Below are 72,089 nucleotides of genomic sequence, written 5' to 3'. Positions count from 1 at the left end.
ACTTGTTGCCTTTCAGTCTTCAAATTCACTTTTTGGTATTTTTTTTATTTTTTTTTATTTTTTTCTTCTTTCGTTTTTCATCGATTCCATGAGCTATTTCACTTTTTTGGACGTAAGGCTGAGCCACGCCTTCACACCCTTCACCATGGTCCATAATACCTTTGCATTTCTCTTTCTCTAGACAGTGGCAAGCTCGGCATATCTCCCCTCATCTCTCTCGTCACATCTTCTCCAGTAGGTGGTTGGTGGCAGTCTTGACCTAAGTTCAGCTTCTGCACCATGCACAGAGGTATGGCCAAGGGTCAGAATTTTTTTTTCCTTATCCATCGATTTTACCCCTCTTCTTCCTCACCTCTTTTAATTATTACCCCAACCACCAAATAAATCCCAACCTGCTCCTAATCAAACGGAAATCCAAGAAGGATCTGTTAGAACATATAACCATATTATGCTCAAACTAACATGTGCAGCGGAAATAAATAAAACGGGATCTAGGCTTACCTCTTGCCATCTTTGCTCAAGCGCTTGCACGAAGATCTGAAGAAAACAAAATACTATTTGAGAGATCTTCTAATCTATGCCTATGACTGTATTGCCGTACTGATGGTGTACACAGGCTATTAATTTATAGGCTAGGTCAGGGACCCTCAAATATGGTAAATACCATATTGTTCCTCCCATCAAGGAAACAATATTATTAATTGATTTTAAATCAACTAAATGATTCCATTAGGGTAATCTAAATTAATATAAATTACCATGATCGTAATACCGTATATTATATTAAAATAAATATAATAAACACCATAATGTGGCATATAGGCCATAAATGGAGATAATATCTTACATTCTCCCACTTGGCCTTTATGACACATGACCTTATGGTATTAGCTTATTTAGTTTGGCCAATCACTTATAATATCCTCCCACTCAAATAAGAAATGTTTTACATGAATCATGGCGGTAAAACCATTATAAAATTAGGTCGTCCCTTCCATGTATCACAATGGAAAACACTCCTTACATGTATACCTTATGGATAATCAAGCTTTATGAATGAACTTCCTATAAGTCATTCAGGTCCAACTTTATTTATCCTCATGGATAAAATAACAAATGTGCACAAAATTTTTATTATAATAACTTTATGTTTATAGACCAAAAGGAGACAAACCAAGCAAAAAATGAATTAATGAGTCTCATATACTCCGCATGACTTTATACTTTCTTCACCGGTAAACTTTAAGTCATAGGATCCGCAATCATTAATTCAGTACTTATATGCTCAATAGACCCTTTATGTCTCTTAATGTTATCTCTCGTACTGAGATACTTGATGTCGATTTACTTCTGCTTCTACTCTTTATTCTTATAAAAGAAAGGTATAGTAGAATTACCACAGAATATCTTTATGGTCTAACTGTAAAATCGACAATATTGAGACTTTCAACAAAAATGTTTCATCCATCATGCCTGTATACCAAATTCATAACATGTAAGAATTTTAGCTTTCTTGGTAGACGTAGCAATTATGGTCAGCTTCCTGCATCTCTAGCATATATCCCTCAATAAAAAGATATATACCCTAAAGTAGACTTGCTACTATCTACACAATCAGTAAAACTCAAATCTGAACAACTAACCACCTTCAAATGGAAAAATTATTTTTAAGTTAAGTTGTACTTCTTGGTTCCTTGCATATATCGCAAGACTTTATTTGCAACACTTTATTGGCCTAGTATTCTTACTATTAGTCCAATGGTTAAGTCTAGTGCAAGCCTATACTTTTCTTAGGTTGTATAATGCAGATGCTTACAAAAGACTTTTCATCTGCCTTTGTTCCAATACATTTTGGGACAATAATTTGTATTGAATTTGTCCATCTTAGTTGCTACTAAAGGTGCAAAATCCTTCATTCTAAATCTTTCCAAAACTTTTTTAATGTAGGCCTTCTGAGACAATGTTAATATTCTTTTATGTCTCTGTGAATCTCTATGTCAAAAGACATAAGAGGTTTCACCTAAATCCTCATTTCAAAGTTTTGTGAAAGGAACTTTATGTCGCAAACCGAAATCACTACTTGTAAAAATAATATCTATATATGGATCTAGAAAGATTACTTTACTCCCACTGAACTTAAGGTATATATACTAATTAACAAAGTTTTCAATAAACAATGAAGTAATACCTTGTAAAAAGTATATCACCGATGAGAGATCTGTCACAGTCCATAAATAGAATTCTTTAATTTGCAAGCTTTCAAAGTGTTATTTATAAAACCTTTTGATTGTTTCATGTAAACCTCTTACTTGAGATCCCCATTCAAGAAAGTTGTTCTCACATCCATTTGATGTAACTCTAAATCAAAATGAGTTACTAATGCTATGATTATCTTGATGAACCATTCTTAGACACTGAAGAAAATGTTTTATGATAATCAATACCTTCCTTATGAGTAAAACCATTGGCTACGAGTCTAGCTTGACTTTTGAGCCATGGATTTATCTCTTACTTCATGGCATTGAACCACAATGTGGAGTTTTCTCCACTCATAGCATGTGATAACAATTTTGGATCATCTTTATGTCCAACGTCAACATCAGACTCTAGGAGGTATACAACATAGTCACTAAGAATTGTTGATCTCCTTATTTTATAGGATTTTCTTAATTCTACTTCCTCTGCATTTTGTAAAGTCTAAGTAGATTCAAACTTAACCTATTCTTCATGAGTTAACAATTCTAAAATTGATTGTAGCTCAGGGTAATCAATTTGATTTTCCATAAGTACAATCAAACATCCTTCATATGAAAGAGCTTCAATCAAACACTCCCACTAGGTTCTACATCCTTTAGAAATTTTACAATCAACAACTTTAGGATTATATGAAGGATAATAAAACGTAAAACCCATTCAAGTTTACTGAATAGCCTATAAAAGATCCGCTGGTTATCCTTGAATCTAATTTCCTTAGGTGAGGATTATAAATTCCCTCTTTAGCAAGGCAACCCCATATGTGTAAATAATTTAAACTTAGATTCCATCTATTTATTAAAAAATGTGTCTTGAGGACAACCTTAAATGGAATCATGTTTAACATATACATAACGGTCTTCAAAGCTTTACTATATAAGGGTAATAGCAGATTAGTATTACTAATCATTTCCTTTTTGTGTGTATCTACCATAATACTCTTTACCTATATCAGATCTTATGATCTTCATGTTGTTTCTCTTCTTTTCCTAAAAGGTATTGAAAGCATTCAATACCTCAGCTTTATTATTTAGAAGATAGAGATACATAAAACCTTATATGGTCATCACTAATAGAGATAAAAATATCTCTAACCATTTAGACAATGAGTATGAAAGGTCAACACCTTTCAATGTACATGATCTCAAGAATTTCAAAAGGCTCTCTTCGGCACCTTTAGTGGTCTTATTGGTATGCTTTCCCTTATGCAGTCCACACAAGTACCAAAGTCAATAAATTATTATTTACTGACTTTTATTTTCTGTATGAAGATATATTCCAATTTGTAATGCTATGACAATAGCATTTTTAAATTCGTAAAGACTCCACTTTATGTCAACATCAATATGCAGAAATAATTTTGTTTCAAAAGTTGAGATGTAGGTCAATTTTAAATAGACTTTAAATAGACCCTCAACCAATATTCCACCCAAAATAAGAAAAATTTCAAGTTTAAAATAAAATTGAAATTTTTAACAAACCAAACTAGAAAATAAATTTCTAAAAGATTATGGAATATAAATCATTTTTTAGGTAAAAAATAAACTTAATTTTAAAAATAACCTATAGGTCCCAACAACCTCTAATTATAAAAAACATGTGTTCTGCATTTGTTGACAATGTGGACTGTTAAGCCATAATCAATTTACAACATATTTGAATGAGTCACTAAAAGATATTCACGACATACTAGATATATGAAATTATCTTTATGCAATATTTCTTTATATGCCATTAATTTTTATTATTGTAAGAGAAATAGGTATCTTAATTGCCATAATACTTTATTGGCAACTTATTCTCATGCTTTAACTGTTGGGCATGATTGCATTTATTGATCTCTCCCTTACATGAGTAACCACGTGAACACTTTATGGATTCTCTCATATTCTTAAACATACATGGTCGAAAGTTACTTTACTAACCATTTATCATTATGTATGCCTTAAGATAAAATTCCATATTTAGAAGAGAGAATTAAAAAAAAAAAATGAAATAGACCAATAATGACTCAAAATCTCAATCTTTAGGGACTTAAGTTGAGCTATAATATCATTCATTCCCATAATGGGATTAGAAACACTCAAATTAAAAAGTATATTAATCTTTTTCTAGTCAGAAAATATTATCATAAATAATTTGGAATATAAAACTACCAAAGTAGAGTAATGAGAATAACCGCAATCACTAAAAATAAGAATACTTTAATGCTATGAAATAACTTTATTTTGAATTAGCCGATGCCAATTTAAATAGTAAATTTCAACATACCTGTGGGCAAAGGTTATATCACGCATGAAATTTACTCTTTATTAATAAGACTAAAAACAAATTTAAATATTAATAAATAAAATTCTCTGTACCTGTGGGCAACTGAGAGAAATTTTATTTTTAATACTAAATTTATTATCTTATTCTAATTAAGTCATAAAAATAAAAACTTCCCTGTGGGAATAAGTAATTAAATTTATGAATTAATTACAAGACAATGTTAATTTTTTCATATGAAGTTCATGTGTATGATCTTTATGTAATTATTATAAAATCAAGATGTTGTGGCTCTCCCAAAATCATAATAATCACGTTGCAATTTATGAATAATGAGTGCTAAATATTGCATATGTGGACCCCTTAATTTACATTTACTAAACCTTTAGTTTTGTTATTTTTTAATATTTTTTGTTAGTTTTGGTATTTTAGTATTTTGCAGGTCTTTGAGAGAAAACAATAGCTCTAAGGTGAAAAATGTAAAGTTTGAAAGAAAGCACACTTTGAGAAGACCTAGATGATGTGGTTATGTTCAACCAAATCAAGGGAAGGACTAAATCGAAATTTCTTTAATTGGAGTCAAAATCTAATTGGATTATAATTCAGATTCTGCACATGTTACAGTATTTTGGTCATAACTTTCAGCTTAAGGATCGGATTAAGGTAAATCAAGTGGCGTTGGAAAGCTAACTCAAAGTGCTACAAATCATTGTGAAATACAATTTCCCTAATTTGGACGTTTGTTATGCCAAAATTACTCTGCAATAAAATACCGCAAATCTGGACGAATTTGGAATCCTTTTCCTTCTTGGATTGAGTTTTGAGTTTCCTTCTCAAACTAGAAGATTAACCTCTGATTTAACTAGAAATTATAGGGCTTCTAGGATTTGTTTTCTTCTTATAAATAGTCCTCTAAGCCTCAAGAAAAAGTGTGTGTGAAGCTAGGAGCAAATTTTCTTGTAGTTCGTACGTCTCCGTTCTTCTGCAACGTTTCTTTTTGTAAGTTTTTATTTTGATGTTTTTAATTAAAGTTAGCATGTTATTTTTAGTCATGAGAGGCTAAACCCTCAACTAAGGTTGAGGATGAAGCATCACTTATGATTAGCAACATTATTCTCATGTGATGTAATATTTTCCAATTTTAATGAGTATGATTTTCAAATTATTTTACTTCAATTCAATTTTGTGGAATGATTTTTGGATATCTTTTGTGATTCAAGGATACATTTGATGTTTTAAGATAGTTTCATAAAATTGTTTGTGCTTGGTTTTCTTTGTTTAAAAAAAGTAGATATCCCTTGTGATTTATTCTACGGATACAATTGATGTTTTGATTTATATTGGATATCTTGTTGTGATTTACGGATACACTTGATGATTTGATTTAAATTGGATTTCTTTTGTAATTTGTATAAAGAATGGATACATGAGATGATTTTGATTAAATGTTTGAAGCAAAAGTAAAACATACTTAAGATTTTATTGTGAGAACTTTGGGAAATGTTATTGATCATGGGAATATATGTTGCTATGAGTTTATGAGTACGGATTCCGATACCTTAGTGCTTTTTTTATTTGATTATATTCACTCTAGTTAATTTTGTTTATGCTTTTGATTTTTATTCACAAAAACAATTTCTTAATTTTTGGAACTAGGTTAAGATTAGATTAATTTAGTCATAAATTGTGTTTTCAAAAACACAATTTCCTGTGGGATCAACCTCGCACTTGCAATCCATTAACTGCAAACGATTCGTGCACTTACGAGTACATTTAAAATTCACATCAATGAACATCTAATAAAATTCTTAATGATGTTCATACGTGTAATCCTAATGTAATTATCATACAAATAAGATGCTATGGCTCTCCCAAAATTATTATGATAATTACGTGTGTGTAATCCTGATGCAATTATCATTAAAAATTAGGATGCTGTGGCTCTCCCAAAATTATTATGATAATTGCGACTTTATTAACATCTAACAACTTTATAGATGCCTCATAAATGGCCCCAAGAATATAACAAATCAATACCTAAATGGGTTAAACAACATTTTTCAAGGTGCAACCAGGTGAGTTCCCAGGAAAGTGAGGGGGTTCACAAGGACACACTTAAATCCCAAAACTTTCATAGCCATAACTTTTCTAGACATTGCATTCTTGGATATTACTGTAAACACGCCAGCATATATGGTATTATTAATTATTCTTAGGTCTAAGGGTCAAGCAATTTATATTTAAACAATATAAATTCAATAATTAAAATATATTTCTCAATTCATGTATTAAAGAAACAATAATTTTAATATAAATCAATACAAATCATAAAACAAATAAAATTGCAATAACATGACATAATAAAATATATGTCCCAATGGTTTAGTTGGTGGCTTTAGGCCCTTTACACTTTGTCAACCCAGGTTCTTAACCTTATAAGGCCTATGTTTTCCTTTTAAAAGCTTGATGGGTTGCTACATTGGGCTGGCCCAAATGGGCCAGTCCACTTAAAACGGGCGGGTCGGATTGATATCTTTATAGGGTTAGCCCAAACCGATGCAGCCTTTTTTTTTTTTAAGATTAAGATCCTAATGGGCCAAATTAAAATGTAATGGCCCAAAACCGGATGACCCGTGACCCAAAACTGAATGGGTTTGAAACCCTACCCGTAATCCGACCCGTTGACCCGACACCCTTAACTTCTGAAACCCTAACATCCGGCACCTACTGGAAAGCCCACAGGCAGCCCATATAGGGCTGCCCAGGTTGTCCTCCACAGGTGGCCATCATGGGCCGCCGCTTGCTTCATGCGGCAGCTATGCAAGGCCACCGCCCAGTGGCCCCAGACACAGGCGACCAATGGGAAAACGAGGAGCCGACACCCACTGCTTCCTTTATGAGGCGAATTGCCACTGGTAAAGCAGTGGGTCATGGCCCACTGCATCCTTTATGCGGCTAAATACCGCTAGCCGCCTGGGGTCTTGGCGGTGCGGTGTAGCTCTGTCGACAAGGGCAGTGAATCTCCATGGGTTTCACAGGAGCAAAACAATAAATACGAATATAACATATCCATATCAAAGTTCATGGCTTTTCACAATATGAACACTAAACAGTAGACATGATTTAAAGACAGAGTATATCACATTAAACAGAATAGTGATAATTGAAAAATACCTATATCAAAATTCATGGTTTTTCAACAATACGTGAACAACAAATATTCACAAAACAAACGCTAAGCAAAACGGCATAAAGGCTGCTCTGATACCACATGTTAGAACATATAAACATATTATGCTCAAACTAACATGTGCAGCGGAAATAAATAAAACGGGATCTAGGCTTACCTCTTGCCATCTTTGCTTAATCGCTTCCACGAAGATCTGAAGAAAACAAAATACTATTTTAGAGATCTTCTAACTTATGCCTATGACTGTATTGCGGTACTGATGGTGTACACAGGCTATTAATTTATAGGCTAGGTCAGGGACCCTCAAATATGGCCAATACCATATTGTTCCTCCCATCAAGGAAACAATATTATTAATTGATTTTAAATCAATTAAACGATTCTATTACGGTAATCTAAATTAATATAAATTACCATGACCGTAATACCGTATATTATATTAAAATAAAATATAATAAACACCGTATATGTGGCATATAGGCTATATATGGAGATAATATCTATCAGGATCTCCCCATCACCTCTCTCTGTGTGGCTTCTGATCTCTGCTCCTTAGCCATCAACCGTCCCTTCGTTCAACAGGGATACCCCGTACTAGCAAAGTCCTCTACAAAAGGGTAGAACTCCTTGCCCTCACTTAAAGCATGGACAAGACGAAAATAATGAAATCTACCCCTATTTTTAAGACCATCTACGCACTCAGAAGCTTGGGTCATCCCAGAAGATCAACCCCCATCAAGAAGCGGCTACCTCGCCGTACAATCGCAAGCTACATAGGGCTAGTGACTCGATCACGAAGTAAGGTTAAATCCCTAATTACGTGTATGGGGTTTGTGTTTTGTTTATGCACTGTGTGGATGCTGAGGAAATATAGGGAACAGTAGCCATTGCCATGGATACACCTAATAAAGAGATTGCCTCTTGGCTGAACTATCATGTTGTGTTGAAAACTCTACAAAAAAAAAAAATAAAAAAAAAAATAATGTTATAGAAAACTAAAAGAAAAAGGAACTTGTTTTGATTGCTTGTATTTTTGGTCTATATGAACAAATTGTCCAATATTTTGTGTTTTTTGTTGTTGTTGAGTGATGACAGTTTCAATGAAGGTAGTTGTTGCTGGTTGGAATCAGTTGCCCTTAGTGTCTTTTCCTTGTGAAATGAATGCAAGCGTGTCATTTGTAGCAATTTTTATGAATAGTTCGTACATATTGTATTATGGGTATGACAGTTTAGCCAACTACAAACATTAGATAAAGCATAATAGTTGTCGGACAAAATAGACCCAACTACAAACACTTCAATTTAAATAAACCAAATTGACACAGCAAGCTCACATGAACCCAGATAACCAAAGATTAAAATTTTTGGTTTGTATACATTTATACATAAAAAATAAAATAATAATAATAAAAAAAAAACCCTCAGAAATGCTCAAAAAAACATTAGCATAATTTTGCTATTTGTTTCTTGACTTAGTTTGTCCCTTAGAAATTATAATATAGGGAACAGTAGTCATTGCCATGGATACACCTACTAATGGCAATCTCTTAGATAGATGTATCAACAATCAGTCAATCAGGCTTAAGGGTTCGTATACATTTATATATAAAAGGAAAAGAAAAAAACATTAGCATATTATTAATGAATGTTCTTATAAGGAAAAAAAAAAAAAAAAAAAAAATTAGCATGTTATCCTCATCCTTTGTCTAACATCTATGTTTTTTGTTTCTTTATTTTTATTGTTTTATTTTTATTAGTATTTTTTGTAGATGTCAGAAATTTCAACATCCTTCTCCGCTTATGTCCAAGGTTCGACACGCACTTTTGTGGCCTAACGTGTTACATGAAAACATCGTGGACAGAGACAAACCCAGGCAGAAGGTATTATGGTTGCCCAAATTTTAGGGTTGGAATCCACTGTAAGTTCTTTGAATGGGTTGACAGTCGACAACTGATATCGGAATTGCTGGCAAAGAATATGTAGTTGGAAAGCGAACTGCGTTCTAAAGCTGCAAACGATCGTGGGTTATATTTGGAACTCAAAGCCTTACGGGCCCTATGCATAGCACTTGTGGTAATTCTGATTTATATTCTTATAGCACCTAGAAGTGTTAATCAAGGAATGCTGCCATTTTAGGCTTCAATTGTAGGGCACTTATGAATCCTGTATTATATTAAATTGTCAATCATTTTTGTAACAATGTACCTTGGATCCTGTTACATTACTGTGACAAGGGTAAACCGTGAACATCTTATAATGCTATTGTAAGGTTATTTGGGTGGTCGTGTCCATTATTTGCTTCGGGATGCAAGTCATGTTTCTATTTATTTCTTTTTTTATAACTGTGTTTTTTGTGTCACATAGATTGATTAGAATCAACTGTACAAACAAAGGGAAACAACCCCAAGCAGAACACCTTACAACTAGAGATTGTCTCTAGGCAAACAACCAAACAAAACTACAAAAGAAACAACTGAGCAGCAAGCATGACTACATATTGTAAAGCAAGCATGACAAAAATGATCCAGCAGACGATTTTTTTTTTTTTTTGATGAATTAAAGCTTCATTAACCAAACAAAGTCAATACAACTCTCTAGTAAACACCCGAATCTTGGTTCCAACAAGAAACCAAAACTACAACCTCAACAAAATAGAGGCAAAACTGTTAAACTATACACTCAAAACAACACAGGAGATGAAAAACTAATAGTGCTCTCACTGTCAAGCAATGAAAAACTCTGAATTCATGTAAATATTAATTCTCTACATGTTTTTTTTTTAAAAAAAAATGATACTAGATGTCGTCAGGATTTCACGAATTTGATCTCGTTTAATGAGGTACATTGTCCCCATCTGTATATGTATGTTTTAAGCAGAGAAAAATTTATTAATTTTTTTTTTTCGAAGCTAACTGAGTGTCAATTTCGAAGAAATTGAAATTTAATTAACTGAATGACTACTTAAAAATGATGGATTATCTACCAAGAAGCAAGACAACCCTACTGAAAACAATTTAAACTAATTTGAAATACATGATATCCCCAAATGGTAACACCGTTAACACCTCCATATGGATAATAAATCACCAATTGTATAAGCAGTGAGCTTAATTTATTTTAAATCACCCATTATCATTCATGTAAGTTCAAGTTGATATAGGAAACAGTGAATCATTGGTTGAAAGATTAAATGAAAATTGCCTGTCTCTCACACCAGTGTGTTGCTATGTTAATACTCAAATAACCCAAACTGTGATAGATTATTAAAGGTGAATGATCCCTTCAATTACATGGTGATGTTTAATTGTAGCAAGGCAACAAACAGGGGAGCATGTCCAAAATGTCTTTTAGGCTTTTAGTCCCATGCGAGGGCCGTATTTCATACAACAAATGGGGGCTAGAATTGATTTTTAGTTCATAAATAGGCATGAAATGGGGTCTATTTCTTTCAAATTTTTGACATGATAAATTTATCAAAGGATAATGATGAGTGCCAAATATTGTGTATTTGGACCCCTTGATTTGCACTAATTAGACCTTTAGCCTTGTTATTTTCTAATGTTTTGGTTAGTTTTTGTGTTTTCTGTTTCTGTAGGACAATAAGAGAGGAATAGCAAATTTCATAAGAAAATGACTGGAAATTCGGAGGTCCTTCGATCGAAATAAAAGTCGATCGATCGAAATTTCCCAAAAACTGCTTTTGCAGAGCGCGCCAGAACGCCCAATCAGAAGCCAAAAAGCAGTCCTCCCTCTGATTTTCGCAGCAGAACACGCTGGTTTCGTGTTTGTGGTTGTCTCTAGCAGCAGAGGAACCCTAGAGGAGGGTAGAGGAGTCATTTCTAGCCCTAGCTTTCTTCTATAAAAGCCATAGCCATGCCTCCTTGTGAGAGAGGGGAGAATGGAGTAGAATAGAGCAGAAAATCAGTAGATAGGTTTAATTTCGTGCATCTTGTAGTGTATTTCAATAGTTTTATTTTCAGACACTTTCTCTTTGTAAAGCTTTTCTTTTATTTCCATGGTTGTTCATCATTTTCTTGTGGTGTTCTTAGTCATGGAAGGCTAGTAACCTCAACTAGGGTTGAGGATGAAACCTTTCCATTGATGACACTCACAATCTTGCTGTACCACTTGCACATTTAATGATATATCATATTAGTTGTTCAAGTTCCATTCATTTAAAGCTTTATCTTTTGCAATGAATGTGGTTAGTGGTGGAAAGAGGACATTTTATGTGTTTCAACCGACGAATACATTGTTTTATCGGTTTGAATGATGATATCCATTGTGATTGAATGATACATTGGATGTTTTGATTTCAATTGGTACTCTTTGTGATTTGTCTATGTGTTGGATTCATTTAATGGTTCTCGGGTTTATGGTTAAGAAACTTGAATGACACCCTAAGCTTAATGTTCTTTGGGTGTTCAAGTGGAAACCAAGAGTGTGAGTTATAGGATTTGGTTTGGTGGATTCCTTAGCCTTAGTTCCTTTTAATTTGCATATTTCATTCCATCTCTTTTATTTAATCTTTTGTTCTTGAATCACTTCTCAAACCTTTGGAACTAGGTTAAAATGAGGTTGGTCAAGCAAGACACTAATATTTGACCATTTCCCTGTCGATTCGACCTTGCACTTGCACACACTATATTGCAAACGATTCGTGCGCTTGCGAGTACTATTTAAAACACACATCAGATAATCCTACCAACAATGCATGGTGTCCCATTATGGGTTGATTGCCTCCGCTGTGTGAAGCAACAAACCAAACCCATGTTTGTACCAACAGATTCGCCTAGAGAGAGAGAGAGAGAGAGAGAGAGAGAAAACCTTTTTTCTTTAGCGTCGCCGGAGACAAATTTGTAGGAGACGGAACGTCGGTGAAGGATGCCCGGTGGTGGGTGGTCGACCGCCGAGAGAGAAGCTGCTGAGAGGGACAGGGAGGACCGGCGAGTGAGCGAGCGGGAGAGATAGGTTAAGAGAGGGTGGCGGTTTCGACGAAGGAGGAGAACTCCGATGAAGCAGCTCCAACAAGGGGACGACTGGACTACGAAGGAGGCAGCACTGTACGGACAATGCATAGAGAGAGAGAGAGAGAGAGAGAGAGAGGGATTGCGGGCGACGGTTTCTGTGACGACCCGTTTTTTTTTTCTTTTTGGAAAACATACAAACGGATCTTCACAGTGGCACGACTACTTGTCGCTCAGCCAACATAACGTACATATTCCATAACATGTACCTGATATTCAGAGTTACATCTAACACAGCGGAATCTAAATAATCAATGTGTAGCGGAACACATCATAAGCGGAAATACATCTAATACATGACAGTTATTTACTACAAGAGCCATTTACAAGTCTATCTATTTAAGGCTTATAAAACACATTACACTAATTACATACCAAAACACAGGCTCAACAAATACATGTGCCACGTAGGACACGAGGCATAAATAAAATACCCAAAATACGAACTACCCATGAGTCCGTGACTTATGACTGTCGCGATATGCTCCAATCATAGCATCCTATGCGCTAGGTGGACGAGTCAATGTCTATATCCGCAAAACTTGCAACCAAAGTATAAACGTCTGTACGGTTGCAGGGGTTGCCGCATCCATACAGGTGGAATTATGAGCCCACCGTCTTAGCGTAAATAAATACACTAAGACCTCAGAGGTATACTATTCACTGAGTTTTCGCAAAGAACCAACTTTTCTTTTCTAATCCTGCGTACACTATAACAGCCACCAATTTTATAAACTTTTGTTTGAAAATCCCCATAGCTGATTTAGCGGACACTGACTAATAGAAAACATTTAAACATACTAGGCAGCTAAAAGAAAACAATGGCATTTAAATTATGCAACCATCCGATATAAATATACATAAGTTCTTTTCGATTGAAACTCTTATGCATACTAATACATCTAACAAAATTACAATATACTTATCATGAAAACATCACATAATTTAAACAATGTTATGCATACTTATGAAAGGTTTATTTGTTTTACATCGACCGGATAGTGAACTACCCGCCGATTAAAGTTTTAAATCGACTGAATAGTGAACTACTCGCTGATTAAAGTTTTACATCGACCGAATAGCACCCGGTACTATCCACCGATTAAAGTTTTACATCAACCAAGTAGCACCCGGTACTACTTGCCGATTAAAGTTTTACATCGACCGAATAGCGAACTACTCGCCGATTAAAGTTTTACATCGACCGAATAGCACCCGGTACTATCCGCCGATTAGAGTTTTACATCGACCAAGTAGCACTTGGTACTACTTGCCGATTAAAGTTTTACATCGACCGAATAGCGAACTACTCGTCGATTAAAGTTTTACATCAACCGAATAGCACCCGGTACTATCCGCCGATTAGAGTTTTACATCGACCAAGTAGCACCCGGTACTACTTGCCGATTAAAGTTTTACATCGACCGAATAGCACCCGGTACTATTCACCAATTAGAGTTTTACATTGACCAAGTAGCACCCGGTACTACTTGCTGATTAAAGGCTTGTCGTTTCCCGTGGGTTGTAAACCCCACTTCGATGCACATTTAGCGTTCATATGCTTATGTCTTATGCCTTAAAACAATATGCATTTCATTTCATAAATCATGCCTTTAACACATGCATTTTTTATAAAAACCATAAACAATTTGCATAACTTAACCCACTCTAAAATCATATTCATGTTCCATTGCAATCACAGTTTTCAAAACTCTCAACCATAACATACATTGGCTCCATTCCTTTAAACTCCACATATCATATCCATACTTCAAACCATCATCATAATTTCAATATACTCAAAAGTACTCAAATCATCCAAAACAATTCATAATCAACATACAGTTGGTTCAAATTTGTAAAACAATATTTATTTTGCAATTTATCATATATGAAAATAAAACTTCTCAGTGAGTAGAATACTCACCTTGGCTGCGTGGATATTAAGCACTAGGTCTCCTAGACATCACCAAGCAATGCATTACTATAAAAACAATAAATTGCACATTATTGACAACTTCCGATATTGGACTCACATTTAGCTCTTAAATTGGTAAAGAGCTAACCCATGAAAAACCCATAATATTTTAAGGGTTCCAAACGTCTACCCATAAATCCTAGACACTAAAACTCAAACAATACTAACCCAAAGTATTTACTAAGGGTTAGATATTAAAATCCCTATTTAATTATTTACTCATAATATTAATTGCTAACCCGTAATTAATTCCACTAACCCATACATTAGGGATTAAAGGAACTTACCCAAAAATTTACCCAAATAATACCCGGTGTTTGGAGAATCTTTGCAAGCTCCAAATAACACAAAGCCTAAAGAAAACACTATATCAAATCATATTTTGCTAGATTTAACCAAAAATCCCAAAATATGAATTTAACATTTTACCTCAAAATGATCGGTAGAAATGTAGATCCGAGTGTTAGGATTACGTTTCCGAAGACGGATCGAAGATTGGACCGTTGGATCTTCTTAAATCAAAGATTTTCGTAAAGAAGAAATGAGAAATCCTCATTCTTTCCTCTTTTTATTTTTCTTCACAGTTCAAGAGGCATACTGCCTCTTTTCCCCTTTTTCTGAGATAAGGCTCTCAGGAGCCTCATCTTTCTTTTATCAGTGAAGGGCCAAATGGCCCTTCATTCACTTTCACGCATATGGGGCGCAGGTGCCCCACTTGCAATTATATATATATAATTCTTTTCTTTTCTTTTCTTTTCTTTTCTTTTCTTTTTTTCTTTACTTTTCTTTGTCTGCTTCTTTTTTTTTGTTTGTTTGTTTTATATCATGGCCATTGGGCCCTTTTTTGTGTGAAGGGCGTTAGCCCTTCACCCTCCTTCTTTCAGGTGGGGCGCAGGTCGCCCCACCATCATATATATATATATATATTACTTTTATTTTTTAATTCTTTTATTTTATTTTCTTTAGACTTTAATAATATTTCCTTGCATTTTATTTTCTTAGCTACCATTTACAAGTCCATTAGATAAAAATAAAATATTTTATTTTATTTTACCACATCAAATAGACTTATTTTATTTAAACCTAATAAATCCATTAAATATTTTCTTGGACATTACATCCCTCCCACCTTATAAAAATTTCGTCCTCGAAATTTGGACATTAATCGTTTTACACACATACAAGCATGCATGCTATATTAGAAACACACATGCAAGTATACATTTTAGCTGAGATATTTTCACGGAAGTGGTATGATACAACAATCATACCCGGATTTATTTGCCAAAATGGGGGATCACTCCCACATTTAACGATCGAGCACTCATGTGGGTTCCTCAACATCGTGATTTCACCACAGAATTCTCACTAACGGAATGATTTTTAGTATTTTCCTACAAACTATCACTTGCTTTGTACCTCTTCATAGGTCAATTTCCATTGAATATGAAGAAGTTCATCACAAGTGAAGGGTTGTAAACACACTTGCAACTGAAAACATGGGAAAATGTCATGAATGTCTGCCAAACTAGGAGACATCACGACCGTGCACGCAGTAGGTTCACTTGTTTAGCACTAGGGACAACTCAATTTATCCAGAATTGAGCACATCCATATTGCCCAAAGAATTACATGTTTCGTATTGGCGACACCTTGCATTTCACAAGATCACCAATTTGAAACACAAATTTACGGCAATGTTTATCCACATAGCTTACCATCACTATGTAGTGAATATCTACTTGAACGAGTGCAATCTTCCCTAGAATCATGCACCACTTCAAAGCTCACTAATCGTCTCACACCAACTTCATGCCAAATGAATTGACGTCCATCTTTGCGTCCTTACGACGTTACGTGCGATACAACGTCAATAGTTGTAAACTACCATAACTAGTAGTCACAACCAATGGCGAGTATTATATCCAACTTTATAAATTCCCACATGCACAACTTAGGCGTACCCTTAAGTATCCAAATAGCCCTCTTGGATTTACTGTTCGCCCGCGGAAGGTTCGTTGAACTAACACTCCTATTACACTTTGAATTAATCTTGCCATCAACGTTACCTCATGTGTCCATCTTTTAACACTAGAGTGCATCAAGACTTGAGTGATAAGTGTGAATTCCACACACATCAACATAGAGGCATTGCTCACAAAATGGTAGGACATAGACAATGATTATTGACTATGAATCATGAGAAGAATAACGATACTCATGATCCACAATTGATAAGTAGCATAAGCTATATCCATGTTACTATACAAGGGTTCATCCCCGCCTATTGTGATGTATCTGTGCATGCCACATATCCAACAATTTTCCTAGGTGGTTTAAGCACAGGTGCAATTATGTGTTCACGTTCTATTGTGTTCACTACGTGTCCATTCTCATTCATTACATAGACCAAGAATGACACTTCCTCAACCAAAGCTCACCTCTCATGAGCTTGGAGAAGAATCTCTTTTACTAAGCACTTCCAACACTGACACCAAGTGTCTTCCATTCTCGACACAATTAGTCGCATAAACTAACTTGTCGACGTTACACTCAGCTACTCAGATGTCAAGGTACCTATGAAACACTTGATTCATCAAGTACATAAATACCAACGGTGTATTTGTCAATCCAAATGGCATCACCAAAAATTCATAATGGTCATACTATATATGGATCGTTGACTTTGGCACATTACCTTTCACCAAAAGTCAATGGCATCTTGGAAGAAAGTCAAATCCAAAGAATATCGAGGCTCCTTAGAGTTGACTGAACAAGTTGTCAGTGCTCAATAAGGAATTCTCACCTTGAATCGCCACTAGGTTTAGCACACAATAACCTATGCATCCTCGCATAAACTCGCGACTAAAGTGGAAACATCTGCACTATCCTAATGTTCCCAACTTGGACTCGACATGAGCTTGGCTTAAGCATAAGCCAAACACACAAGTGTATATTCTCGGACATCCATCATTGTCGAACGTCGGAGAGAGATAATGGAGTAACTCGCAAACGAGACTTGCAAAGTTCTGACTCTCTATACAATGGGGTAGGAATACAAGCACCCATTCGTGATTATCTACGTTCACTTCTACTTCTTGATCGTCAATCAATTCCAAATTAATACCAAAGCCCTAACGAGTTAACATCGTGGTTCAACATGATAAGTTTTATTGTTTAACATGTTGAACACCGAAACCTATATGCATGGCATTAAAAATCAACACATTACATGTTGAAGCTAAATATATCAACATTTGAACTCTACATGCATAACACTGCTAGCTTTGCTGGCAGAGTCTCTTTTTCTAATACCAATGGCAGACTTGTACACATGCTCCCTATAAGCGAAGGCGTCATCAACGTGAGTGGCAATGCATAAGTTCTAATCTAAGGTTCAATGCTCAATTTGCATAGCTTACAAATGCATATGAGATAAGGGTGGACAACTTAATATATCAAACTAAATGAGTTAGAGACTGTAGCTCATCATGTCAAACACTAGAGCTAACAACGCCTTTACGTATACATTGCTAAGGCAACGGCTACATGTTCACTGTGGCCATATGCGTCACCAATGGAAATGGTCACGCACGTGTTTTGGTTTTAAAGACTTGGTACTCATTATGCATGTAACCGTGCATAATGAGACATGAATGGATAAAACTCTAATAAGCCAAATGCACACAATGCTACAACGTAAGGGTATAATACATGTGGCAACATTTGCGGTGGTTGGACGAACTTCAACATTGCTCGGTGTGAGTGGGCATACCATACTTGAGCAAACTGTCTCGGCTTGTAGTTGCCCGGTAAAGATACTTGACTTTGGCGGCAACAAGTTGGTGACCTCTCGTGGCATGGTCTCCTAAACTATATTTACAATGTGCCCTAGATTTTCTACGACATACACCCGGGTGTAGCTCCCCGCACACTATACTGGGCAACGCTAGAGTTGCTTTGAGTCAAAGCGGCTAACGAGGGACATACCTTTACGAGGTGGCCAAGTTTATCACATCGAACGCATACCCGTGATTCAACATGACACATACACCAAAGTGTGGCTTTCCACAATTGGTGCACTGCGTGACACCGAAGCGACTCGTAAAGACATCCTCTTCTCCAAGGAACTTTGAGCCATAACCAATAAGTTGCTTTTTTGACGGTGAGGAAACATGAGCTCCCAATGGCATTAACCATTTTCTACACAAATGATTCGTGGTCGAAGGTCCATCAATGAGGAATGCCTAAAACCACTACTAACAAACAATTTCCTCGACAGAGGGGGAGGAAGAGGTAGAGGCGCCTAAAATCACTTCCACCTCAATCACTCACTGAGGAATCCTCTCCTCATTGCGTATCGACATTTCTTGTCTATACGACATGACTTGTTTGTACAATGAAATGCCACATAGACAATGCTGCATAAAGAAGATTACATGCATCACAATACCTATGCAATGCGCCTAAGAAGCTTATTCTAAACCGTTCCCCGTCTAAGTGATATACTCAACACAATAACATTGAAGTTAATCTACAATGTGAAAGTGAGAGGTAAACTAACTATATGTAAATCAAATGATATGCATCACAAAATTTATGCAATCCATATGGAGTATTATATTTTAATTTCCTATATTTGTTGAAGCTTTTAAAATTTCCTATGGCTCTTTTGTTATTATTAGACTCTGACACAACCCTAAGTTTCCGCTTTCCGCTTTTCTAACAAACCCTAGGACTAACTGCACTGATAACTTTTGCTGTGAAGACCCGTTTTTTTTTTTTTTTGGAAAACATACAAACGGATCTTCACAGTGGCACGACTACTTGTCGCTCAGCCAACATAACGTACATATTCCATAACATGTACCTGATATTCAGAGTTACATCTAACACAGCGGAATCTAAATAATCAATGTGTAGCGGAACACATCATAAGCGGAAATACATCTAATACATGACAGTTATTTACTACAAGAGCCATTTACAAGTCTATCTATTTAAGGCTTATAAAACACATTACACTAATTACATACCAAAACACAGGCTCAACAAATACATGTGCCACGTAGGACACGAGGCATAAATAAAATACCCAAAATACGGACTACCCATGAGTCCGTGACTTATGACTGTCGCGATATGCTCCAATCATAGCATCCGCAAAACCTAGGTGGATGAGTCAATATCTATATCCGCAAAACCTGCAACCAAAGTATAAACGTTTGTACGGTTGTGGGGGTTGCCGCATCCATATAGGTGGAATTATGAGCCCACCGTCTTAGCGTAAATAAATACACTAAGACCCTAGAGGTATACTATTCACTGAGTTTTCGCAAAGAACCAACTTTTCTTTTCTAATCCTGCGTACACTATAACAGCCACCAATTTTATAAACTTTTGTTTGAAAATCCCCATAGCTGATTTAGCGGACACTGACTAATAGAAAACATTTAAACATACTAGGTAGCTAAAAGAAAACAATGGCATTTAAATTATGTAACCATCCGATATAAATATACATAAGTTCTTTTCGATTGAAACTCTTATGCATACTAATATGTCTAATAAAAGTACAATATACTTATCATGAAAACATCACATAATTTAAACAATGTTATGCATGCTTATGCAAGGTTTATTTGTTTTACATCGACCGGATAGTGAACTACCCGCCAATTAAAGTTTTACATCGACTGAATAGTGAACTACTCGCTGATTAAAGTTTTACATCGACCGAATAGCACCCGGTACTATCCGCCGATTAAAGTTTTACATCGACCAAGTAGCACCCGGTACTACTTGCCGATTAAAGTTTTACATCGACCGAATAGCAAACTACTCACCGATTAAAGTTTTACATCGACCGAATAGCACCCGGTACTATCCGCCGATTAGAGTTTTACATCGACCAAGTAGCACTTGGTACAACTTGCCGATTAAAGTTTTACATCGACCGAATAGCGAACTACTCATCGATTAAAGTTTTACATCGACCGAATAGCACCCAGTACTATCCGCCGATTAGAGTTTTACATCGACCAAGTAGCATCCGATGCTACTTGCCGATTAAAGTTTTACATCGACCGAATAGCACCCGGTACTATTCGTCAATTAGAGTTTTACATCGACCAAGTAGCACCCGGTACTACTTGCCGATTAAAGGCTTGTCGTTTCCCGTGGGTTGTAAACCCCACTTCGATGCACATTTAGCGTTCATATGCTTATGTCTTATGCCTTAAAACAATATGCATTTCATTTCATAAATCATGCCTTTAACACATGCATTTTTTATAAAAACCATAAACAATTCAACATGTCATTTCTTAAACAATTTGCATAACTTAACCCACTCTAAAATCATATTCATGTTCCATTGCAATCACAGTTTTCAAAGCTCTCAACCATAACATACATTGACTCCAATCCTTTAAACTCCACATATCATATCCATACTTCAAAACATCATCATAATTTCAATATACTCAAAAGTACTCAAATCATCCAAAACAATTCATAATCAACATACAGCTGGTTCAAGTTTGTAAAACAATATATATTTTGCAATTCATCATATATGAAAATAATACTTCTCGGTGAGTAGAATACTCACCTTGGCTGCGCGGATATTAAGCACTAGGTCTCCTAGACACCACCAAGCAATGCATTACTGTAAAAACAATAAATTACACATTATTGACAACTTCCGATATTGGACTCACATTTAGCTCTTAAATTGCTCAAGAGCTAACCCATGAAAAACCCATAATATTTTAAGGGTTCCAAACGTCTACCCATAAATCCTAGACACTAAAACTCAAACAATACTAACCGAAAGTATTTACTAAGGGTTAGATATTAAAATCCCTATTTAATTATTTACTCATAATATTAACTGCTAACCCGTAATTAATTCCACAAGCCCATACATTAGGGATTAAAGGAACTTACCCAAAAATTTACCCAAATAATACCCGGTGTTTGGAGAATCTTTGCAAGCTCCAAATAACACAAAGCCTAAAGAAAACACTATATCAAATCATATTTTGCTAGATGTAACCAAAAATTCCAAAACATGAATTTAACAATTTACCTCAAAATGATCGGTAGAAATGTAGATCCGAGTGTTAGGATTACGTTTCCGAAGACGGATCGAAGATTGGACCGTTGGATCTTCTTAAATCAAAGATTTTCGTAAAGAAGAAATGAGAAATCCTCATTCTTTCCTCTTTTTATTTTTCTTCACAGGTCAAGAGGCATACTGCCTCTTTTCCCCTTTTTCTGAGATAAGGCTCTCAGGAGCCTCATCTTTCTTTTATTACTGAAGGGCCAAATGGCCCTTCATTCACTTTCACGCATGTGGGGCGCAGGTTGCCCCACATGCAATTATATATATATATATATATATATATATATATATATATATATATAATTCTTTTCTTTTCATTTCTTTTTCTTTACTTTTCTTTGTCTGCTTCTTTTTTTTTTTTTCTTTTTTTTCTTTTTTTTTTTTATATCATGGCCATTGGGCCCTTTTTTGTGTGAAGGGCGTTAGCCCTTCACCCTCCTTCTTTCAGGTGGGGCGCAGGTCGCCCCACCATCATATATATATTACTTTTATTTTTATTTTTTATTACTTTTATTTTTTATTTCTTTTATTTTATTTTCTTTAGACTTTAATAATATTTCCTTGCAATTTTTATTTTCGTGGCTACCATTTACAAGTCCATTAGATAAAAATAAAATATTTTATTTTATTTTAACACATCAAATAGACTTATTTTATTTAAACCTAATAAATCCATTAAATATTTTCTTGGACATTACAGTTTCGACGGAGGAGGAGAACTCCGGTGAAGCAGCGCTGACAAGGGGACGACCGGACGAGGGCCTGTACGGACGTGGAAGAGAGAGAGAGAGAAAGGGGGGGCATTTCGTTTCCCCTCCAACCGGTTTTGAGCCAAAAAAAAATAAAAAATACCTTTGTACGTCAGCCTGTTGTGTGCTGTTGTGTTAAAAGAGTACAAGATCATTTCTCCTTATTTAATTACTACCTAACATCATTCCGCTGGTGTGAAACCTTTGAATAGTCGGAAATCTGCTTGAGGAAGACAAGGAATACAACCGACCGGCCTCTAGCTCTTTGGTCCCTAGGTCAAGCAGTAGGTCCAATATTGAATGGTTCCACTTTGTTTGGCCGGATAATATTTATAGTAACTAAAGAATATCGTTGGTCACGAAGAACATTCCTAAAATGGAAAGAATTAGCTTGACTATTAAGCCAGAAGGTTACGAGGAATGCTCTCAAAACGTGTAGGCCTTAAGTAGAATAAGATAATGCAGATGTCCCCCACTATTGACATTCCCACCTTCTGGCTTAATTAGCTTTACTGATACAAAATTTGTGTAAGAATTTCATAATAGGAAAGGGAATTCAGGAAACTGCATATTGCTTAACTTCAGTTATACAAAACAGTGGGGAACAATACACCAATTTATACTATGTTTACATGAATAAAATAACAAATTTACGTAAATAATCTGCAGATCTGTGTAACGGCTAGTAGCTGTTGCTCGATAGTAAAAAGAATAGCAAGCTAGGTGGTTCCTTAATCAACATTTCTGGTTCCTTTTACAGCATTTCCGCTTCCTTTAACAACATTTCCTTAACACTCTGTACATATACAGGGAATAAATGAAACGAAACTTTATACAAATACAATAACAGAAAGTATCAGCTCTTCAATAACAAATCCATGTAATTAACTAACTAAAATACCAGCTTAGCCAACTTAGAGAAGCTTGACTCGAAAGCCAGAAGGTGGGAATGTCAATAGTGGAGGACATCTGCATCATCAAATAATAGCAGCTAAAGACCACTTGAAGCTGAGGTTGGCGTTGTTCATAGCAATAATACTTTGAGGAGTTCATTCTCTTGCACATCTTTTCTCTATTTCCGTATAAGAGATGTGCAAATTCACTATTAAATTTGTAGACCAGATATAGATTTTATATATTTAATGATAAATTTGTAAAAGAGAGGGACAAGAAATTGAAACCAAACACATCGCTAGTACTTTTTTGACTGTGGACAAACATTCTTGAAGTTTCATATTTAATTACTACCTTACATCATTCCACTGGTGTGAAACCTTTGAACCGAAGGAAATCTGTTTGAGGAAGACAAGGAATACAACCGACCGGCCTCTAGCTCTTTGGTCCCTAGGTCATGCAGTAGGTCCAATATTGAATGGTTCCACTTTTTTTGGTCGGATAATATTTATAGTAACTAAAGAATATTGTTGGTCACGAAGAACATTCCTAAAATAGAAAGAATTAGCTTGACTCGTAAGCCAAAGAAGGTGTGGACTCATGATGTTTTCAGTTCCTTTTAATCTCACGGCAAGGAAATTAAACCAGGTTTGTCTTTGTCATAATTTGAGTTACAAAATGGAGTGTCAAGGTTCATAATGCATGTACCTAAACTTTTTTGTTAGTATTTGAAAAACAATTATTAGCTTAGCTTCATGGAAATAAACTGAGTGTGGAAATTAGAAATTTGCTTTCTACGAGTGCTTTGGTCTTAAATATCCTTTGAATCTAAGTTAAGATGGTCGGTGCCAAAGTGGAAGAATGGGAAAATCCCCTCAGCATGATTGGTGATCACTTGTTAATTGATTGTCATTAGCAGCAATGTCGGCTTGTACTTACTTTTCAAGAACGATCCTGGAAGGTGGCGAGTTATCCAAAAGAGGAATGTTAGACTTACACCCCTCCAACACGTTCAAGTTTATACTCCCTGACTTGGACTGCCGCGTCATGCCATTAAAAAAAACATCACATCTATTTGTTAAAGTGAACGCCAGCACTGCAAACTTGACAGTGACGTGACTTTTTATTGGTATTGTGTCGTGTTGCGTGTAAAGGTAGACCAAAAATTACCAACTTTCACTTCTCCCTCCCATTTTCGCAAACGTTACTGAGATGAACCAAAATTTCGAACAAGCACGTCTCGTATGAACAAAAAAACTTCTAGAAAAATATTGGTTTTATTTGATAAAGATACGTATAGAATAGAGTAATGGGTTGTTAATTTTAAAATTAATAAAAAGTGATGATGTAATATAAAATAAAAAAAAAATTATATAAAAAAGTGAAAAAATTTTGTATTGTAATAAATTTGTTTATTTAAATAGTAATAAAAAATTATTTATGTGATATAAAAAGTGAAAAAAGTGAGAATGTTTTGATGTTGATATATTTTTATTAGAAAATATGAAAAAGTGAAAAAAAATAAAAATAAAAATTCATAAACAATAAAAAACACTATTTTGTTCCGTTCATATTGTTGACAAACAACACAAATTTTTCGCATCTCTTCATTTTGGATGGTAATTCCACATAGGCAAATGTCTCTCTTTAGGTGCAGTCGTGCAGAGTGGAGAGAAGTTTTTCACTAAAAAATAAAAATAATTATTTTAATAAAATAGATAAAAATCAAAATAATCGGTTAGAGGGTAATTTTAAAAATAATTAGCTAAACTAGCAAAGTGTATTTTGATTATCTAAAATAGATAAAAATTTACATCATCCGCTGAGCTGCTCTTAAAGAACACGACACAACAACGGTGAAAGTCATGTCATTGTCAAGTATGCAGTCTAGGCGTCCAACTTATCAAAGAGATGTGATTTTTTTTTTTTTTTTCTAATGACGTGACGTGACAATGCCAAGCCACGTAGTATAAAGTTAAGTGTGTTGGATGGGTGCTAAGTCTAGCATTCTTCAGTCTAAGAAAGCCAAAAATTTCACCTAGTCAAAAGTAAGCTTTTGAGCGGTCATAAAAAATATCAGTAATATAGGACTCTATAATTAGCTCAAATGCTTAAAAAAAAAGGTTCATAAACAAATAATGTAACACGATTGACTAAAGGAAAAATGGTAAATTAGAAAGTCATGAACTTTAATTCTGAGTAGGTAAGGGAATATATTGAAGAGATTTTTTTTTTTTTTTTTGATAAAATCTTATTAAGATTATAATATAATATATTGGGACACCTTTCATGGTCCCCATTTTATAATTTTATTGTGTTTAATTAACTGTGTAAAAATTGTAAATATGTGGCAATATATATATTATTAAATCTGTAAAATTTATTGGATATACAACCGAATTCACACCTAAATTCTAGAGAAATTTGATTCTACGGGTGGTCCAACTTCACGCATAAAGCTAGTCTCTAGGGAAAGGGGTCAAGCTGGTCAATTCTAAAAATTATTGATGACTTATTAATAGTATAGATAGTAGACTAGAGACATAGAGTTGATAATTTTTATTGATTACTTGTTACAGCTGTTCTGCTTTAAAGTCTGTAGAGTTGCATGTAGTTTTGTAGACTTATTGGCCTTGTTTGATAAGGGAGTGTGAGTTAGGGGTAGTAGTAAGAAGTGATAGATATGATATAAAGTAAAAAGAATTTGTCTAGAAAAATGAAAAAGTTTTGTATTGTAGTGAATTTTTTTATTTAAATAGTAATAAAAAATTATTGATGTGATATAAAGTTAGAATGTTTTGAAGTTGATATTTTTTTTTTTTAAAAAAAAAAAAAAGTGAAAGGGGGGAGAATTTTCTCACCCTTGCCAAACAAGGCCATTGATTACTCCTTACTTTTTGAGACTTCTAAAGTGTGCGTTTTCTAAAGTGTGCATTTTATAGAGATTAAAAAGGTTGCCTTGTCGGCTTGTCTTCTACCTTCTTCCACTACAAAAAAATCAGGAATTCTGAACGGTTTCAAACCGTCCAGACATTGGAAAAAACCGTCTGGAAAACGTTTCAGACAGTTTTTTCTAGACGGTTTCAATCGTCTAGGAAAATGTGTCGCTAATTCGAATTATGGACGGTTTGGGCCAAACCGTCCAGAATTAATAATATATATATATATATATTTATCCATGCCATTAATTTCTTTTTCCGTCTCTATTTTTTTTTTTTAAATTCTCTCGATTTTTCTGTCCAGATAATGAAACGTCGACGGCTAGCAGAGAGGACGGCGTGTCCTTAGGGGTACCAAGTGTGTTGATTGAATCGTTCAATCTAGGGTTTCCAAAGCCCGATGGGACCGTCGATTTCGGCTAGGTTTCGCCAAGTCGCCGACCTCGCTCACCATTACTCTCACTGCTACTGGGAGGTCTCCAAGGCTCGGCTCAGGTATTGATTCCTCAAAGTTTTCCATTCTTTTGTTTCCTCAAGGCTCGGCGACGGAGAGGACGGCGTCGACGGCCAGCGGAGTGAGGAGAGTGGAGTATTGACTGACAACCTTTATGTTGAGGAAGGTGCTCGCAGACTTGATGAGAGAGTTGCGGTCGGAGAGCTCGACGGGGACGGCCATGGTCGTGAGGACCTTGACCGCCTTGGTGGCTGCCTTGTGGAGGTGCTGTCGCCAGCGGCGGAGTCCTGGGACTTAGAGAGCTCGACGAGCATCTTGGTGGCCGGCTGGATTGAGGAGCTCTGTCTTGTTGTGCAAATGGACCTCGATCCATATATATTATATTTAATTAATTTTGGCTGGGAAATATTTTTTTGGTTGTCAAAAGAAATGGACGGTTGTGATTTTGGTTGGAAAAAAAATCTGATGGATGTGGTGAAATTTGGGGGCATCACGCGGATTGATGACATGGCGTGGGGAAAAAAATTTCCAAACGGTTTCAAAAGAAACCGTCTGAAACTGAAATTTTATGGACAGTTTAGTAAAGACAGTCCATAAAGTTACAAACGATTTTTATAGAACCGTCTGGAAATGTAAATTTCGAGACGGTTTAGTCAAAACCGTCTGGAATTTTATGGACGGTTTAATCGAACCGTCCATAATAAATTTTTTATAGACGGTTTTAAAAAAACCGTCAGCAAATTTTTTTTTCTAGACGGTTTTAGAAACCGTCTTGAAAAAATCGTCTATAAACGCCTTTTTTTTTTCTTTTTTCTTTTTTATTTTTATTTTTATTTTTTTTAGTGTTCCCTTCTGCGTCTTCAACCTCTCAAGTCTCAACTCTGTATTTTTTTCAAAAAAACTCATGACAAGGGTGGGCAAATTTTTCCTTTGATGAAATGCTGAGGGGGGCATTTGACGCCCGAGTAATTCTACACATCATCTCCTTGTCCTCCTTTTGTCTCCCTAAAATTGATGTGGCTCTTAAAATTACCATTAAAGTTGTAATAGATCACTATTGAATTTTGATCCAATGGTAATTTTAAGAGCCACATCAATTTTGGGAGGACAAAAGGAAGACAAGAGGATGATATCTAGCATTACTCTTTGACCCCCTCACCCCTCCCTTCGCCGCTGCGTACCGGTGAAATTCCTAACATTTTATTCAAAAGCATTAATTCCTCATATATGCCATGAAAGCAAGAATATTAATGAGTTCCATCTGAAATAGAAGGTGACGATCACACGTTTTTCCTTATTCGGTGTGATCGAGCTAGCAAGATCGAGAATGCCTATAAATATCGGAAAACTACTTACGCAGGCAGTTTCTTCAAAGCTATAGTTTTCTCTTGTTATTTCCTTGCTCTGAAAACCGGCCATAATATCGATCCGCATCCAAAGTGGACAAGATCGAAGCACAAGATGGGAAACTGTTTTGGAACTGATCAGGTGAATCATCACCATATCCCAAGCACCACTAAAACTCCAATGTTCCCAGGTACGTTATCCTTCCATTTTCTATTGGATTCTTTTGTTTTCTCTTTTGGATTGCCAAGCACAACTAAGACAAAGATAATAACAGCAAACTAATCAGATGTTTTTTTTCTGTTTTTCTTTCTCTAATCTTCTCTCTCTCTCTCTCTCTTTGGTCTAAGAATTTTTTTTGTTATATATAAATATCTGAATCATAGATATTAGGCATACATAATCAACCTTTTGAAGTAACAATTGAATTAAACAACATTTGTTTATAGTCTGCCTTCATGTCAACAAGCAGAAACATCAAGAAACATTAGCAAACAAATAGAAGGGATGCCAAGAAGCCCCAGCAATGCAGCCCAAAATGGAAACGTGGTTGAATTGGGAGGCCAAAGCAACGTTAACGTTGAGGAAAGGCCTCAGGCTGAAAGGGTGATTACGCCAAACTTGAAAATATTCAAACTGGCAGAGCTGAAGAGAGCGACACAAAATTTTAGACCGGATACAGTGCTCGGTGAGGGAGGGTTTGGAAGGGTTTTCAAGGTTTGGGTGGACGAGACCACATATGCACCGTCCAAGGTCGGCGTTGGAATAGCTGTTGCTGTGAAGAAATTGAACCCTGATAGCCCCCAAGGGTTGAAAGAATGGCTAGTATGTACATATTTGTTTCTATTCATATTCAACGTCAACATTGTATGAAATAGCAGTGTTTCTGGTTTTGTTTCCTGCTCTATTTTTGCAGTTGTTTGTTTTCTTGTGTTCTGTGGTTTGTTGCTATCTGTACATTTTTAGCTTTTGTTAGCTTTGATCCTGACTACTAGTAGTTCGTTGCTTTGATTAGCTTTGATCCGACAGTTCTGGCCAGAGAAGGATCGAATTCTGGCCAACCGGCTAGGATCTAGCCGTTCTGGCCGAAAAGGGCTAACCGGCTAGGATCCAGGCCATTCTAGCCGGGAATGGGCCGGCTAGATCAAGGCACACATCCAGATGTCTAAAGATTTATTTTAAACCATAAGATGAAATAAAATTCTATAGTGACCGTTGATCAAGATGAATAGAAACCGAGCTTAGCAGCTTATGAAATGGACGAAGATTTCAGTCCAAAAATGAAATGAAGATTGATTCTAAAAGATATCCATAGGACCATAGCTATTGCAGGCCTATCTTCTGATTATGCCATTTTTTATTATTATTTTATTTAAAGTGGATGACAAAAGGCCCATCGTCTCAACTCAATAAGCTTTAAAAAAAAAAAAAAAAAAAAAAAAAAAAAAAAAAAAAAAAAAAAAAAAAAAAAACCCAACTATTGTAAACTAAGAAGCAATGATCTCTTCTACAGTGTATCCATGCATGAAAGTCACTTTAAGAAAAATGTTCAAAATAGATCCAAAATATTAAATTGACAAAGAATTGAAAATTATTTTTTGGGTTTTCTTAATTGAAAAAAAAGTACTTACAATTTATTCCCGGTCATTAGTTTTACCTTAATTTTGAGACTATAATCTTTACTTTGCTTTGATTTTTGCAAAAGAAAAAAAAAGAAAAAGAAAAAAAAGAACAATAAACACTACTATCAACCAAACATAAATTGTGTAATATATTTAATTTAATTCTCATTTTCAAACATATTTTCTCAATTTTGTTTTGTGTTTTATATACCATTTAAATATAATTTGATTTTTTTTTTGATGTTCACAATTTTAAAAACAAAAAACAGAATATATATATATATATAATAACACACCCAATCAGAACGTCAAATTTATAAAAATTTCGAGTTAACACCGGGTGATTTTTTGTTTCTTTCTATTCCTTCGGGTGTTAGCTTCAAGTTAACACAGAGTGTGTTAGTTTTATTTTATACTACTTTTAATTAGTTTTTGTTTAACTTCAATTCCTTTTTATTTATAAAAGAAATAAAAAAAATAAAAAAAAAAAAAAAAAAATCTTGATTCCTCTGAACAATAATCCTAGCTCTATCGCTATTGACAAGGGGTTGTCCCTACGCAGGTCGCTTAATCCAGTATTTTCTGGAGAGTTGTACTCTTGAGTTTGTGTCATAAAAAAAATAAATAAATAAATAAATAAAAAACCCTAAATTGTCTTGTTCCAATCAACCCAGGCCAATCGAAAGGAAACGGCTTTTTGGGCACCTGCGTAGGAATTTAGTATTTTTTTTTTTTTTGGTTTTTTGTTGCTTGGTATCAAAAAGTCATTTCAACTTATAATTGGAAGGCCCACTAAGAGCATCTCCAATAGAGTTGCTATTTTAGCTAAAATAGTCAAATTTGACTTTATTTGCTTTTTTTTTTTTTTTTTTTTTTCAATCTAGCAGATTAGCTTCTTTAAGCTTTTTTCCTTAACAGTGAATAGTGAATAGAACACTGGCTATTCACTATTCATCTGTTTATACTTTTTTTATAAATATTTTTTCTCTCCCCCTCTCCATCCCTCTCTGCCGGCCATGATCAACCAACTAAAAATCATGAACAATCAACCAAAATCGATCATGAACAACCAACCAAAATATCAAAATCAACCATAAATACAGCTTTAGCCATGATACATATAACCGAAACAAGGGAGACACATTCAAACTTCAAAATTAGATGGGTTCAACTAAAAATCATTAACCAAAATCAACCTGATAATCACCGGAAATCACCTCTGACTTTGCAAGATTCGCGCCTAGCTCAGCCGAAACTCGTCTCAGGCCACCGGAGCTCAACTTATGGAGGATCGGGTTGATGGGTTTCGTCTGGATTCGTTGAGTTTAGCGGTTCTCTCTCAAAAATTGCTCATAATCACCCGAAATCACCTCTGACTCTGCCAGATCTACGCCTAGCTCAACTGGAACTCGTCTCAGGCCACCAGGGCTCGACTCATGGAGGATCGGGTTGATAGGTTTCGTCTGGGTTCGTCGAGTTCAGCGGTTCTCTCTCGGATCAATCTCGGCCTCTCGGGTCTCTCCATATCTGACTTTGCTCTCATGGGTCTCTCCTTAAATCCCTCGATCTCTCTCTCGGTGTGTTTCAGACGAAAAGAGAAAGGAAGAACAGGAAAGAGAGATCGGACAAAAGGGAATAATAATAATAATAATAATATTTAAATGTATGTAGAGAGTTGAATAGTAAATCTGTTGGAGAGAATATAGGAAAAACAGTAGTTGAAGTAGAGACTGGTACTTTTTGAGTAGCTATTTTAACTACAACTGCTGTAGATGCTCTAAGGACATGTTTTTCTAGTCGATCCAAATGAGCATGATCACATTGAATATTTATAGTACAAAATTAGCTAGGTTCGTAGCTAATTTTATAAATCACTCTAATAAATCGATATATATGTTCTCAAAGTATGTAAGAAACACATATTATGAAAAAAAAAAAAAAAAAAAAAAAAAAAAAAAAGAAAAAAAAAAAGTGATCAGAAACACATACTAGTAAACATCTCACTTCAATTAACTGGTTTGTAAAAATAAGCAACAAACTACTTTGTAGCTATTTCTGTCCATATTACACAGGCTTGGGTTAGATTTTCGTTTAATGTAAAAGTAACTAGAAATTTGTGGTTTTAAGATTTTTAAAATTTGCTTTTGCCGCAATGATGAGATACTATAGTAACTAGAAATTTGTGGTTTAGAGTAATGATAAATATACTATATTTTGGTCTCATTTCTATTACAATAAGCTGAAATGCTAGTATTATCGACATCCCTTGATTTTATTTTATTTGCCAATGCTTGATAAGCATTGTCACATTAGTTCAATAAGATAAAAATGAGATGGGAGTATAGTATTTAATATTTATCTCTTCCTAATATGGAACTGGGGTGTTACACTTGTAGTTTTACAATTTTACATGAGATTTATTTAACAAACATGCATGATATGTTATGTGTCCAATAAAAAGTAAACAATATATCTTGGATCACCATAATATCTTTTATATGTCACAAAGAATATTTTAGACCTTGAATTTTGAAATCATACAAATCAAATGCAATAAAGTTATAATAGAAGTAAATCAATATGTTTGCATGTGAGCTCACACACTTTAATACAAAAGCAAAGATTAACAAATGATTAGTGATAATTAACACATTTATGAGATGATTTGTATCATAGAAAACCAATAAATACAAGATAGAAGTGAATTTGAGTACATGCATTTGTGGGTACAGGCAGAAGTGAAATTTTTGGGCAAGTTCTCTCACCCCAACTTGGTTAAACTCCTAGGCTACTGTTGGGAAGATAAAGAATTCATTCTCGTATACGAATACATGCAGAAGGGAAGCTTGGATAACCATCTTTTTAGAAGTAAGAAGCATATCTACAACTTCTCTTCTTATCTTTGTTTTTGGAAAATGGAGAAGATTAAATTATGTAATTTGTTTTTCGAAAATGACATCCCCTATACACTCTATGCTGAATTAACAGAAGGATCTCCAGAACCACTTTCATGGGATGCAAGGCTTAAAATAGCTATAGGAGCAGCTCGAGGCCTCTCTTTCTTACACACATCAGAAAAGTCTGTGATCTACCGTGATTTCAAGTCGGCCAATATATTCCTAGATAGGGTAAGGTTCTTTGAGACTTGAAGCACCAGAACATATTAATTAGGATTCAATTTTTCAGTAATTTGTTACTCGAATTGCTAGCAATTCGGACAACAAATGTGAAAGTCTTTATAAGGCTCACATTTACTTTAACAACGTGCTCAAGACTTATTCAGGCAAGTCGGCCCATAAAAATTCTCTTACATTTAATAGCTGAATGTCTGAATTGCTAGCGATTCAAACAGAAAAATTGTTGACAATCTCTTCTATACTTTTAATTAACCTTGGTGTTTTAACATCATCACATGCTAAATATTGCTTTGCTTGTTTCTTAAATTTATATTTTCAGGACTACAATGTAAAGCTTTCTGATATTGGACTAGCAAAGTTGGGCCCCATAAATGGACACTCGCACGTGACAACTAATGTAATGGGCACCTTACGGCTATATGGTACGTTGAAACAGGTAAATATCATATTTCAATTAAAAAAAAAACAAAACAAAAAATTAACCTTCATTAGTTAATTTCGGAAATCAAAGTAGATATCTATTTTGGGTAACCCTTGATCAATTGGATTGGACCAAGATCTTCATTTTATTTGAAACATATATAAGTGATTCATTTTATGGTTCAATTAAATTTCGTGAATTTAATGATATATATATATATATATATGTTCTCACAATACCTTGATTTACAGGTCATTTGTACATACAAAGTGATGTCTACAGTTTTGGGGTTGTACTGTTGGAAATGTTAACGGACTTACGGGCCCATGACCTCAATAGGCCCATTCAAAACCTAGTCCTCTACGCCAAGCCATCTCTGTCTCACAAAAATAAACTCAAGAAAATAATGGACTCAAGACTAGGTGAACTTTACCCGTTAGAAGGTGCGCGCCAAGTAGCTCAGCTAATACTAAGATGCGTGGAATCCAATCCAAAAAGTCGTCCATCGATGGAACAAGTTTTGGAAGAACTAGAAAACATCAATACCATCAACATGAAAACAAATTGGAGATAAAAAGCTAGTCAGCACAAAGCCTAACACCAGGAGGAGCATACCAAGCATCAACAATACTATATCCATCGCCGGTCTATAAGCATACCTTATTTGGTTGGACTACAATAATATTTTACTTTTTTTTTTTAAATATATATATATATATATATATATATATATTATTTTACAATCTTTTTTTTTTTTTAAAGGAAAACTCTACTTAACCCTGGTGAACTTTCATCACTTTTGCAATCACTCTCTAACATTCAAAAACTCTCAATTTAGTGTATTCAAATTTTAATAAATTTGTAATTTCACCCCTTTATTAAAATTTTCTATTGAATTATATGTAAACTATTCATCTTGCATATCATGGGCCCATCTGGAGACGACAAAATGGCCCACCTAAAATTAGCAACCCAGTTCTTGCTGCCTTCCTCCATTAACATTTAAAATGGACAGAAAACAAAATAGTAAATACACGTTGAATATTTAATTCTTATAAAATTTTGAGCACAAATGGTGTGTTTGTTTTGAATAATATTCAACTTTTTTCAAAAACAAATTATATTTTTTCAAATTTTATCTCACAAAGTCAAACCTCGTAATTCGCGCGGTGAATTCGAATAATATTCGGATTCAACACCCAAACGGACCAAAAATATCACACCATTTAAAATCGGTCATCATGGATTATTATCAATTTTCAAATAATAAATTCTATCTTGACCATAAAGTAATACATGGAAAAAGATCCAAACCTTGTTATCGATATCTTCCCTGGTTGGTGCTGGATGGCATTATTGGTTAGAGACGCTACCGGCCGGCTTCTCGGGTCGGGGCCGCGCATTTCATAATTGCGAAAGGGCTAGGGCCTTGGCCCAGTACTCTGCCAACCCATGGCTGAGTCTAGTGCCGGGCAGTCCATAATCACACTTGGAGTCGTTAACAGGGACCATGTATTGCATGCTTTGAAAAAATAATTCATAAGTCATAATAATAACTCAAACCTCCTAACAAATGAAAAAATAGGTGGGCGAGAGATATTTGAGATTTTATTATAAATTTACTCGTCACGTTAACACTTATCTCTTGTTAACGATCAAAATGTAAATTGTTATGTGATAAATAATTCACGTACATGACATTTTTCATATTTATAAATTAAAATTAATGTGATAATTCATGTGACTTTTATTGTGTTAATTATTAAAATGTAAACGGCTACATAACACTTATTTTTATATAATATGAACTATCGCATAAGTTTGTAAGGGATTATAGTAAGAAATATAGTATCCTAATTTATTTTTTTTCAGAAAAAAAAAAAAAAAAAAAAAAAAAAAAAAAAAATCGTAAACTTTGGTTGTGTTCCATAATGTTTCATTTTTCCAATAGATTTTTTCTTTTTCTTTTTTCTTTTTTCCCCACTTTAAAGTTATGCAAATTAGTTCTTTTTTTGGTTAATTACTGAAGCTATACATGTATTAATTATATTTAATCGGGTGTCATTTCGTGTTTACATATCGAGTTCGAATTATGTCTATGCGACATAAGTTTAAGACTATATAAGTTAGCCTAACCCAGCCATTTAATTAAACGGTTCAAATTTTTCAATCATAACCCATTAATTAATTTCATGTTGGGTTCATGTCGGGTTCACGAGTTATATAAAAATTGTCAGCCCTAAATGTCGAGTGTTAGGTTTGAGTCGTGTCGAGGCATACGTATAATACTATATAAGTCAGCCATAAGTCTGGCCCATTTAATTAAACGGATCAAATCTCTTAACCCTCACTTGCTAATTCCGTGTTAAATTCATACCAAAATTACGAATTGTAGTGTAATAAGAACTTTATAAAATCAACCAAAGCCACAAACAAGCCAAGCATTTACTTCATGTGCTGCATGGAAGTGTTTAGTTCCTAACCTAGAGAGACTAAAGGCCACAGATTCTGTTTGTTAAAGACCATGATCGGTTCATTTTGCACCATCTAATTTATTATTATATATGTATACTCTAATTAATTAAACATTACATGGACGTATCATAATTAGATGGTTTTATTTATATCAAAAAAAAAAGGGGAAGAAATAGATGGTTTTATTTTTTATTATTTTTTTTTTTTATCAGGATATCCTGGTTTACCTACACCCAAGCTATACTTGGTTCGCTACCTCGACTTGCACGCCCACTGAAGGTGGTAGTCAGCTCTTTTCAGTACAGAGGCCCAGCCAAAATTTCCAAACTAATCCCTGGCCCAATGTCGAACGTTACTCCAGGCATTGGGCCGTAAATCATAGGCAGATGATTAGAGACCCGAGGACCCCCTCACACAACCTGGGTGTCTGGCCCAAGAAATTGTTTGCACCTGAAATGATTCAAACTTGAAACCTTGAGAGGTGATATTCCCTAACCTCGAGCCTAATATAGATGGCTTTGTTAGTGTAAAGCCCATATATGATCCAACATGTGAAAGTTGAAAGGGAGTCATAAAAATACAAATAAGTTCAAAGTTAATAATGAAAATTAATCCCCGTAAACGCAATTAAGAAATATGATTCCACATGCAGCACGCTGATCTCCACTAGTGCCTGAGCTTTTAGCAGGAGTGATGTTCTCCATAATTCCTACTAAAATGAAAAAGTCTATATATATATATATATATATATTCCCCGTGATATTGGGGACTCCGAGTAATGGTACATATTACCTTTGTATCCCTTTTTTGTTTTTTAAAAATTGATGTGTCTCTTAAAATCACCATTAAAGTTATGATAGATCACTATTAAATTTTCATTTACCGACGATTTTAAGAGTCACATTAATTTTAGGATAAAAAAAAAAAAAAAAAGACACAAGAGTGGTACGTAGCATTACTACGTGAATCCATTGCCCTTGGGCCTTGGGCTTTGGTGGCTGCTGAACATGAACAAGTACGGGCGTGAATGTGAAGCGCCAGCCACCTATTTCACTTTTTAATATATCTGATTATAGGATCGGGCTTCAGTGCTGTACAAAAAAAAGTACAGTACATTTGCTGTTAAAAAATGGATGGTCAAGATTAAATAATATGATTCTTTAAACAGACGACATCGTCTACTTAAAGGAACTAACAGATTGATTTAAACGGTAGTTAACGTCTTATTCTAAAGGTAGATCTATGAAGCCAAAATACAAGATGCACTGCATGAAACAAAAGAAGATCCTTCCTCTTGCTTGTGGCATTCGTCTTCTTCCATGCTTCGTCTCTGATGCAGCCTCTCACTGAAAGTTTGGCGTCTCTCTGCACCCCTGCTTCCTCTGGCTCAACATTTAGTTGTTCAAAACCTATTTTTCTACCAAATAATGAGAGGCTAGAGTGTAAAAATAGAAATAACAACCAAAAATTATAACACGAACATTTATTCCATCCCATAGAGAGAGAGAGAGAGAGAGAGAGAGCCAAAAGGATTATCTTACCTTGCATTAACCAGCCCTCCCCTCCATACTAGCATACACTAATTGTAAAACTGAAGAGAAAGCCATCCATTTTTCACAATTGCATAACATACAATAATAAAGAGAGAAGGAAAGGAAGAATGTAGAAAGAGAAAGTTGTGTGTGTGTGTGTGGGAGAGAGAGATAAGTTGTAGTGTTGCAGGTTTTATAGCAGAGCTCTGGCAGTTTTATTTTTATTTTTCTAACTTTATCCATGAATTAAATTCTCCTACTCTCTCTCTCTCTGACGCAACACTATAACAAGAAAGAAACTAAGAAAGGGACTGAAAGCAAATGATAACTTCAACCAACTAAAGCAACTATGAATGCGAATCTTATTGGCTAAATTAAACTTGCGCATGCAAATCTTTATGAAGATGATAAAGTCTCTAGCTCGGCCACGACATATATCTAGTTGTTTGTTGCTCTGTTTTCCCCTGTTTTGCCATTCGGTTGATGTTCTGTTGTTCAGTGACCCCCGTACAGCGTATGCATCACTCATATGTTAAAAATAATATGAACAATTATTTTTAACCTAACATGCGCAGCGGAAATAAATTTAGAAAAGTTTAGGCTTACCTCCGGCCATCGTTGCTCAAGCACTTTTCGAGAACTTCTAAGAATAAAATTTTGAGGTATCTTCTAACCTATGCCTTTTGCTTGATGGTTGTACTGATGGTGTACACAAGCACTCTATTTATAGGCTAGGTTAAGGACCCTCAAAATGGTAAACACCGTATTGTATCCTTCCATCAAGGAAACAATATTGTTAATTGATTTTTTGAAATCAATTAACCGATTCCATATTTACGGTAATCTAAATTAATAGAATTAACCATAATACCGTATATGTTTATTAAAATAATAAACATAGCAAACGCCGTAAATGTGATAAAAAGGCCACAACAAAAAAGGAATAATATATTACATTCTCTCACTTGGCCTTTATAACACATGACCTTATGGTATTAGGTTCTTTAGTTTGGCCAATCTCTTATGGAATCCTCCAACTCAGTTAAGAAATGTTTCACATGAATCATGGCGGTAAAACCATTATAAAAGCAGGTCGTCCCTTCCATGTATCACAATGTAAACCCATTCCTTACGTGAGTACCTTATGGATAATTAAGCTTTATGAATGAACTTCCTATAAGTCATTCAGGCCCAACTTTATTCATCCTCATGGATAAAATAACAAATGTGCACAATAAACTTTATTACAATGACTTTATGTCTATAGATCAAAAATGAGTACAAAATGAATCAACAAGTCCCATATGGTCCACATGACCTTTAAACTGTTTTACCGGTAAACCTTTTGTCATGGGGTCCGCAACCATTGATTCTGTACTAATATGCTCAATGAAAACTTTATGTCTCTTAATGTTATCTGTAACACTAAGATACTTGATGTCGATGTGCTTACTTCTGCTTCCACTTTTGTTATTCTTAGAGAAGAAAACTGCAGCAGAATTATCGCAAAAAATCTTAATGGGTCTTGCTATTGAATCGACAATCTTTAGTCCACCAATGAAGTTTCTTAACCACAATGCCTGTGTAGTGGCTTCATAGCATGCAATGAACTCTGCCTCCATGGTAGATGTAGCAACTATAGTCTGCTTGCTGCTTTTCCAAGATATAGCCCCTCCAGCTAGAAGAAAGATATATCCTGAAGTAGACTTTCTACGATCTACACATCCAACAAAGTCTGAATCTGTATACCCAAAGACCTCCAAACTATCAGCGTGTTTGAAAGTCAAACTGTAACCCTTGGTTCCTTGCAAGTATCTCATGACCCTCTTGGCAGCTTTCCAATGCTCTAATCCTGGATTACTTTGGTACCGTCCCAGCATTCCAACCGCTAATACAATATCAGGTCTGGTGCAGACTTGAGCATACACCAGGCTTCCCACTGCAGATGCATATGGGATACTTTTCATCTGCTATTGTTCCAACTCATTTTTGGGATACTGGTCTTTACTGAATCTTTCTCCTTTAGAAATAGGTGCCACACTAGACTTACAGTCACTCATCTTGAATCTCTCTAAGACCTTTTCAATGTAGGCCCTCTAAGACAATCTTAACATTTTCTGTTGTCTGTCTCTATGAATCTCTATGCCAATGACATAAGAGGTTTCACCCAAATCCTTCATTTCAAAGCTTTGAGAGAGTAACTGCTTAGTTTCATGTAGCAAACCTAAATCATTGCTTGCAAGTAAAATATCATCTACATACAGGACTAGAAATATCACTTTACTCCCACTGACCTTAAGGTATATACATTGATCAACAAGGTTCTCAATAAATCCAAATGAGGTAATAACCTTGTGAAACTTAATATAGCATTGACGGGAGGCCTGTTTTAGTCCATATATAGATTTCTTTAACTTGCAAGCTCTCTTGCTATCATCATCAAAGCCTTCGGGTTGTTTCATATAAACCTTTTCATCAAGATCCCCATTCAGGAAGGCTGTTTTCAAATCCATCTGGTGTAACTTTAAGTCAAAATGAGCTACTAATGCCATGATTATCCTAAATGAATCCTTCTTTGATACTGGAGAGAAGGTTTCGTGATAATCAATGCCTTCCTTTTGAGTGAAACCTTTGGCCACAAGTCTAGCCTTATATCGTTCAACATTACCAGAAGCATCCCTTTTGGTTTTGTAAACCCATTTGCAGCCTATGGCTTTAGCTCCCTTTGGTAAGTCAACGAGATCCCAGACTTGGTTTTAAGCCATGGATTCCATCTCTTCCTTCATGGCATCGTACCATAGTGTGGAGTTATCCCCACTCATGGCTTGTGAAAACATACTTGGATCATCCTTAGGTCCAACATCAAAGTCAGACTCTTGGAGGTATACAACATAATCTGTAGAGATTGCTGGTCTCCTTATTCTAGAGGATTTTCTTAATTCCACTTCCTCTGTATTTTGCAATGGGAGAGTAGACTCATTCTAAACCTGTTCTGTATGAGTTGGTTGTTCTAGAACTGGTTGTGGCTCAGAAGGATCAAATTGATCTCCCTGTTCTTCATGAGCCGGTTGTTCTAGAACTGATTGTAGCTCAGGATAATCAATCTGATTTTCCCTGAATACAATCAATCTTCCTTTGTGAGGAGGAGATTTGGCCAACTCTCGTGCTTCCACTAATTCTATTCTTTGTGGATGAGCACTCCCACTAGGTTCAACATCCTCCAAAAACTTTGCATTCATAGACTCAACAATCCTAGTACTGTAAGAAGGACAGTAAAACCTGAATCCTTTTGAGTTTACCGCATAGCCAATAAAATGACCGTTGGTTGTCCTTGGGTCAAGTTTCTTCATGTTCGGATTGTAAATCCTCACTTCAGCAGGACAACCTCATATGTGTATGTGGTTTAAACTCGGTTTCCATCCTTTCCATAATTCAAAAGGCGTCTTGGGGACAGCCTTGGATGGAACCCAGTTTAATACATACACAGCAGTTTTTAAGGCTTCACTCCACAAAAACAAAGGTAATTCAAAATTACTAAGCATGCTCCTGACCATGTCCATAAGTGTTCGATTCCTTCTTTCTGCTACACCATTTTGTTGTGGTGTGCTAGGCATTGTGTATTGAGCAACAATACCTTCTTCTTGAAGCAATTGCGCAAATGGACCGATCATTTGTCCATTTTCTGTGTACCTACCGTAGTACTCTCCGCCTCTATCAGATCTCATGATCTTGATTTTCTTTTCCTTTTGTTTCTCCACTTCCACCTTATAGGTTTTGAAGGCATTTAGCGCTTAAGCCTTGTCAATTAGGAAGTAGAGATACATATATCGCGTATGGTCATCAATAAAAGATATGAAATATCTTTGACCATTGAGGCAGGGAGTAGAAAAAGGTCCACAGATATCTGTGTGTACGATTTCAAGAATCTCAGAACTCCTTCTGGCACCTTTAGTGGTCTTGTTGGTTTGCTTTCCCTTTATGCAATCCACACAAGTACCAAAATCAGTAAGGTCAAGAGTTTGTAAAACTCCATCACTTACTAATCTTTTGATTCTCTCTATGGAGATATGTCACAATCTCCTGTGCCATAGCCAAGCGGAGTTCTCATCTACAAGGCTTCTCTTTATGCCAAGATTAGTATGCAACGATAAATAACTGTTCTCAAAGTTGGCATCTAAAGAAAGTTTGAATAGACCATCAATTTTTATTCCACCACCAACAAAATTATTATTTCTAAAAATACTGAAAGTTGAGTTAATAAACCAAAAACCATATCCAAATACATCAAGTTTTGAAATAGAAATTAAATTTCTAGAAAATGATGGAATATAAAAAACATTCTCAAGGTCTAGTACATATCTAGTTTTCAAAATAAGTTTATAAGTCCCAACTGCTACGATCGGTGAGAACAATTTATTTCCCGAGTAAACACGTTGCTCACTTCTTATCGGCTTCCTTGTTTTGAGAAATCCCTGCAATGTATTCACAATGTGGATTGTAGAACCATAATCAATCCATCATGTATTGCAAGGAGCCTCAACAAAAAAAGATTCATGACATACAAAAGAGATGAGATTACCTTTCTTTTCCAGCCATTTAATGTATTTCTGGCATTCTTTCTTCATGTGCCCCTGCTTCTTGCAAAAGAAACAAGCATCTTTATTGCCTTTGAATGACACCTTGTTTCCTTTCTTGGAGTGGTGGGCAGCCTTGCATTTCTTAGTCTTTGCCTTAGCACGAGCAACCAAGTGAGCACTTTCTGGTTTCTCATGTTTCAACCTCTCTTCCTCTTGAACACACATGGTCAAGAGTTCATTAATCGACCAGTTATCCTTATGTGTGTTGTATGAAATCTTAAAGGGACCATACTGAGGAGGAAGAGAGTTGAGAACCAAATGGACCAAGAAGGATTCGGAAATCTCAACCTCAAGGGACTTTAATTGAGCTGCTATATCCCTCATTTTCATGATGTGCTCACGCACACCTTTGGAACTATCGAAGGCTTGACTTGATAGTCTCTTCATTAGAGTGCTGGCCATGGCTTTAGTTGAACTCACAAACTGTGCTTCAACGGCTTTCAAAAAATCCTTAGCCTTAGAACATTCAGGGATGGAACCCCTAATGCCTTTGGCAATGTGAGATTGCATAAACATTAAGCTGAGGCGATTGGATCGCTCCCACCTTTCATGTTTAGCCATCTCTAGTGCAGTACTAGTAGCCGTTAAAGCGGGTGGTTCATCCGTCCGGAGTGCCAGGTCTAATTCCAAACACCCTAATGTAAAGAGCAAGCTCTCTTTCCATTTAGTAAAATTATTGCCATTAAGTTTCGGAACATGAAAAGTACCGTCAAATAATCCAGCAGGTATAGCTGCAAGAACCAAGAAAAAACAAAACGACTTAAATGCTATGAAGTGACTTTAATTTAAATCAGCCAATGCTAATTTAAATAGTAAATTTCAACCTACCTGTGGGCTAAGGTTGCATCACGCATGAAATTTACTCTTTATTAATAAGACTAAAACCAAATTTAAATATTAGTAAGCAAAATCCTCCGTACCTGTGGGCCTAAGAGAAATTTTTCTTCTAATATTAAATTTGTTATCTTATTCTAATTAAGTCATAAAAATAAAAAAACCTTCCCAGTGGGGATAAGTAATTAAATTTATGAATTAATTACAACACGATGTTAATTTTTCTATATGAAGTTCATATGTATGGGCTTGAAGCAATTATTATTCAAAATTTTAGATGCTGTGGCTCTTCAAAATTATCATAATAATTGCGACTTCATTAACATCTAATAACTTTATAGATGCCCACAAATGACCCTAGGAATAAGACAAACCAACATGTAAATGAGGTAAATAACATTCTCCAAGGTGCAAGCAGATGAGCTCCCAGGAATGTGAAGGGGGTCACCCGGACACTAAACGTCTACCCATAAATCCTAGACACTAAAACTCAAACAATACTAACCCAAAGTATTTACTAAGGGTCAGATATTAAAATCCTATTTAATTATTTACTCATAATATTAATTGCTAACCCGTAATTAATTCCACTAACCCATACATTAGGGATTAAAGGAACTTACCCAAATAATACCCGGTGTTCGGAGAATCTTTGCAAGCTCCAAATAACACAAAGCCTAAAGAAAACACTATATCAAATCATATTTTGCTAGATTTAACCAAAAATCCCAAAATATGAATTTAACAATTTACCTCAAAATGATCGGTAGAAATGTAGATCCGAGTGTTAGGATTACGTTTCTGAAGACGGATCGAAGATTGGACCATTGGATCTTCTTAAATCAAAGATTTTCGTAAAAAAAAAAAAAAGAGAAATCCTCATTCTTTCCTCTTTTTATTTTTCTTCACAGGTCAAGAGGCATACTGCCTCTTTTCCCCGTCTTCTGAGATAAGGCTCTCAGGAGCCTCATCTTTCTTTTATAAGTGAAGGGCCAAATGGCAATTCATTCACTTTCACGCATGTGGGGCGCAGGTTGCCCCACATGCAATTATATATATATATATAATTCTTTTCTTTTCTTTTCTTTTCTTTTCTTTTTCTTTACTTTTCTTTGTCTGCTTCTTTTTCTTTTTTTTTTATATCATGGCCATTGGGCCCATTTTTGTGTGAAGGGCGTTAGCCCTTCACCCTCCTTCTTTCTGGTGGGGAGCAGGTCGCCCCACCATCATATATATATATATATATATATATATATATATATATATATATATATATATATATATATATATTACTTTTATTTTTTATTTCTTTTATTTTATTTTCTTTAGACTTTAATAATATTTCCTTGCATTTTATTTTCTTGGCTACCATATACAAGTCCATTAGATAAAAATAAAATATTTTATTTTATTTTACCATATCAAATACACTTATTTTATTTAAACCTAATAAATCCATTAAATATTTTCTTGGACATTACAGTTTCGACGAAGGAGGAGAACTCCGGTGAAGTAGCGCTGACAAGGGGACGACCGGACGAGGGCTTGTACGGACGTGGAAGAGAGAGAGAGAAGGGGGGGGCGTTTCGTTTCCCCTCCAACCGGTTTTGAGCCAAAAAAAAAAAAAAATACCCTTATCTGTCATCCTGTTGTGTGGTGTTGTGTTAAAAGAGTACAAGATCATTTCTCCTTATTTAATTACAACCTAACATCATTCCGCTGGTGTGAAACCTTTGAATAGTAGGAAATCTACCTGAGGAAGACAAGGAATACAACCGACCGGCCTCTAGCTCATTGGTCCCTAGGTCAAGTAGTTGGTCCAATATTGAATGGTTCCACTTTGTTTGGCCGGATATTATTTATAGTAACTAAAGAATATCGTTGGTCACGAAGAACATTCCTAAAATGGAAAGAATTAGCTTGACTATTAAGCCAGAAGGTTACGAGGAATGCTCTCAAAACGTGTAGGCCTTAAGTAGAATAAGATAATGCAGATGTCCCCCACTATTGACATTCCCACCTTCTGGCTTAATTAGCTTTACTGATACAAAATCTGTGTAAGAATTTCATAATAGGAAAGGGAATTTAGGAAACTGTATATTGCTTAACTTCAGTTATACAAAACAGTGGGGAACAATACACCAATTTATACTATGTTTACATGAATAAAATAACAGAATTACATAAATAATCTGCAGAGCTGTGTAACGGCTAGTAGCCGTTGCTCAATAGTAAAAAGAATAGCAAGCTAGGTGGTTCCTTAATCAACATTTCTAGTTCCTTTTACATCATTTCCGGTTCCTTTAACAACATTTCCTTAACACTCTGTACATATACAGGGAAGAAATGAAAGGAAACTTTATACAAATACAATAACAGAAAGCATCAGCTCTTCAATAACAAATCCATGTAACTAACTAACTAAAATACCAGCTTAACCAACTTAGAGAAGCTTGACTCGAAAGCCAGAAGGTGGGAATGTCAATAGTGGGGGACATCTGCATCATCAAATAATAGCAGCTAAAGACCACTTGAAGCTGAGGTTGGCGTTGTTCATGGCAATAATACTTTGAGGAGTACATTCTCTTGCACATCTTTTCTCTATTTCCGTATAAGAGATGTGCAAATTCACTATTAAATTTCTAGACCAGATATAGATTTTATATATTTAATGATAAATTTGTAAAAGAGAGGGACAAGAAATTGAAACCAAACACATCTCTAGTACTTTTTTGACCGTGGACAAACATTCTTGAAGTTTCATATTTAATTACTACCTAACATCATTCCACTGGTGTGAGACCGTTGAACCGAAGGAAATCTGTTTGAGGAAGACAAGGAATACAACTGACCGGCCTCTAGGATTCGGAAATCTCAACCTCAAGGGACTTTAATTGAGCTGCTATATCCCTCATTTTCATGATGTGCTCACGCACACCTTTGGAACTATCAAAGTCTTAACTTGATAGTCTCTTCATTAGAGTGCTGGCCATGGCTTTAGTTGAACTCACAAACTGTGCTTCAACGGCTTTCAAAAAATCTTTAGCCTTAGAACATTCAGGGATGGAACCCCTAATGCCTTTGGCAATGTGAGATTGCATAAACATTAAGCTGAGGCGATTGGATCGCTCCCACCTTTCATGTTTAGCCATCTCTAGTGCAGTACTAGTAGCCGTTAAAGCGGGTGGTTCATCCGTCTGGAGTGCCAGGTCTAATTCCAAACACCTTAATGTAAAGAGCAAGTTCTCTTTCCATTCAGTAAAATTACTGCCATTAAGTTTCGGAACATGAAAAGTACCGTCAAATAATCCAGCAGGTATAGCTGCAAGAACCAAGAAAAAACAAAACTACTTAAGTTCTATGAAACGACTTTAATTTAAATCAGCCAATGCTTATTTAAATAGTAAATTTCAACCTATCTGTGGGCTAAGGTTGCATCACGCATGAAATTTACTCTTTATTAATAAGACTAAAACCAAATTTAATTATTAGTAAGCAAAATCCTCCGTACATGTGGGCCTAAGAGAAATTTTTCTTCTAATATAAATTTGTTATCTTATTCTAACTAAGTCATAAAAATAAAAAAAACCTTCCCTGTGGGAATAAGTAATGAAATTTATGAATTAATTACAACACGATGTTAATTTTTCTATATGAAGTTCATATGTATGGGCTTGATGCAATTATTATTCAAAATTTTGGATGCTGTGGCACTTCAAAATTATCATAATAATGGCGACTTCTTTAACATCTAATAACTTTATAGATGCCCACAAATGACCCTAGGAATAAGACAAACCAACATGTAAATGAGGTAAATAACATTCTCCCAGGAAAGTGAGGGGGGTTACTTGGACACTAAACGTCTACCCATAAATCCTAGACACTAAAACTCAAACAATACTAACCCAAAGTATTTACTAAGTGTTAGATATTACAATCCCTATTTAATTATTTACTCATAATATTAATTGCTAACCCGTAATTAATTCCACTAACCCATACATTAGGGATTAAAGGAACTTACCCAAAAATTTACCCAAATAATACCCGGTGTTTGGAGAATCTTTGCAAGCTCCAAATAACACAAAGCCTAAAGAAAACACTATATCAAATCATATTTTGCTAGATTCAACCAAAAATCCCAAAACATGAATTTAACAATTTACCTCAAAATGATCGGTAGAAATGTAGATCCGAGTGTTAGGATTACGTTTCCGAAGACGGATCGAAGATTGGACCGTCGGATCTTCTTAAATCAAAGATTTTCGTAAAGATGAAATGAGAAATCCTCATTCTTTCCTCTTTTTATTTTTCTTCACAGGTCAAGAGGCATACTGCCTCTTTTTCCCTTTTTCTGAGATAAGGCTCTCAGGAGCCTCATCTTTCTTTTATTAGTGAAGGGCCAAATGGCCCTTCATTCACTTTCATGCATGTGGGGCGCAGGTTGCCCCACATGCAATTATATATATATATATATATATATATATATATATATATATATATATATATATATATAATTCTTTTCTTTTCTTTTCTTTTTTCTTCTTTACTTTTCTTTGTTTGCTTCTTTTTTTTTTTTAATTGTTTTATATCATGGTCATTGGGCCCTTTTTTGTGTGAAGGGCGTTAGTCCTTCACCCTCCTTCTTTCAGGTGGGGCGCAGGTCGCCCCACCATCATATATATATTACTTTTTCTTTATTTCTTTTTTTTTTATTTTCTTTAGACTTTAATAATATTTCCTTGCATTTTATTTTCTTGGCTACCATTTACAAGTCCATTAGATAAAAATAAAATATTTTATTTAAACCTAATAAATCCATTAAATATTTTCTTGGACATTACAGTTTCGACGGAGGAGGAGAACTCCGGTGAAGCAGCGCTGACAAGGGGACGACCGGACGAGGGCCTGTACGGACGTGGAAGAGAGAGAGAGAAGGGGGGGCATTTCGTTTCCTCTCCAACCGGTTTTGAGCCAAAAAAAAAAATACCTTTATACGTCAGCCTGTTGTGTGGTGTTTTGTTAAAAGAGTACAAGATCATTTCTCCTTATTTAATTACTACCTAACATCATTCCGCTGGTGTGAAACCTTTAAATAGTAGGAAATCTGCCTGAGGAAGACAAGGAATACAACCGATCGGCCTCTAGCTCTTTGGTCCCTAGGTCAAGCAGTAGGTCCAATATTGAATGGTTCCACATTGTTTGGCCGGATAATATTTATAGTAACTAAAGAATATCGTTGGTCACGAAGAACATTCCCAAAATGGAAAGAATTAGCTTGACTATTGAGCCAGAAGGTTACGAGGAATGCTCTAGGAATGCTCTCAAAACGTGTAGGCCTTAAGTAGAATAAGATAATGCAGATGTCCCCCACTATTGACATTCCCACCTTCTGGCTTAATTAGCTTTACGGATACAAAATATGTGTAAGAATTTCATAATAGGAAAGGGAATTCAGGAAACTGCATATTGCTTAACTTCAGTAATACAAAACAGTGGGGAACAATACACCAAGTTATTCTATGTTTACATAAATAAAATAACAGATTTACATAAATAATCTGCAGAGCTGTGTAACGGCTAGTAGCCGTTGCTCGATCGTAAAAAGAATTGCAAGCTAGGTGGTTCCTTAATCAACATTTCTAGTTCCTTTTACAGCATTTCTGGTTCCTTTAACAACATTTCCTTAACACTCTGTACATATACAGGGAAGAAATGAAAGGAAACTTTATACAAATACAATAACAGAAAGTATCAGCTCTTCAATAACAAATCCATGTAATTAACTAACTAAAATACCAGCTTAACCAACTTAGAGAAGCTTGACACGAAAGCCAAAAGGTGGGAATGTCAATAGTGGGGGACATCTGCATCATCAAATAATAGCAGCTAAAGACCACTTGAAGCTGAGGTTGGCGTTGTTCTTGGCAATAATACTTTAAGGAGTTCAATCTCTTGCACATCTTTTCTCTATTTCCGTATAAGAGATGTGCAAATTCACTATTAAACTTCTAGACCAGATATAGATTTTATATATTTAATGATAAATTTGTAAAAGAGAGGGACAAGAAATTGAAACCAAACCAACTCTAGTACTTTTTTGACCGTGGACAGACATTCTTGAAGTTTCATATTTAATTACTACCTAACATCATTCCACTGGTGTGAAACCTTTGAACCGAAGGAAATCTGTTTGAGGAAGACAAGGAATACAACCGACCGGCCTCTAGCTCTTTGGTCCCTAGGTCATGCAGTAGGTCCAATATTGAATGGTTCCACTTTGTTTGGTCGGATAATATTTATAGTAACTAAAGAATATTGTTGGTCACGAAGAACATTCCTAAAATGGAAAGAATTAGCTTGACTCGTAAGCCAGAGAAGGTGTGGACTGATGATGTTTTCAATTCCTTTCAGTCTCACGGCAAGGAAATTAAACCAGGTTTGTCTTTGTCACCAACAGCTGGTTTGGTCTTAATTCTTAAATTTCATTTGAATTTGAGTTACAAAATGGAGTGTCAAGGTTCATAATGCATGTACCTAAACTTTTTTGTTAGTATTTGAAAAACAATTATTAGCTTAGCTTCATGGAAATAAACTGAGTGTGGAAATTAGAAATTTGCTTTCTACGAGTGCTTTGGTCTTAAATATCCTTTGAATTTGAGTTAAGATGGTCGGTGCCAAAGTGGAAGAATGGGATAATCCCCTCAGCATGATTGGTGATCACTTGTTAATTGATTGTCATTAGCAGTAATGTCGGTTTGTACTTATTTTCAAGAACCATCCTGGAAGGTGGCGAGTTATCTAAAAGAGGAATGTTAGGCTTACACCCCTCCAACACGTTCAAGTTTATACTCCCTGACTTGGACTACCGCGTCACGCCATTAAAAAAACATCACATCTATTTGTTAAAGTGAACGCCAGCACTGCAAACTTGACAGTGACGTGACTTTTTTCTGGTGTTGTGTCGTGTTGCATGTAAAGTTGGACCAAAAATTACCAACTTTCACTTCTCCCTCCCATTTTTGCAAATGTTACTGAGATGAACCAAAATTTCGAACAAGCACGTCTCGTATGAACAAAAAAACGTCTAGAAAAATATTGGTTTTATTTGATAAAGATACGTATAGAATAGAGTAATGGGTTGTTAATTTTAAAATTAATAAAAAGTGATGATGTAATATAAAATAAAATAAAATTTATATGAAAAAGTGAAAAAATTTTGTATTGTAATAAATTTGTTTATTTGAATTGTAATAAAAAATTATTTATGTGATATAAAAAGTGAAAAAAGTGAGAATGTTTTGATGTTGATATATTTTTATTAGAAAATATGAAAAAGTGAAAAAAAAAAAAAAAAAAAAAAAAAAAAAAAAAAAAATTCATAAACAATTAAAAAACACTATTTTGTTACGTTCATATTATTGACAAACAACACCAATTTTTCGCATCTCTTCATTTTGGATGGTAATTCCACATAGGTAAATGTCTCTCTTTAGTTGTAGTCGTTCAGAGTGGAGAGAAGTTTTTAACTAAAAAATAAAAAATAAAAATAATTATTTTAATAAAATAGATAAAAATCGAAATAATCGGTTTGAGGGTAATTTTAAAAATAATTAGCTAAACTAGCAAAGTGTTTTTTGATTATCTAAAATAGATAAAAATGATGTGCTCACGCACACCTTTGGAACTATCGAAGGCTTGACTTGATAGTCTCTTCATTAGAGTGCTGGCCATGGCTTTAGTTGAACTCACAAACTGTGCTTCAACGGCTTTCAAAAAATCCTTAGCCTTAGAACATTCAGGGAGGGAACCCCTAATGCCTTTGGCATTGTGAGATTTAATAAACATTAAGCTAAGGCGATTGGATCGCTCCCACCTTTCATGTTTAGCCATCTCTAGTGCAGTACTAGTAGCCGTTAAAGCGGGTGGTTCATCCGTCCGGAGTGCCAAGTCTAATTCCAAACACCCTAATGTAAAGAGCAAGTTCTCTTTCCATTCAGTAAAATTATTGCCATTAAGTTTCGGAACATGAAAAGTACCGTCAAATAATCCAGCAGGTATAGCTGCAAGAACCAAGAAAATACAAAACTACTTAAGTGCTATGAAGTTACTTTAATTTAAATCAGCCAATGCTAATTTAAATAGTAAATTTCAACCTACCTGTGGGCTAAGGTTGCATCACGCATGAAATTTACTCTTTATTAATAAGACTAAAACCAAATTTAAATATTAGTAAGCAAAATCCTCTGTACTTGTGGGCCTAAGAGAAATTTTTCTTGTAATATTAAATTTGTTATCTTATTCTAATTAAGTCATAAAAATAAAAAAACTTCCCTGTGGGGATAAGTAATTAAATTTATGAATTAATTACAACACGATGTTAATTTTTCTATATGAAGTTCATATGTATGGGCTTAATGCAATTATTATTCAAAATTTTGGATGTTGTGGCTCTTTAAAATTATCATAATAGTTGCGACTTCATTAACATCTAATAACTTTATAGATGCCCACAAATGACCCTAGGAATAAGACAAACCAACATGTAAATGGGGTAAATAACATTCTCCAAGGTGCAAGCAGATGAGCTCCCAGGAAAGTGAGGGGGGTCACCCGGACACTAAACGTCTACCCATAAATCCTAGACACTAAAACTCAAACAATACTAACCCAAAGTATTTACTAAGGGTTAGATATTAAAATCCCTATTTAATTATTTTCTCATAATATTAATTGCTAGCCCGTAATTAATTCCACTAACCCATACATTAGGGATTAAAGGAACTTACCCAAAAATTTACCCAAATAATACCCGGTGTTTGGAGAATCTTTGCAAGCTCCAAATAACACAAAGCCTAAAGAAAACATTATATCAAATTATATTTTGCTAGATTTAATCAAAAATCGCAAAATATGAATTTAACAATTTACCTCAAAATGATCGGTAGAAATGTAGATCCGAGTGTTAGGATTACGTTTCCAAAGACGGATCGAAGATTGGACCGTTGGATCTTCTTAAATCAAAGATTTTCGTAAACAAGAAATGAGAAATCCACATTCTTTCCTCTTTTTATTTTTCTTCACAAGAGGCATACTGCCTCTTTTCCCCTTTTTATGAGATAAGGCAATCAGAAGCCTCATCTTTCTTTTTTTAGTGAAGGGCCAAATGGCCCTTCATTCACTTTCACGCATGTGGAGCGCAGGTTGCCCCACATGCAATTATATATATATATATATATATATATATATATATATATATATATATATATATATATATATATATATATATATATATATATATAATTCTTTTCTTTTCTTTTTTTTTCTTTCTTTACTTTTCTTTGTCTGCTTCTTTTTTTTTTTTTTTTTTTTATATCATGGCCATTGGGCCCATTTTTGTGTGAAGGGCGTTAGCCCTTCACCCTCCTTCTTTCAGGTGGGGCGCAGGTCACCCCACCATCATATATATATATATATATATTACTTTTATTTTTTTTTTTCTTTTATTTTTTTTTCTTGGCTACCATTTACAAGTCCATTAGATAAAAATAAAATATTTTATTTTATTTTACCACATCAAATAGACTTATTTTATTTAAACCTAATAAATCCGTTAAATATTTTCTTGGACATTACAGTTTCGACGAAGGAGGAGAACTCCGGTGAAGTAGCGCTAACAAGGGGACGACCAGACGAGGGCCTATACGGACATGGAAGAAAGAGAGAGAAGGGGGGGGGGGGGCGTTTCGTTTCCCCTCCAACTGGTTTTGAGCCAAAAAAAAAAAAAAAAAATACCTTTATACGTCAGCCTGTTGTGTGGTGGTGTTAAAAGAGTACAAGATCATTTCTCCTTATTTAATTACTACCTAACATCATTCCGCTGGTGTGAAACCTTTGAATAGTAGGAAATCTGCCTGAGGAAGACAAGGAATACAACCAACCGGCCTCTAGCTCTTTGGTCCCTAGGTCAAGCAGTAGGTCCAATATTGAATGGTTCCACTTTGTTTGGCCGGATATTATTTATAGTAACTAAAGAATATCGTTGGTCACGAAGAACATTCCTAAAATGGAAAGAATTAGCTTGACTATTAAGCCAGAAGGTTACGAGGAATGCTCTAGGAATGCTCTAAAAACGTGTAGCCCTTAAGTAAAATAAGATAATGCAGATGTCCCCCACTATTGACATTCCCACCTTCCGGCTTAATTAGCTTTACTGATACAAAATCTGTGTAAGAATTTCATAATAGGAAAGGGAATTCAGGAAACTGCATATTGCTTACCTTCAGTTATACAAAACAGTGGGGAACAATACACCAATTTATACTAAGTTTACATGAATATAATAACAGATTTACATAAATAATCTGCAGAGCTGTGTAACGGCTAGTAGCCGTTGCTTGACAGTAAAAAGAATAGCAAGCTAGGTGGTTCCTTAATCAACATTTCTGGTTCCTTTTACAGCATTTCCGGTTCCTTTAACAACATTTTCTTAACACTCTGTACATATACAGGGAAGAAATGAAAGGAAACTTTATACAAATACAATAACAGAAAGTATCAGCTCTTCAATAACAAATCCATGTAATTAACTAACTAAAATACCAGCTTAACCAACTTAGAGAAGCTTGACTCGAAAGCCAAAAGGTGGGAATGTCAATAGTGGGGGACATCTGCATCATCAAATAATAGAAGCTAAAGACCACTTGAAGCTGAGGTTGGCGTTGTTCATGGCAATAATACTTTATGGAGTTCATTCTCTTGCACATCTTTTCTCTATTTCCGTATAAGAGATGTGCAAATTCACTATTAAATTTGTAAACCAAATATAGATTTTATATATTTAATGATAAATTTGTAAAAGAGAGGGACAAGAAATTGAAACCAAACACATCTCTAGTACTTTTTTGACCGTGGACAAACATTCTTGAAGTTTCATATTTAATTACTACCTAACATCATTCCACTGGTGTTAAACCTTTGAACTGAAGGATATCTGTTTGAGGAAGACAAGGAATACAACCGACCGGCCTCTAGCTCTTTGGTCCCTAGGTCATGCAGTAGGTCCAATATTGAATGGTTCCACTTTGTTTGGTCGGATAATATTTATAGTAACTAAAGAATATTGTTGGTCACGAAGAACATTCCTAAAATGGAAAGAATTAGCTTGACTCGTAAGCCAAAGAAGGTGTGGACTGATGATGTTTTCAATTCCGTTCAGTCTCACGGCAAGGAAATTAAACCAGGTTTGTCTTTGTCACCGACAGCTGCTTTGGTCTTAATTCTTAAATATCATTTGAATTTGAGTTACAAAATGGAGTGTCAAGGTTCATAATGCATGTACCTAAACTTTTTTGATAGTATTTGAAAAACAATTATTAGCTTAGCTTCATGGAAATAAACTGAGTGTGGAAATTAGAAATTTGCTTTCTTCAAGTGCTTTGGTCTTAAATATCCTTTGAATTTGAGTTAAGATGGTCGGTGCCAAAGTGGAAGAATGGGAAAATCCCCTCAGAATGATTGGTGATCACTTGTTAATTGATTGTCATTAGCAGCAATGTCGGCTTGTACTTACTTTTCAAGAACCATCCTGGAAGGTGGCGATTTATCCAAAAGAGGAATGTTAGACTTACACCCCTCCAACACGTTCAAGTTTATACTCCCTGACTTGGACTGCCGCGTCACGCCATTAGAAAAAACATCACATCTATTTGTTAAAGTGAACGCCAGCACTGCAAACTTGACAGTGACGTGACTTTTTACTGGTGTTGTGTCGTGTTGCGTGTAAAGGTGGACCAAAAATTACCAACTTTCACTTCTCCCTCCCATTTTCGCAAATTTCAAACATGCACGTCTCGTATGAACAAAAAAACGTCTAGAAAAATATTGGTTTTATTTGATAAAGATACGTATAGAATAGAGTAATGGGTTGTTAATTTTAAAATTAATAAAAAGTTATGATGTAATATAAAAGTAAAAAAAAAAATTATATAAAAAAGTGAAAAATTTTTGTATTGTAATAAATTTGTTTATTTGAATAGTAATAAAAAATTATTTATGTGATATGAAAACTGAAAAAAGTGAGAATATTTCGATGTTGATATATTTTTATTAGAAAATATGAAAAAGTGAAAAAAAATAAAAATAAAAATTCATAAACAATAAAAAACACTATTTTGTTCCGTTCATATTGTTGACAAACAACACCAATTTTTCGCATCTCTTCATTTTGGATGGTAATTCCACATAGGCAAATGTCTCTCTTTAGGTGCAGTCGTGCAGAGTGGAGAGAAGTTTTTAACTAAAAAATAAAAAATAAAAATAATTATTTTAATAAAATAGATAAAAATCGAAATAATCGGTTATAGGGTAATTTTAAAATTAATTAGCTAAACTAGCAAAGTGTATTTTGATTATCTAAAATAGATAAAAATGATGTGCTCACGCACACCTTTGGTACTATCGAAGGCTTGACTTGATACTCTCTTCATTAGAGTGCTGGCCATGGCTTTAGTTGAACTCACAAACTGTGCTTCAACGGCTTTCAAAAAATCCTTAGCCTTAGAACATTCAGGCATGGAACCCCTAATGCCTTTGGCAATGTGAGATTGCATAAACATTAAGCTGAGGCGATTGGATCGCTCCCACCTTTCATGTTTAGCCATCTCTAGTGCAGTACTAGTAGCCGTTAAAGCGGGTGGTTCATCCGTCCGGAGTGCCAGGTCTAATTCCAAACACCGTAATGTAAAGAGCAAGTTCTCTTTCCATTAAGTAAAATTATTGCCATTAAGTTTCAGAACATGAAAAGTACCGTCAAATAATCCAGCAGGTATAGCTGCAAGAACCAAGAAAAAACAAAACTACTTAAGTGCTATGAAGTGACTTTAATTTAAATCAGCCAATGCTAATTTAAATAGTAAATTTCAACCTACCTGTTGGCTAAGGTTGCATCACGCATGAAATTTACTCTTTATTAATAAGACTAAAACCAAATTTAAATATTAGTAAGCAAAATCCTCCGTACCTGTGGGCCTAAGAGAAATTTTTCTTCTAATATTAAATTTGTTATCTTATTCTAATTAAGTCATAAAAATAAAAAACCTTCCCTATGGGGATAAGTAATTAAATTTATGAATTAATTGCAACACGATGTTAATTTTTCTATATCAAGTTCATATGTACGGGCTTGATGCAATTATTATTCAAAATTTTGGATGCTGTGGCTCTTCAAAATTATCATAATAATTGCGACTTCATTAAGATCTAATAACTTTATAGATGCCCACAAATGACCCTAGGAATAAGACAAACCAACTTGTAAATGAGGTAAATAACATTCTCCAAGGTGCAAGCAGATGAGCTCTCAGGAAAGTGAGGGGGGTCACCCGGACACTAAACGTCTACCCATAAATCCTAGACACTAAAACTCAAACAATACTAACCCAAAGTATTTACTAAGGGTTAGATATTAAAATCCCTATTTAATTATTTACTCAAAATATTAATTGTTAATCCGTAATTAATTCCACTAACCCATACATTAGGGATTAAAGGAACTTACCCAAAAATTTACCCAAATAATACCCAGTGTTTGGAGAATCTTTGCAAGCTCCAAATAACACAAAGCCTAAAGAAAACACTATATCAAATCGTATTTTGCTAGATTTAACCAAAAATCCCAAAATATGAATTTAACAATTTACCTCAAAATGATCGGTAGAAATGTAGATCCGAGTATTAGGATTACGTTTCCGTAGACGGATCGAAGATTGGACCGTTGGATCTTCTTAAATCAAATATTTTCGTAAAGAAGAATTGAGAAATCCTCATTCTTTCCGATTTTTATTTTTCTTCACAGGTCAAGAGGCATACTGCCTCTTTTCCCCTTCTTCTGAGATAAGGCTCCCAGGAGCCTCATCTTTCTTTTATTAGTGAAGGGCCAAATGGCCCTTCATTCACTTTCACGCATGTGGGGAGCAGGTTGCCCCACATGCAATTATATATATATATATATATATATATATATATATATATATATATATATAATTCTTTTTTTTTTCTTTACTTTTCTTTGTCTGCTTCTTTTTTATTGTTTGCTTTATATCATGGCCATTGGGCCCATTTTTGTGTGAAGGGCGTTAGTCCTTCACCCTCCTTCTTTCAGGTGGGGCGCAGGTCGCCCCACCATCATATATATATATATATATTACTTTTATTTTTTATTTCTTTTATTTTATTTTATTTAGACTTTAATAATATTTCCTTACATTTTATTTTCTTGGCTACCATTTACAACTCCATTAGATAAAAATAAAATATTTTATTTTATTTTACCACATCAAATAGACTTATTTTATTTAAACCTAATAAATCCATTAAATATTTTCTTGGACATTACAGTTTCGACGGAGGAGGAGAACTCCAGTGAAGCAGCGTTGACAAGGGGACGACCGGACGAGGGCCTGTGTGGAAGTCGAAGAGAGAGAGAGAATGGGGGGGGGGGGGGCGTTTCGTTTCCCCTCCAACCGGTTTTGAGCCCAAAAAAAAAAATACTTTTATACGTCAGCCAGTTGTTTGGTGTTGTGTTAAAATAGTACAAGATCATTTCTCCTTATTTAATTACTACCTAACATCATTCAGCTGGTGTGAAACCTTTGAATAGTAGGAAATCTGCCTGAGGAAGACAAGGAATACAACCGACCGGCCTCTAGCTCTTTGGTCCCTAGGTCAAGCAGTAGGTCCAATATTGAATGGTTCCACTTTGTTTGGCCGGATATTATTTATTGTAACTAAAGAATATCGTTGGTCACGAAGAACATTCCTAAAATGGAAAGAATTAGCTTGACTATTAAGCCAGAAGGTTACGAGGAATGCTCTAGGAATGCTCTCAAAACGTGTAGGCCTTAAGTAGAATAAGATAATGCAGATGTCCCCCACTATTGACATTCCCACCTTCTAGCTTAATTAGCTTTACTGATACAAAATCTGCGTAATAATTTCATAATAGGAAAGGGAATTCAGGAAACTGCATATTGCTTAACTTCAGTTATACAAAACAGTGGGGAACAATACACCAATTTATACTATGTTTACATGAATAAAATAACAGATTTACATAAATAATCTGCAGAGCTGTGTAACGGCTAGTAGCTGTTGCTCGATAGTAAAAAGAATAGCAAGCTAGGTGGTTCCTTAATCAACATTTCTGGTTCCTTTTACAGCATTTCCGGTTCCTTTAACAACATTTCCTTAACACTCTGTACATATACATGGAAGAAATGAAAGGAAACTTTATACAAATACAATAACAGAAAGTATCAGCTCTTCAATAACAAATCCATGTAATTAACTAACTAAAATACCAGCTTAACCAACTTAGAGAAGCTTGACTCGAAAGCCAGAAGGTGGGAATGTCAATAGTGGGGGACATCTGCATCATCAAATAATAGCAGCTAAAGTCCACTTGAAGCTAAGGTTGGCGTTGTTCATGACAATAATACTTTGAGGAGTTCATTCTCTTGCACATCTTTTCTCTATTTCCGTATAAGAGATGTGCAAATTCACTATTAAATTTGTGGACCAGATATAGATTTTATATATTTAATGATAAATTTGTAAAAGAGAGGGACAAGAAATTGAAACCAAACACATCTCTAGTACTTTTTTGACCGTGGACAAACATTCTTGAAGTTTCATATTTAATTACTTCCTAATATCATTCCACTAGTGTGAAACCTTTGAACGGAAGGAAATCTGTTTGAGGAAGACAAGGAATACAACTGACCGGCCTCTAGCTCTTTGGTCCCTAAGTCATGCAGTAGGTCCAATATTGAATGGTTCCACTTTGTTTGGTCGGATAAAATTTATAGTAACTAAAGAATATTGTTGGTCACGAAGAACATTCCTAAAATGGAAAGAATTAGCTTGACTCGTAAGCCAGAGAAGGTGTGGACTGATGATGTTTTCAGTTCCTTTCAGTCTCACGGCAAGGAAATTAAACCAGGTTTGTCTTTGTCACCGACAGCTGCTTTGGTCTTAATTCTTAAATATCATTTGAATTTGAGTTACAAAATGGAGTGTCAGGGTTCATAATGCATGTACCTAAACTTTTTTGTTAGTATTTGAAAAACAATTATTAGCTTAGCTTCATGGAAATAAACTGAGTGTGGAAATTAGAAAGTTGCTTTCTACGAGTGCTTTGGTCTTAAATATCCTTTGAATTTGAGTTAAGATGGTCGGTGCCAAAGTGGAAGAATGGGAAAATCCCCTCAGCATGATTGGTGATCACTTGTTAATTGATTGTCATTAGCAGCAATGTCGACTTGTACTTATTTTCAAGAACAATCCTGGAAGGTGGCGAGTTATCCAAAAGAGGAATGTTAGACTTACACCCCTCCAACACGTTCAAGTTTATACTCCCTTACTTGGACTGCCGCGTCACGCCATTAAAAAAAACATCACATCTATTTGTTAAAGTGAACACCAGCACTGCAAACTTGACAGTGACGTGACTTTTTACTGGTGTAGTGTCGTGTTGCGTGTAAAGGTGGACCAAAAATTACCAACTTTCACTTCTCCCTCCCATTTTTGCAAATTTCGAACAAGCACGTCTCGTATGAACAAAAAAATGTCTAGAAAAATATTGGTTTTATTTGATAAAGATACGTATAGAATAGAGTAATGGGTTGTTAATTTTAAAATTAATAAAAAGTGAGGATGTAATATAAAATAAAAAAAAAATTATATAAAGAAGTGAAAAAAGTGAGAATGTTTTGATGTTGATATATTTTTATTAGAAAATATGAAAAAGTGAAAAAAAATAAAAATAAAAATTCATAAACAATAAAAAACACTATTTTGTTCCGTTCATATTGTTGACAAACAACACCAATTTTTCGCATCTCTTCATTGGCAAATGTCTCTCTTTAGGTGCAGTCGTGCAGAGTGGAGAGAAGTTTTTAACTAAAAAATAAAAAATATAAATAATTATTTTAATAAAATAGATAAAAATCGAAATAATCGGTTAGAGTGTAATTTTAAAAATAATTAGCTAAACTAGCAAAGTGTATTTTGATTATCTAAAATAGATAAAAATTTACATCATCCGCTGAGCTGCTCTTAAAGAACACGACACAACACCGGTGAAAGTCATGTAACTGTCAAGTATGTAGTCCAGGCGTCCAACTTATCAAAGAGATGTGATTTTTTTTTTTTTTCTAATGACGTGACGTGACAATGCCAAGCCACAGAGTATAGAGTGTGTTGGATGGGTGCTAAGTCTAGCATTCTTCAGTCTAAGAAAGCCAAAAATTTCACCTAGTCAAAAGTAAGCTTTTGAGCAGTCATAAAAAATATCTGTAATATAGGACTCTATAATTAGCTCAAATGCTTAAAAAAAAGGTTCATAAACAAATAATGTAACACGATTGACTAAAGGAAAAATGGTAAATTAGAAAGTCATGAACTTTAATTCCGAGTAGGTTAGGAAATATATTGAAGAGATTTTTTTTTTTTGATAAAATCTTATTGAGATTATAATATAATATATTGGGACACCTTTCATGGTCCCCATTTTATAATTTTATTGTGTTTAATTAACTGTGTAAAAATTGTAAATATGTGGCAATATATATACTATTAAATCAGTAAAATTTATTGTTTAAAGTGACTCAAATGGATTTCAAACTAACGCCTGTTCCAAAGTGACACTATCTTTTTAATGAGTAGCCACAAATTTCAAAGGACGGAAAAAAAAAAAATAATTAAGAGACCTTTCTGATAAAACAATGTAATATTCATGTAACTCCATTAAAAAGTTACATGAATCATGATTTTATTCGGGAAACCCAGCTTCAACCCGGATTTACAACCGAATGCACACCTGAATTCTAGAGAAATTTGATTCTACGGGTGGTCCAACTTCACGCATAAAGCTAGTCTCTAGGGAAAGGGGTCAAGGTGGTCAATTCTAAAAATTATTGATGACTTATTGATAGTATAGATAGTAGACTAGAGACATAGAGTTGATAACTTTTATTGATTACTTGTTACAGATGTTCTGCTTTAAAGTCTGTAGAGTTGCATGTAGTTTTGTAGACTTATTGGCCTTGTTTGATAAGGGAGTGTGAGTTGGGGGTAGTAGTAAGAAGTGATAGATATGACATAAAGTAAAAAGAATTTGTCTAGAAAAGTGAAAAAGTTTTGTATTGTAGTTAATTTTTTTATTTAAATAATAATAAAAAATTATTGATGTGATATAAAATTAGAATGTTTTGAAGTTGATATTTTTTTTTTTAAAAAAAAAAAAAAGTGAAAGGGGGGAGAATTTTCACACCCTTGCCAAACAAGGCCATTGATTACTCCTTACTTTTTGAGACTTCTAAAGTGTGTGTTTTCTAAAGTGTGCATTTTATAGAGATTAAAAAGGTTGCCTAAAAAGGTTGCCTTGTCGGCTTGTCTTCTACCTTCTTCCACTATAAAAAAATCAGGAATTCTGAACGGTTTCAAACCGTCCAGACATTGGAAAAAACCGTCTGGAAAACATTTCAGACAGTTTTTTCTAGACGGTTTCAACCGTCTAGGAAAATGTGTCGCTAATTCGAATTATAGACAGTTTTTTTTTGTAGTGTTCCCTTCTGCTTCTTCAACCTCTCAAGTCTCAACTCTGTATTTTTTTCAAAAAAACTCATGACAATGGTGGGCAAATTTTTCCTTTGATGAAATGCTAAGAGGGGCATTTGACTCCTGAGTAATTCTACACATCATCTCATTGTCCTCATTTTGTCTCCCTAAAATTGATGTGGCTCTTAAAATTACCATTAAATTTGTAATAGATCACTATTGGATTTTGATCCAATGGTAATTTTAAGAGTCACATCAATTTTGGGAGGACAAAAGGAAGACAAGAGGATGATATCTAGCATTACTCTTTGACCCCCTCACCCCTCCCTCCGCCACTGCGTACTGGTGAAATTCCTAACATTTTATTCAAAAGCATTAATTCCTCATATATGCCATGAAAGCAAGAATATTAATGAGTTCTATCTGAAATAGAAGGTGACGATCACACATTTTTCCTTATTCGGTGTGATCGAGCTAGCAAGATCGAGAATGCCTATAAATATCGGAAAACTACTTACGCAGGCAGTTTCTGCAAAGCTATAGTTTTCTCTTGTTATTTCCTTGCTCTGAAAACCGGCCATAATATCGATCCGCATCCAAAGTGGACAAGATCGAAGCACAATGGTATATGTATAATGTGAACAAATAGTAAGTCTAATATATTCTATATAACTAAGTAACTATAATATAAGTATAATATATAACTATTGTTAACCATGTGTGATGTGATATATGTGTTTATATATATATGCTAACTATTTAATATTGTTATATTGATATATACTAACTATTAATAACTTAATATGTTAATTTAACATACTAAATATTGTTATCAAAGTATTATAATTAATATGTAATACTATATATATTATACTATGTTTACTATTTACTAATATATTATATTATGTTTCAATGAGTGATCACAGCAGAATTCAAGCCCAAGTTTATGAACAACCTCTATGCATTTATTAATAACATAAATATATAATATGTAAGTATATAAGGCATATTATAAAAGATATTACATAACTATAGTTTATAAGTAACAAATTAATAACATGTTATTATATATAACTACAAAGTATGAACAATGGTATATGTATAATGTGAACAAATAGTAAGTCTAATATATTCTATATAACTAAGTAACTATAATATAAGTATAATATATAACTATTGTTAACCATGTGTGATGTGATATATGTGTTTATATATATATGCTAACTATTTAATATTGTTATATTGTTATATACTAACTATTAATAACTTAATATGTTAATTTAACATACTAAATATTGTTATCAAAGTATTATAATTAATATGTAATACTATATATATTATACTATGTTTACTATTTACTAATATATTATACTATGTTTCAATGAGTGATCACAGCAGAATTCAAGCCCAAGTTTATGAACAACCTCTATGCATTTATTAATAACATAAATATATAATATGTAAGTATATAAGGCATATTATAAAATATATTACATAACTATAGTTTATAAGTAACAAATTAATAATATGTTATTATATATAACTACAAGGTATAAACAATGGTATATGTATAATGTGAACAAATAGTAAGTCTAATATATTCTATATAACTAAGTAACTGTAATATAAGTATAATATATAACTATTGTTAACCATGTGTGATGTGATATATGTGTTTATATATATATGCTAACTATTTAATATTGTTATATTGTTATATACTAACTATTAATAACTTAATATGTTAATTTAACATACTAAATATTGTTATCAAAGTATTATAATTAATATGTAATACTATATATATTATACTATGTTTACTATTTACTAATATATTATACTATGTTTCAATGAGTGATCACAGCAGAATTCAAGCCCAAGTTTATGAACAACCTCTATGCATTTATTAATAACATAAATATATAATATGTAAGTATATAAGGCATATTATAAAATATATTACATAACTATAGTTTATAAGTAACAAATTAATAATATGTTATTATATATAACTACAAGGTATAAACAATGGTATATGTATAATGTGAACAAATAGTAAGTCTAATATATTCTATATAACTAAGTAACTATAATATAAGTATAATATATAACTATTGTTAACCATGTGTGATGTGATATATGTGTTTATATATATATGCTAACTATTTAATATTGTTATATTGTTATATACTAACTATTAATAACTTAATATGTTAATTTAACATACTAAATATTGTTATCAAAGTATTATAATTAATATGTAATACTATATATATTATAATATGTTTACTATTTACTAATATATTATACTATGTTTCAATGAGTGATCACAGCAGAATTCAAGCCCAAGTTTTGAACAACCTCTATGCATTTATTAATAACATAAATATATAATATGTAAGTATATAAGGCATATTATAAAATATATTACATAACTATAGTTTATAAGTAACAAATTAATAATATGTTATTATATATAACTACAAAGTATAAACAATGGTATATGAATAATGTGAACAAATAGTAAGTCTAATATATTCTATATAACTAAGTAACTATAATATAAGTATAATATATAACTATTGTTAACCATGTGTGATGTGATATATGTGTTTATATATATATGCTAACTATTTAATAATGTTATATTGTTATATACTAACTATTAATAACTTAATATGTTAATTTAACATACTAAATATTGTTATCAAAGTATTATAATTAATATGTAATACTATATATATTATACTATGTTTACTATTTACTAATATATTATACTATGTTTCAATGAGTGATCACAGCAGAATTCAAGCCCAAGTTTATGAACAACCTCTATGCATTTTTTAATAACATAAATATATAATATGTAAGTATATAAGGCATATTATAAAATATATTACATAACTATAGTTTATAAGTAACAAATTAATAATATGTTATTATATATAACTACAAGGTATAAACAATGGTATATGTATAATGTGAATAAATAGTAAGTCTAATATATTCTATATAACTAAGTAACTATAATATAAGTATAATATATAACTATTGTTAACCATGTGTGATGTGATATATGTATTTATATATATATATGTTAACTATTTAATATTGTTATATTGTTATATACTAACTATTAATAACTTAATATGTTAATTTAACATACTAAATATTGTTATCAAAGTATTATAATTAATATGTAATACTATATATATTATACTACGTTTACTATTTACTAATATATTATACTATGTTTCAATGAGTGATCACAGCAGAATTCAAGCCCAAGTTTATGAACAACCTCTATGCATTTATTAACAACATAAATATATAATATGTAAGTATATAAGGCATATTATAAAAGATATTACATAACTATAGTTTATAAGTAACAAATTAATAATATGTTATTATATATAACTACAAAGTATAAATAATGGTATATGTATAATGTGAACAAATAGTAAGTCTAATATATTCTATATAACTAAGTAACTATAATATAAGTATAATATATAACTATTGTTAACCATGTGTGATGTGATATATGTGTTTATATATATATGCTAACTATTTAATATTGTTATATTGTTATATACAATTATACTAACTATTAATAACTTAATATGTTAATTTAACATACTAAATATTGTTATCAAAGTATTATAATTAATATGTAATACTATATATATTATACTATGTTTACTATTTACTAATATATTATACTATGTTTCAATGAGTGATCACAGCAGAATTCAAGCCCAAGTTTATGAACAACCTCTATGCATTTATTAATAACATAAATATATAATATGTAAGTATATAAGGCATATTATAAAATATATTACATAACTATAGTTTATAAGTAACAAATTAATAATATGTTATTATATATAACTACAAAGTATAAACAATGGTATATGTATAATGTAAACAAATAGTAAGTCTAATATATTCTATATAACTAAGTAACTATAATATAAGTATAATATATAACTATTGTTAACCATGTATGATGTGATATATGTGTTTATATATATATGCTAACTATTTAATATTGTTATATTGTTATATACTAACTATTAACAACTTAATATATTAATTTAACATACTAAATATTGTTATCAAAGTATTATAATTAATATGTAATACTATATATATTATACTATGTTTACTATTTACAAATTTACTAACATCCTCTCATTAGTCTCATATTTGTAGAATATAATCAATATATAGATAAACCAAAATAGATAAAATATTTGTAGAATTACTAGAATATATATTATGTAGGACCCTAATTGGCTAACTCCCTAAGTAACAAAGTGTAAAATTGTAAATAATAAAAACATATTATTAGGAATTCAAGTGGTTTTTCATTTTTCTTAAATTTTCGATACATTAGTTAATTTAGTTCTAATCTATTCGGTTTAATTTTGCTTAAATATTAGGAATTCTCGTGTCGGGTCGGGTCGTGTCGGGTAAACGGGTGACACGATTATTAGTCAGATTTGTCGGGTCGTGTTCGGGTCACCCAATTATTAATCGGGTCGTGTTCGGGTCGCGTATCACAACCCGATTAATACTCGGGTCGGGTTCAGGTTGACACGATTAAATAATCGGGTCAGTCGGGTTGACCCGACCCCGACCCGAATGCACGAATTGCCCACCCTACCTAAAATTGATGTGGCTCTTAAAATTACCATTAAATTTGTAATAGATCACTATTGAATTTTGATCCAATGGTAATTTTAAGAGCCACATCAATTTTGGGAGGACAAAGGGAAGACAAGAGGATAATATCTAGCATTACTCTTTGACCCCCTCACCCCTCCCTCTGCCACTGCGTACTGGTGAAATTCCTAACATTTTATTCAAAAGCATTAATTCCTCATATATGCCATGAAAGCAAGAATATTAATGAGTTCTATCTGAAATAGAAGGTGACGATCACACATTTTTCCTTATTCGGTGTGATCGAGCTAGCAAGATCGAGAATGCCTATAAATATCGGAAAACTACTTACGCAGGCAGTTTCTGCAAAGCTATAGTTTTCTCTTGTTATTTCCTTGCTCTAAAAACCGGCCATAATATCGATCCGCATCCAAAGTGGACAAGATCGAAGCACAATGGTATATGTATAATGTGAACAAATAGTAAGTCTAATATATTCTATATAACTAAGTAACTATAATATAAGTATAATATATAACTATTGTTAACCATGTGTGATGTGATATATGTGTTTATATATATATGCTAACTATTTAATATTGTTATATTGTTATATACTAACTATTAATAACTTAATATGTTAATTTAACATACTAAATATTGTTATCAAAGTATTATAATTAATATGTAATACTATATATATTATACTATGTTTCAATGAGTGATCACAGCAGAATTCAAGCCCAAGTTTATGAACAACCTCTATGCATTTATTAATAACATAAATATATAATATGTAAGTATATAAGGCATATTATAAAATATATTACATAACTATAGTTTATAAGTAACAAATTAATAATATGTTATTATATATAACTACAAAGTATAAACAATGGTATATGTATAATGTGAACAAATAGTAAGTCTAATATATTCTATATAACTAAGTAACTATAATATAAGTATAATATATAACTATTGTTAACCATGTGTAATGTGATATATGTGTTTATATATATATATATATATATATGTTAACTATTTAATATTGTTATATTGTTATATACTAACTATTAATAACTTAATATGTTAATTTAACATACTAAATATTGTTATCAAAGTATTATAATTAATATGTAATACTATATATATTATACTATGTTTACTATTTACTAATATATTATACTATGTTTCAATGAGTGATCACAGCAGAATTCAAGCTCAAGTTTATGAACAACCTCTATGCATTTATTAACAACATAAATATATAATATGTAAGTATATAAGGCATATTATAAAATATATTACATAACTATAGTTTATAAGTAACAAATTAATAATTTGTTATTATATATAACTACAAAGTATAAACAATGGTATATGTTTAATGTGAACAAATAGTAAGTCTAATATATTCTATATAACTAAGTAACTATAATATAAGTATAATATATAACTATTGTTAACCATGTGTGATGTGATATATGTGTTTATATATATATATGCTAACTATTTAACATTGTTATATTGTTATATACTAACTATTAATAACATAATATGTTAATTTAACATACTAAATATTGTTATCAAAATATTATAATTAATATGTAATACTATATATATTATACTATGTTTACTATTTACTAATATATTATACTATGTTTCAATGAGTGATCACAGCAGAATTCAAGCCCAAGTTTTGAACAACCTCTATGCATTTATTAACAACATAAATATATAATATGTAAGTATATAAGGCATATTATAAAATATATTACATAACTATAGTTTATAAGTAACAAATTAATAATATGTTATTATATATAACTACAAAGTATAAACAATGGTATATGTATAATGTGAACAAATAGTAAGTCTAATATATTCTATATAACTAAGTAACTATAATATAAGTATAATATATAACTATTGTTAACCATGTGTGATGTGATATATGTGTTTATATACATATGCTAACTATTTAATATTGTTATATTGTTATATACTAACTATTAATAACTTAATATGTTAATTTAACATACTAAATATTGTTATCAAAGTATTATAATTAATATGTAATACTATATATATTATACTATGTTTACTATTTACTAATATATTATACTATGTTTCAATGAGTGATCACAGCAGAATTCAAGCTCAAGTTTATGAACAACCTCTATGCATTTATTAATAACATAAATATATAATATGTAAGTATATAAGGCATATTATAAAATATATTACATAACTATAGTTTATAAGTAACAAATTAATAATATGTTATTATATATAACTACAAAGTATAAACAATGGTATATGTATAATGTGAACAAATAGTAAGTCTAATATATTCTATATAACTAAGTAACTATAATATAAGTATAATATATAACTATTGGTAACGATGTATGATGTGATATATGTGTTTATATATATATACTAACTATTTAATTTTGTTATATTGTTATATACTAACTATTAACAACTTAATATATTAATTTAACATACTAAATATTGTTATCAAAGTATTATAATTAATATGTAATACTATATATATTATACTATGTTTACTATTTACAAATTTACTAACATCCTCTCATTAGTCTCATATTTGTAGAATATAATCAATATATAGATAAACCGAAATAGATAAAATATTTGTAGAATTACTAGAATATATATTATGTAGGACCCTAACTGGCTAACTCCCTAAGTAACAAAGTGTAAAATTGTAAATAATAAAAACATATTATTGGGAATTCAAGTGGTTTTTCATTTTTCTTAAATTTTCGATACTTTAGTTAATTTAGTTCTAATCTATTCGGTTTAATTTTGCTTAAATATTAGGAATTCTCGTGTCGTGTCGGGTAAACGGGTGACACGATTTTTGGTCAGATTTGTCGAGTCGTGTTCGGGTCACCCGATTATTAATCGGGTCGTGTTCGGGTCGCGTGTCACAACCCGATTAATAATCGGGTCAGGTTCGGGTTGACACGATTAAATAATCTGGTCAGTCGGGTTGACCCGACCCCGACCCGAATGCACGAATTGCCCACCCTACCTAAAATTGATGTGGCTCTTAAAATTACCATTAAATTTGTAATAGATCACTATTGGATTTTGATCCAATGGTAATTTTAAGAGCCACATCAATTTTGGGAGGACAAAAGGAAGACAAGAGGATAATATCTAGCATTACTCTTTGACCCCCTCACCCCTCCCTCCGCCACTGCGTACTGGTGAAATTCCTAACATTTTATTCCAAAGCATTAATTCCTCATATATGCCATGAAAGCAAGAATATTAATGAGTTCTATCTGAAATAGAAGGTGACGATCACACATTTTTCCTTATTCGGTGTGATCGAGCTAGCAAGATCGAGAATGCCTATAAATATCGGAAAACTACTTACGCAGGCAGTTTCTGCAAAGCTATAGTTTTCTCTTGTTATTTCCTTGCTCTGAAAACCGGCCATAATATCGATCCGCATCCAAAGTGGACAAGATCGAAGCACAATGGTATATGTATAATGTGAACAAATAGTAAGTCTAATATATTCTATATAACTAAGTAACTATAATATAAGTATAATATATAACTATTGTTAACCATGTGTGATGTGATATATGTGTTTATATATATATGCTAACTATTTAATATTGTTATATTGTTATATACTAACTATTAATAACTTAATATGTTAATTTAACATACTAAATATTGTTATCAAAGTATTATAATTAATATGTAATACTATATATATTATACTATGTTTACTATTTACTAATATATTATACTATGTTTTAATGAGTGATCACAGCAGAATTCAAGCCCAAGTTTATGAACAACCTCTATGCATTTATTAATAACATAAATATATAATATGTAAGTATATAAGGCATATTATAAAATATATTACATAACTATAGTTTATAAGTAACAAATTAATAATATGTTATTATATATAACTACAAAGTATAAACAATGGTATATGTATAATGTGAACAAATAGTAAGTCTAATATATTCTATATAACTATTGTTAACCATGTGTGATGTGATATATGTGTTTATATATATATATATATATATATATATATATATATATATATATATATATATATATATATATATATGTTAACTATTTAATATTGTTATATTGTTATATACTAACTATTAATAACTTAATATGTTAATTTAACATACTAAATATTGTTATCAAAGTATTATAATTAATATGTAATACTATATATATTATACTATGTTTACTATTTACTAATATATTATACTATGTTTCAATGAGTGATCACAGCAGAATTCAAGCCCAAGTTTATGAACAACCTCTATGCATTTATTAACAACATAAATATATAATATGTAAGTATATAAGGCATATTATAAAAGATATTACATAACTATAGTTTATAAGTAACAAATTAATAATATGTTATTATATATAACTACAAAGTATAAACAATGGTATATGTATAATGTGAACAAATAGTAAGTCTAATATATTCTATATAACTAAGTAACTATAATATAAGTATAATATATAACTATTGTTAACCATGTGTGATGTGATATATGTGTTTATATATATATGCTAACTATTTAATATTGTTATATTGTTATATACTAACTATTATTAACTTAATATGTTAATTTAACATACTAAATATTGTTATCAAAGTATTATAATTAATATGTAATACTATATATATTATACTATGTTTACTATTTACTAATATATTATACTATGTTTCAATGAGTGATCACAGCAGAATTCAAGCTCAAGTTTATGAACAACCTCTATGCATTTATTAATAACATAAATATATAATATGTAAGTATATAAGGCATATTATAAAATATATTACATAACTATAGTTTATAAGTAACAAATTAATAATATGTTATTATATATAACTACAAAGTATAAACAATGGTATATGTATAATGTGAACAAATAGTAAGTCTAATATATTCTATATAACTAAGTAACTATAATATAAGTATAATATATAACTATTGTTAACCATGTGTGATGTGATATATGTGTTTATATATATATATATATATATATATATATATATGTTAACTATTTAATATTGTTATATTGTTATATACTAACTATTAATAACTTAATATGTTAATTTAACATACTAAATATTGTTATCAAAGTATTATAATTAATATGTAATACTATATATATTATACTATGTTTACTATTTACTAATATATTATACTATGTTTCAATGAGTGATCACAGCAGAATTCAAGCCCAAGTTTATGAACAACCTCTATGCATTTATTAACAACATAATTATATAATATGTAAGTATATAAGGCATATTATAAAATATGTTATATAACTATAGTTTATAAGTAACAAATTAATAATATGTTATTATATATAACTACAAAGTATAAACAATAGTATATGTATAATGTGAACAAATAGTAAGTCTAATATATTCTATATAACTAAGTAACTATAATATAAGTATAATATATAACTATTGTTAACCATGTGTGATGTGATATATGTGTTTATATATATATATGCTAACTATTTATCATTGTTATATTGTTATATACTAACTATTAATAACTTAATATGTTAATTTAACATACTAAATATCGTTATCAAAGTATTATAATTAATATGTACTACTATATATATTATATTATGTTTACTATTTACTAATATATTATACTATGTTTCAATGAGTGATCACAGCAGAATTCAAGCCCAAGTTTTGAACAACCTCTATGCATTTATTAACAACATAAATATATAATATGTAAGTATATAAGGCATATTATAAAATATATTACATAACTATAGTTTATAAGTAACAAATTAATAATATGTTATTATATATAACTACAAAGTATAAAC

The 72,089-nt window shown here is 33.0% G+C and overlaps 1 protein-coding gene, 2 long non-coding RNA genes and 1 pseudogene across 5 annotated transcripts; 1 reads left to right on the top strand and 3 right to left on the bottom strand.

Annotated features, from left to right (window-relative positions):
- Nucleotides 1–28,343: 28,343 nt before the first annotated feature.
- LOC133859567 (probable serine/threonine-protein kinase PIX13) lies at nucleotides 28,344–33,980 on the top strand (annotated as a pseudogene).
- A 7,770-nt stretch (nucleotides 33,981–41,750) lies between these two features.
- LOC133863003 (uncharacterized) lies at nucleotides 41,751–43,809 on the bottom strand. Its single transcript, XM_062298970.1, has 4 exons — nucleotides 43,638–43,809; nucleotides 43,508–43,561; nucleotides 41,993–42,781; nucleotides 41,751–41,885 (listed from the first exon to the last, which is right to left on the bottom strand). The coding sequence occupies exons 3-4, from the start codon at nucleotides 42,609–42,611 to the stop codon at nucleotides 41,851–41,853; spliced, it is 654 nt and encodes a 217-aa protein (XP_062154954.1). The 5' UTR covers nucleotides 42,612–42,781; nucleotides 43,508–43,561; nucleotides 43,638–43,809; the 3' UTR covers nucleotides 41,751–41,850.
- Nucleotides 43,810–44,990: 1,181 nt separating this feature from the next.
- On the bottom strand, nucleotides 44,991–47,255 carry LOC133858822 (uncharacterized). The gene is made up of 3 exons (XR_009898607.1): nucleotides 47,054–47,255; nucleotides 46,912–46,977; nucleotides 44,991–46,206 (listed from the first exon to the last, which is right to left on the bottom strand). It is a non-coding gene; the product is annotated as an uncharacterized LOC133858822 (long non-coding RNA).
- A 3,367-nt stretch (nucleotides 47,256–50,622) lies between these two features.
- On the bottom strand, nucleotides 50,623–56,797 carry LOC133858823 (uncharacterized). Of its 3 annotated transcripts, none has more exons than XR_009898609.1 (3): nucleotides 56,588–56,797; nucleotides 56,458–56,511; nucleotides 50,623–50,950 (listed from the first exon to the last, which is right to left on the bottom strand). It is a non-coding gene; the product is annotated as an uncharacterized LOC133858823 (long non-coding RNA). The 3 variants fall into 3 exon arrangements; XR_009898608.1 differs by lacking the exon at nucleotides 50,623–50,950 and adding an exon at nucleotides 53,423–53,557 and having other exon boundaries at nucleotides 56,446–56,511; XR_009898610.1 differs by lacking the exon at nucleotides 50,623–50,950 and adding an exon at nucleotides 55,236–55,719 and having other exon boundaries at nucleotides 56,446–56,511.
- Between the last annotated feature and the right edge of the window lie 15,292 nt (nucleotides 56,798–72,089).

This window comes from Alnus glutinosa, chromosome 1 (assembly GCF_958979055.1).
Source record: "Alnus glutinosa chromosome 1, dhAlnGlut1.1, whole genome shotgun sequence".
Classification (NCBI taxonomy): Eukaryota; Viridiplantae; Streptophyta; class Magnoliopsida; order Fagales; family Betulaceae; genus Alnus; species Alnus glutinosa.
Note: the sequence above shows the minus strand (reverse complement) of the source record. Positions and strands in the feature narration are given on the sequence as shown.

Coding starts and splice junctions, on each gene's coding strand:
- LOC133863003 (XM_062298970.1), bottom strand. CDS start 42,611: ATGGCTAAACATGAAAGGTGGGAGCGATCCAATCGCCTCAGCTTAATG. Junction 41,886..41,992: donor TAAATGGCTGGAAAAGAAAG/GTAATCTCATCT, acceptor AATACATTGCAG/GGATTTCTCAAAACAAGGAA.